Source organism: Topomyia yanbarensis, chromosome 1, assembly GCF_030247195.1.
Source record: "Topomyia yanbarensis strain Yona2022 chromosome 1, ASM3024719v1, whole genome shotgun sequence".
NCBI lineage: Eukaryota > Metazoa > Arthropoda > Insecta > Diptera > Culicidae > Topomyia > Topomyia yanbarensis.
This window is the reverse complement of record NC_080670.1, coordinates 68,152,830-68,224,918: the sequence shown is the minus strand read 5'-3', so window position 1 is coordinate 68,224,918 and position 72,089 is coordinate 68,152,830. Positions and strand designations below refer to the sequence as shown.

Sequence of the window (72,089 nt, the reverse complement as noted above, 5' to 3'; positions counted from 1 at the left end):
TGTAGCTTTACTGCGAAGTGTGTGTCACTTATAAGTGAATGAATCCTATTATCAGAATGAAGGACACTAGCAAATCTTCTCTTACGATATAAAATGGCACAGAAGGTTACAGTGCTGTGCGGAAAGAATACTTGGCAATATCCATACCCAGAAATAACCCTGTTCACGCCGAAGTGAACATCGTACCAGATAATTATTTTGACCCCCCAAATCGACACCCGCAGATAGTGTGCAAAATCGCTTATTTTCACCCCGGTGGCACAGATTAAATTATCCTTCAATTTCGATCAGCTGGCGCACACGCAAACCGAAGGCAAGCTCTCATCATCGTTACCCAGCTGATTGCTGCCAATTGCCACTGGAGATGAACAATGCTTTTTGCAATCCGACGGTTTCCATGCAAATTCGTCGCCGTAGCAGCACCGAGAGCAGATGATCGCACACGGCTGGGTCATCTTTCTCTTCAGCCGTCTCATGTCCTCTGGGAGCAGCAGGGCAGTACGGCAGTACAAAGTTTATCGCCGATCAAGACAGTCCAGCACAACTGACCGTGCGTCGCGCTAGCCGTGCATACGTTGCACTACCGCTTCCCCACAGACCGGGACTTAGAACATTAAAAAGCAGTGAAATTCAAATATAACATGTAAATAGCGTAAATAAATGTTATGATATACAGTAGGACTTTCTGGTGTTGTGTGGACTGGAAAGGTCCGAAGAAGGCGGAAAAGAACGCCCTTTTGCTAGCCTGTGCGGGGCCAGCCAAGTTTGTTTCGTTCCGGGTGCTGTTCGTCCGCCCTGTGTTTCACTGTCTTTTCTCGGGCTTGAGTATCGGCCAGATCCCGGCGTAAACATGGTCCTTCGAACCGGATAGACCCTCAAGTCCGCAGGATGGCGCTCCATTTACCGCAAGCCAAGCGGTCCGCTGCAAAACGCGCGCAACGATCGCGCTTTTGTTTTCGCGAGCGCCATCGCGATCTACCCGGTCTGTGGGAGAAAATGCAATGGAGACTGCACCCATTTTCCAATACTGCGAAGACGCGGATCGAGATTACTTTCGCTGCTGATTTGGAGAATCGGCGGCCAGCTGGAGAGCTATGCAACAAATCTGCCAGCTGTAGGACGCGTTTTCCATCGCATCATCGACGGAAATGGGTGAGTGCAGTTCCATTCAAGTGTGTGAATAAATCGGTGCGTCTGGTCTTTTTTCTTGCCGTTGACGAGGAAACACAATTCGCGAAAGTTACACACCGACCGCGCTGTAACAGTAGGTCCAAGCAGGACCGATTCGTGGCCACAACACGTCCCGCTTTCGCTGCGATTCTTCGGGACGAGCACCGTTGTGAGCCATTTACGTCATCACATATTAGTGAGCACCCTACGACGAAGACTACCAGCCCGATTCACACTCGAAACCAGCCATATTGTGGCATCAGATGCCAAATCCCACGTCATCAATTCGCGGCAAACCGACGGCCGCTTCATCTAGTTCAGCACAGAACGCCGTTCTTCGTATGTGTCGCCAACAGACAATCGAAACGGCGCGTGATCGTATTTCCCTACATAAGCCTGCACTAGATTTGCTCTACCGGCATTAGAGCTGTATCGTACCCCGTACACACACTAGGCACATTAAGGATCTCTGGTGGCCAAAATGCGCACAACGTCAACCCACATATACGCACGATTCGTACTTCCTGGAAGCAATTGGCTTCACTTTTCCCGTCAAAGACGACCGAAGGACGATTCTCACACACACAACCACACACGGATGTCGAGTCACTTTCCGACCTGGGAAGCAACCAAGTGCTTCATATTTCACCGTTGGTGTTTTCTGGTCCCACCAAAGGGCGATTTGGTGGATTTATGATCGCGTATTCGCCAGAAACCATGCAACCGGAAAGTGACATTCGCCAAATTTACCACGTCATCCGTCAGCTCAGCCCATCCTGGATCAACTTTCCGTGGAATTCTGTTCCTCAACGCACTCCTTGTGGTTGAACCGGAGGAATCCATCTTTTTGCGTGTAATCCGTCCACGGATGTACGGATTGCACCACAAAGTTGATCACATCGCATCACTACACGCAGTAAGATACGACGAAGCGGTTTTGTCACCACCATCAACGAAGCCATAGCAGCAAACACACCCGCCGGACGAGATCCCGGCCCTCACTCAGGGTATAGAGTCGCCAGACGAGATCCTGGCCCAAGCTCGGGGGAATCGAGCAGTTCCTGAAGCATCTGTAAAGAGCACAAGCCTCGCCGGGTGGGTTCTCCGAACCCCCGGCTGTGACTTGACTATAGTTAAGTACCATTTTTTCGCTCAGCGGCAACGATGTTTGCGTACAGATTTTCTATTCTTTCAGTTTTCATCGTGATCGTTAACCGCACTATGGTCTGTACGCACATCCATCCGGACAGAATTTCGGACCGTTTTATCACTCATGCACACATCGCCGCATCAACGAAGCTCTACGATCACCATTCCGACAGAATATCGGACTACACCGTCTACGAGCATCATACCGACAGAATATCGGCATAAAATCACTAACCATCACCACGAACGTTTATGACGTCACGGGATCACCACTCCGGTAGTAGACTGGACCGCACAGTAATTTTTGCGTGATCGCCGTCGACGAGTCCACCTAGTATACCCATCTCCGGTTCACGATTGGTTCGGCCCATCTCGGTGGCCTAAGCAACAACTTGTTGAATTTTCTTAATAATTCAAGGCGGGGAGAATGTTCACGCCGAAGTGAACATCGTACCAGATAATTATTTTGACCCCCCAAATCGACACCCGCAGATAGTGTGCAAAATCGCTTATTTTCACCCCGGTGGCACAGATTAAATTATCCTTCAATTTCGATCAGCTGGCGCACACGCAAACCGAAGGCAAGCTCTCATCATCGTTACCCAGCTGATTGCTGCCAATTGCCACTGGAGATGAACAATGCTTTTTGCAATCCGACGGTTTCCATGCAAATTCGTCGCCGTAGCAGCACCGAGAGCAGATGATCGCACACGGCTGGGTCATCTTTCTCTTCAGCCGTCTCATGTCCTCTGGGAGCAGCAGGGCAGTACGGCAGTACAAAGTTTATCGCCGATCAAGACAGTCCAGCACAACTGACCGTGCGTCGCGCTAGCCGTGCATACGTTGCACACCGCTTCCCCACAGACCGGGACTTAGAATAAATTCGGAGCAGTGAAATTTGAATATAACTATTAGTGTAAATAATGTAAATAAATGTTATGTTGTAAGCGACTTTCAGTATTGTGTGGACTGAAATTGTCCGAAGAGGCGGAAAAGAACGCCCTTTTGCTGGCCTGTGCGGGGCCAGCCAAGCTTGTTTTCGTTTCTGGTGCTGTTCGCCCGCCCTGTGTTTCACTGCTTTTCTCGGGCTTGAGTATCGGCCAGATCCCGGCGTAAACAAACCCTATAGCATAAATACTATTGTTTATAACACTACGTTTTCGAACTCTATTCCCTCTACTACACGATGAAGCTATAAAAATTATGTGCACATACATACACTTTATTACAGAGAAAAGAAATTAAAGGGGATGTCGATCTTACCCCTATGGGATGTCGGTTTTACCCGCAGTGTCTGAAAAAAGTTCATTTGTTTTCCAAGTTTTGCAATCAATATTTTTTATTGAAATTAAATTTTTGAGGCACTAAAATATTAGCCCTTATTAGGAATATTCTGAAGAAGAATTTTGCGCAAAAACTATAATTTTATTGGTTTTGTGGTAATCCAGAAAAATCGTAAAGCTTAAGGTGTCGGTTTTAGCCACAATTCCCCTACCATATGCCATCCATGTTATCAAACGTTTATCTTCCACGAACAAATCATTTCTAATATGGTTCAATCAACAATAAAATAACCGTTACCTGGTATAATATCGAACGTAACCATTATCGTTTTTTTCATACTCGATCGTACAAACAATGGGAACAGTTCCCATATAAAAATATCTCTTTTCATACACTTTTTGACCACATACCATACAAGAACCATATAGTATATGGTTCCATGAATATTTTCGAGCGAGCGATTTCTAAAATATTCTGCTCCTACAATCCTATTAGAAAAAAAAAATTCCCGTCCCTATTTTCAATTCTGTCGATTGATGAAGTTCTATTTTGTTACAAGGCCATGTTCTGAAGAAAATTTCGTTGACACCAATGGGCTGTCGCTTTATCCAAATGAGGTATCGCCAACTGAAAGATGACTGTTTTTCATCACGTTAATCTACAGGGACTTGGAACAAGGTGAACAGAAATACGAAAACCATCAGAGCAGAATTAACTCTAGCATAAAAGTGCAATCTAAGATACAATTACACAATTTAGGATATACGGAAGATATTAAAAATGGTAACTGAAATGAGTATGGTTGTTTAATAGGTGAATTATAATGATTGGAATATGACGGTAGTAATCCTAATATGGCAGTAACCTTTGGCTGTAACACTGGGTTAGTATCACAACTTTTTCGAATAAGAACTGATAACATCAATGATGATATAGCCTGTATAATATTCACAAATGATTAAAATGTATTTAGCAAATGTGGGGTTATCAGCGTGTAAACATAGTTTCGTTACATAGGACATGTTTAGGATTTTAGAATGACACCTAGCCTCAGGTAATCGAGTAAGACATTTTTAATGTCAAAACGCAGTTGTGGCAGTGGCGTAGCCAGAAATTTGGTTTAGAGGGGGTTTTGACGAAAATCAAAGATTTTTCAAAAATGCTGTCGCGTCTATTGATGACATTTAATCTGTAGGCCGATATCGACTGGGTACTATCGCGTTCTGCTGTATGGGATGGTGTGAGCGAGCATGGACGCTATAACCCTAGCGTAGTCAGAACTAAATACCTGTCGGAGGTGTTAGCTATGTGTGGTGGCGGACTACGAGACAGATTAGGTCAAGCCCAACAAGTGGCCCAGAAAACACCGCGGTACGAATAAACAAGAAGAAAAGGTCGAGCTGAAAACTCGCACCTTCGAAACTGTAGCATTGGAGGAGCTTTGCTAGGCGGTACAGAAGGTGTAGAAAAGCGGGTATCGAGCGACGGCACCACAAAAGAGCTGGAAAAAATGTGCCAATGCGTGATAAAGTAGCAGGCGATCAGCACAATGATGTGTGTAGTGTAGATCAAAGGCAATTTCTTCAACTACAGCATTATCAGCATTATCAATGTGCGCTGACCTCACGAAGCGAGACGCGAGGACGAGAAATATGCAATTTATGCGATGACATAAACACCTAAATAGACCGGCAGGCATGTAGGCAGGCGGTTTACGGTTATCGCACAAGATAGTCTGTACACCGTTACAAAGGACAACGGCCAATAATGTGTGAATTTCGCAGCCCTCCGAGGGATTGTAGTCCGAAGCACCTTTATCTCTCACAAAGTTATCCACAAGGCTACCTGGAGATCACCTGATCAACAAATTTAGAACCAAATAAACCACGTTTTAATCAACGGAAATTTCTTCTCCGACATCACAAATATTCGCACCCACCGCAGTGCGAATATAGATTCGGATCATTATCGGCTAAAGATTTCCATGCGTTCAACACAGTAGACGGTATACAATACTCGTCGAGGCTCACCAGTGAGCAGGTATGAGGCTATCGTGATACCGAGGAATATGCGCAGCAGCGAGAAACAGAAGATCGGCGCGACTAGTCTTGGGAATAACTGTAACAACATACGAAGCGTCATAGGTAGCATTTCCTAGGCCGTACTAGGTAAGAGAGCTTCGAATGGAGGAAATGACTAATTTGATGGCGAGTGCCAACAGTTAGTTGAGGAGAAGATTGAAGCAAAGACGTGGATGCACCGTTCGAGAGCGAACGAGAAACGATACAGATAAGCACGGAATAGACAAAACTCGGCATTCCGACGGAAACACCAGGAAAGAAGATTGAGATAATGAGGCGATGGAACATCTATACCGAGTTATGAAAATTCTTCAAGAAGGTGAATCGTTAAAGGTGAATAATTATGTGCTACAAGCTGACATGTTCAGAAATTCTAACGTAACGACTCACGGGAAGACAGAACGGTTGAAGAATGATAATATCGCTGGTAATGATTAACTGCCATATGAGCTGGTGCTTTTGAAGATCTGTAAGGAGGAGTTTTTTGCCGGAGTATTGGATGAAAGGATTAGTATGCCCCATCTATAAAAAGGGTGTTTTGCGGGAATTCGTAGTACAATAAGGCGTATAATGCAAAAATACCGGTTCAATTCATGTCTTCAACCATGTTATTTGAAATAATATTCTCGAAAACTTTGCTGAAGATACCAAGTCTCGAACTAAATTCGATTGAAATTAATAAAGCATTCAACTGGGAGGATTGATCAACAAAATTATTTTTACAGAAGCTGTGCCGTTATACGTTTTAAAATGTTTTGAAGATGCTAAACCTACAAAGATGATGATTTCGAAATTATGACATATGATGCCATTCATTGCAATACCTAAATGTTCATCATAAATAGTGACACACTTGACAAATTTTAAAATTTTCTTTATTACCAATCCTATTTAGTAGCTATTTATATAGTTGATAGCGCAAAAAAATCTAATTGTCATAAAAACCGCTTCTGGCCTGCTAGAGACAAACGAAAAATTCCATTTTTGATCAGTTATTGTGTTGGCGCTTTCTACGAGGTATTTTGTTTGATATTTATATGACTTATCAACTATTGGATCCTCTCTAGACACATTCCAGCGTTAGGGGACAACGTTTGCACGCATCATGCAACTGTTAACAGCTCGTCGTTTGAAAAATCCTACGATGTACGCTCAAAAAACTTAATTGAATACTTAAAAAGTCCTAACACAACGTTAATGTTATGGGTTTAATGTTTTTCAGGTTGTCCTTTCATTCTGAGCGGTGAAAATGTCGCGTTAGGGGACAACAGCGCAAAAAATTGATTTTTCAACCTACACTTGTATTTATCAAAAAATCTGCTCTGTCTCAAACTTTAGAGCATCTATTTGTTCTAGAAATTTGATCATCGATAGTCACAGAACAATACTGTATACTTAGATTTTCGAGTTTTTAGGAAATTTTTTTCACGACCGCTACGAACACTGCGTTAGGGGACAACACAAAAATGAACACAAACGGTCGCATATGAAGTGTTGTCCCCTAACGCGACTGAAGAATTTGTTGAAGCTCAAACAAAGCGATGTAAATTACCTCTGAACCTGTAAATAACTCAAAATAAAGATTTGAAACGCCAAACCAGATGTATTTCTAGTTTCACCTTCATGTGTTTTATTAAGAAATCAAATTAATATGAAATGAGAACAGGACACACCGCATACCACAGTGTGGCGCGGTATAGAAGAGATTGTAGACCACAATCGACACTTTCTAATGGATCGAAAAAGGTGGTTTCAAGTAGTTTTGGTAAGTTTAATATATTATTGACATCAGTGACGGATCCAGGGAGAGGGTCTTGGGGGTCCGGACACCCCCCCCCCCGAAATTTTTTAACATCTTGAGGATTTTTAAAAACGTTTCTTTTTTTAATTCATTCTAAGTTCAAAATCTTTGCAAACCAGATTCGATTACCAAAACTGAGTTTAATTAAATCAGGGTATTACATATGGGATCATCCATAAATGACGTAGCGTTATATGGGGGAGAGGGGAGTTTTGCATTTTGTGATGATGTGTGATGACGGGAGGGGGGGGGGGTGTAGGGGGTCATGTCAGGCTACGTAGCTTTTTTAAAGGGGAATAACTAACATCGTTTTTTATTTAAAAAAATAGTGGGACAGGGAGGGGGGAGAGTTACGGTAAAGCTACGTAATTACCAGGGGGGGGGGGGTTTAGAGGTTTGTGACAAAATGCTACGATGGCGAAGGGGGGTGTTAAAAATTACTCAAAAAATGCTACGTCATTTATGGATGGTGCCTATTACGTATTGAACAATGAACATTTTAAAGTCGAAAGTTTGGCCCCCCTCCATATTTTTTTCTGGATCCGCTCCTGATTGATATAGGAAAATATATGAAATAAAATTAACTGTTTCTTAGGGTGACTCATTTTTTTTATTTTGTTAACCAACTAAGTATTTTTTCATGTAAGTTTGGTGCACTGACTTTGTTTTTTGACCTTATAAAATCATGAAAATAAAATTGACTGGTGATTAGGGCAGATAAAATACGTCATAGGGTTGTTCAATATGTATTTTCTTGTTACGTTACAAATACACAAATGTGACTCTGAAGCAATTCAACAAAGGAAAGACTGTCAAACGATTATACTCAGTCGAGCAGTTATTATATTTACATATTGTATATAATGTTGTCGCGAAATACGAGTAATACGGTTGAAAAAAAATTTCGAAAGAGAATATCGCCCTTCCATTTCATCCTCTGGCGTTTGCACAACTGTTTCTACTCATAGGTCTGCAAGACGACACTTATTAGTGATGATTGCGGAAATTAATCAAAATGTAGCCGTTTTTCGCAATTTTTGGAAAATAAGGGTAAGATCCAGCTTTTTGAAAATTTTGATATATTAGAATACAAAAAAAATCATTAAGAAATTTCACACAATTGCGGTCCTATGGCTCAGATGGCTGGCTTGTCATTGAATTATCTAAATAATAGAAAACTGGAGAATTTCGTAAAATTGTATCTTTTATTAGCGAATTCTAAGAAATGCGTATCCTCAGGATAACAATTTGAATTTAAAGTGCTATAAAACATAAAAAAACTGCATTAAACTACGATGTTCATGTTGAAGAAAATCTATCCCGAAAAGACAAACCGGGTTAGTTCCAAGTGGTCAATAAGTATCCCGCTAATTTGAAAGAATGTGACGACGAGTGAGTGTTATTCCCTATGACCAAATTCTTTCGCGCGCTCTCATGCTGATTTGGTATTCTAATGAGTTCCATTCTATGTCTTTGAAATCACTTCGAACTCTGTTCTGAAATTGTTGATATATCCTTAGACAGTTTATTTACTGATATATGTAATAAAAAAAACTTGATAATTTTTCGATATTACAAGGCCTCCCCCTTAATAGAACCCCCCCCCCCTCCTCTACCCGCCCCATGACACTGCATGGCTGCGGTATTGATGAAATAGGTTGGTTATATCTTTTATGTCCATATACTGTTCTGTATGCTCTCAAAGTAACTCTACAGAAGGATTTATCGTATTGCAACGGAAAGCGTTAGGAGACAACACTTCAGTGCACCCCTCTGAAAGAACGATTCCAAAGCTTGTTATATACAAATAGCATATTTTTAGAAAGGTATTGATGAGTACTAATAGCTTCTGAAAAGATTTCATAGATAGCGTGCTTTGTTTTCGTGAAAAATTGAAAAAAAATATGATATTTGCGTTAGGGGACAACGCAAAAATGGTCAATTTTTGCCCCCCCTTTTATCCGACGATCAATTCACTCAATAAATCTGCGTCCGAAGATGAAATCTTTGTACAATATGTGGACAACAAAATGGAATTTAAGCTTCTTCCAAATAAATTTTATTACAAACCTGTCGGTGTGATACGGAAAAATCAATTCAATTATTAAAACCGAGTCATAAATGTATTACTGGTTTTCATCGACGACCGTTATAAAATTCTTTTAAAAAAATTCTATATATCTATGATTTGGGAGCCTTAAACCTATACCAACATATTTCAGAACAACTTTTACTTACATTAGCAGATTTATTTTTATGAGGTAAGCGATACAAGTGCGTGGAATGTGTCTCTAAGAGTTTAGTTACAGGATCCCATTTCTACAATTTATCACACAGGATTCCCATACCCACAAGTCCCCATAACGTTTAAAACAATAGGTTCTCAATGTAATGATCAGGTAATAAATTTCCAAAATTATTATTTAAATATTTAATGAAACTAGTCAGCATTAATCTTATTTTTTTCTTTTCAAATATTTTGGTTTGGAGGGGGCTCTAACCCCCAAACCCCCCCCTTGGCTACGCCACTGAGTTGTGGTGCTTGAAAGTATAACATGTACACAAGTAACGAATCATGGATGTATATATATGGGCTAAACAGTAAGTAACACTTGCCTGAAGAGGCAGTTGAGGCGATCAAAAAGCATGTTTTGGAGATACTTGCACCTGTGTGGAATAATTACTTATCAAATTGGCTTAAGCACATGTAGGAGTGCATTGATTTTGAACGGGAATATTTTGAAAGACAATAAACCCGTTTTCAATGATATTTAATTGCATATTCATACCGACCCCCGAAATTTGCGTTGCGTTGCGTTGCGAAGCACGGTGCTATTCGTAGATTGCATACTAACGATTATCATGTTGCCTATAGGTAGTTCAACTCATCTTGCTTGTGAGATAAATGATCGGGAATGAACTTTATCTCTTTTGAGTTCAGTAAACCAATAGCATGAGAATCATTATTGCCGGCCACGACCATCTTCACCGATACTTAGGATAGGGTAGGAAATGTTGATGTAATACCTACTTAAAGAAGGCCCCCGACTCAGCGACGCTTCCATAGGTATTACGGAGTTGGATTGAAGGACAGGTATAGGTCTAGGATTCGCCACAAGCAGGCAATGCGACCACGAAATGAATGTTTTTATGCGGTGGGATGGTTAGTCTTTGAGTATACGAATGCTCAAAGCAAAAAGACATTTTTTTTATGTTTTTCTTGTGTTTAAACTCTGGATAGCCGGCCATCGAGAGTAATTACTTTTTTCCCTAAACTACAGCAATTTGAACTCCAAACAGCAGGCCGTAGGAGTATTACTAAAACAGTGAGTTAATCTTATATCTATACTCGATATTCGGTACGATCGCGTGTGATTGGCGAAAGACTAAGTAAAGTGGGAAATGATCGAGAAGCAATATCAAGAATAAACAATTTGTGACATTTTAGAGTGAATCGCGCGAGTGAATGAAAACAACGTCTATATATGTACGATTTTTACCGGAGACAATACTGATCGACGTATATTATTATGTTTCCGTACCCGAATATATCGGCAAATTCACATTTCTAAAATTTTATGATAGACGCGCCAAAAAGCAAAATAAATTGCGGTCTTGCAAGCTAAATACGCGCGGCGTTCGGTTTCCGAAGTCAAAGGAGAATGATAAACATAAACATACTGCGACGACATGGATTAAAATCTTATTCTGGGCACCCGGCATCATCCCATCGCTCGCTTGAAAATTCTATGAATCAAGTTACAATTTGTGAGAAAAAAACCAAATAAACGAATATTTATTAAAAAAAACTGGAAAAATTGGCTCAAATTTAAAAAAAAACACTGGAAGATTCCCCCGATTGTCCGCCTGACTGGATGTTGCAATAAAAACTTGAGGAATCCAGTCCAAACTGGAAGGTTGGCATCGCTGGGTGTCACTGGTTCCCAGATTCAAATCTTTTGCCTTTGATGCTATCAATATATTGGTGATAATAATATCTTCCTACCTTGTTCGTCTGCATTTCACACCGGTTCATACTTACGAGAGCCCTTCTTACTCTTTGCTTGCTTCGCTCGATTCCGTCGCTGAAGTATGGTATGTGAAAAACCACCACTACTACCCAGCTTAATATTGCTATCCTTCCTTTTCACTGCACATTTGTATATCGAAATATTTCAGTCATACGTCAGATCTCACAAGTTTCTCTCTTCATTTCCGATTTAAATTCACACACACATACATCTACTACTATTCGCACTAGCGCTAGAGAAGGAGCAAAGGAAAGAGAAAAAACGGAGAAAAAAAAATCGCTGGGTCTCGTCTCTGTATTCGCTCCGCTCGTCGCCATCCGTCGCCTTCGTCCCGCGTAATAGAGGCGGAATTTCGTTCTCCTCTCCCATCGGCTGGCGGTACTGCTCCCTTGATGTAACGCGTTCTTTCGCGTTTTTATTTTGCCAATTTTAGTGGCCACTTCACTACATTTAGCAAAAAAAACTTCACCGGTTTCCGGAACTTCCGGCTGCACTCCGACTATTCTGGTACACTTAACACATTCACTTGTCTACACTACTGCGACATTTACCGATGAAAAAGCACTTTTCTTCTCGACTGCTATTCATACCGACCCCCGAAATTTCTGGAGAAACTCACATACGCTCGTTTGAATCCAAGTTGGTTAATGCCATGGATGAAGGACTCTAACATTTATGGGTTTCTGTCAAATCCAACACAGGAACTTTTGTAATTGATGTTGTCTCTCACCCTCCTAACTACTTAAAAAATAAGATTTAGTTGATTGAATAACGAAAGAATTCTGGGACACAGAACAGCTACCGGAGGAGTCGAAGGAAGGGGTCATCACCCCGGTATACAAGAAAGGCGACAAATTGGTCTGTGAAAACTACAGAGCGACCACAGTGACAAATGCCGTTTACACAGTGCTATCCCAGATTCTGTTCCGTTGGATTTGTCGGGAGTTATCAGACCGGTTTCATCAACGGCAGATCAACAAACGACCAAATCTTTACTATACGGCAAATCCTCTAAAAATGCCGCGAATACCAGGTCCCGACACATCACCTGTTCATTGACTTCAAAGCCGCATATGACAAGGTGGACCGTGTAGAGCTATGAAAAATGATAGACGAGATAGACAAGACGATGGGTTGTCCTGCCTGCTGTTCAATATAGCACTGGAAGGTGTAATGCGAAGAGCGGGGTTCAACATGCGGGGCACGATTTTCACGAGGTCTGGACAGTGCGAGTGCTTCGCTGACGACGTGGACATAATCGGTAGAAACAAGGAGACGGTAGCAGATCTGTATGCCCGACTGAAGCGCGAAGCAGCACTAGTAGGACTGAAGATAAATGTGTCTAGGACGAAGTACATGCTGGCTGGCGGAACCGATCACGATAGGGAAGGCTTGCGCAGTAGTATTACGATCGACGGCGACGAGTTCGGGGTGGTTGACGAGTTCGTCTATCTAGGCTCATTGGTGACTGCGGACAATAACACCAGCCGGGAGATCAGAAGGCGTATTATTTCTGGAAGTCGTGCTTACTATGGGCTCCACAAAACTTTGAGATCCAGGAAGCTTCACCACCGCACGAAATGCGCCATGTACAACACACTGATTAGACCGGTGGTTCTCTACGGGTACGAAACGTGGACAATGCTCGAGGAGGATCTGCAAGCACTCGAAGTCTTCGAAAGAAGGGTGCTGAGAACGATCTTCGGTGGTGTGCAGGAGGACGGCGTGTGGAGGAGAAGGATGAACCACGAACTTGCGCGACTCTATGATGAGCAAAGTATCCGGAAAGTAGCTCAAGCTGGAAGAGTACCGTGGGCGGGGCATGTTGTGAGGATGCCGGACAACAACCCCACCAAGTTGGTTTTCACCTCCAACCCGGCAGGTACAAGAGGGAGAGGAGCGCAGCATAGCCGGTGGCTGGACCAAGTGGAGCAGAACCTGGCGAGTATCGGGCACCTGAGAGGTTGGAGTCAAGCAGCAACTGACCGAGTGACGTGGCGGAATATTGTGTAACAGTTTAAATCATGTTAACATAATGTATAATCAGGAAATATAATACATATATTGACTGAATAACATAGGAAATCAGTTAAAAAAGTCATTGATTCCATGTGTTCTGAAAAAAAAATTTACTCCTGCTTAGCGATCATCATCGTACGGGCCTTCCTTGGATGAAAAAGTTTCATCAGAATCGAAGATGGTTACTATTTCAACTTTTCGGAAGTCGCGCCAGTGCACGGAGTGCACGCTTCTCTGAAAATCTAGCGAAATCGTCTTAGCGCACCAGCGGCTACTCGTTCAGTGGGCTATTTGCTCAAATGATAAAAATAATGCGAGGATGATAAAAATCCATCCATCATTATAAGAGTCAAAATTGGAAAAGTGTGCAAAGAAACCCCGCACGATAGTACTGTGCATTTCAGCTCCCGCCCATACCGTTCTACAACTGGAAGATACCAAGCATATTGGCTTATAATCGCCTGAAATGTTATCATTTGAATATTATGGTTTGCGAAGAAACAAACATCCACTGTGTTGAATCAATGGCAAATCCCAAATTAGTTTCTCCAGTCATTTTAGTCTTTAGTACGGAGCTAAACCTTGACTTAAGGACTCATGTTTCTATCGGCTTTTATGATATAGGAGCAGGAACCAAAAAATCATAGTCTTCGTACCGGCAGACTTCGCAGTAAAGAACAATTGCAGTGCTACGATCCTGCTGATTACTAAGAATTCTAAATGGGGTTCAAATCTACGACGCGTGGGTTATGAGACCAGTGCTTTGGCCTCTGAACCGCCAGACCAGGATACAGGAACCAAGTCAATCGATTCTTGACCGAGATACTTTAACCCGCCGGATGCTTCATGGATGATCTAACGAGGAAAAAGATAATAGATTCTTATCAAATTCTTAGTGGACCATGGCCGGTGAATAGGGGCTGGCAGTAATTAAGGACAAGTAGACTGATTCTTCCAAAATATACATGAACAAAGTAAAATAGTTATATCAATGTCTATATTTTGTTTTGGCACAGTTCGTCTATAAGAATACATATGCTTTAGTCGGGGCAAACTAACTCGCAAGAAAAATATTGTATAGTCTGAAGGCATACCTTTTCTCAAAATTGAATTATGGGAACACTACAACTACAAGAAAATTTATGAGTGCGCACACCTCGTTTGATATTTATTTATATAGGTCTTCGACTATTAATCGCACAGACTGACTTATCAACTAATCGTAATACTAAAGGTACATCTTGTAACATTAAAATAAAAAAAACATGAATCGTTATTAAACACACGACGACATACATTCAACGGGTTGTTTCGTCCGAAAGTTAACTTGCAGTCCAAATAATCTCCCAAATCTTTGTTGACGAAGTTGCCGTGTACGTTGGCTGACGACATTTTATAGTTGAACATGTTCGGCGATAGGATCCGAGTGAATATAATCACACTGCATTTTCTATATTACCTTCCATTCCGTTGATGGTGCACCAAGTTAACAAAGCGTCAATGTCCAGCTGAAGTAATTTACAATCCTCCAATGATTTTATCAGTCGTTAGAATTTCAAATCATCAGAAAAACATAGATTTTGGAGATTTCAAAACCGTGCCAAGATCATTTATAAACAAAATGAAGAGCAATGGTCAAGGAGGCTGCCCTGTGGCACACCAGAACAGATATCACAAGGCGTAGAAAATGTGTCGCCGAATCGAACAGAAGCCTTTCATCCTGTGAGATACGAAGAAATCCAATCTGTTAACCAATCCGGAAATCCAATTCGTTTAAGGTGAAGATGTGTGGAAGCCACGTTGCTAGGCACCGACTCGCTTGTTTACATTAGGAAGAACTGAAATCTGAAGTGTAAATTCAAACGCACAAATGAGAGTTTCCGAACATTTTCCTTTGGTCATATGTACATTGGCAGAAAATTTGAAGTTTTGTTAGTAAACGATTAAAGTTTCGAGAGTGTTTTTGCAGTGGTGTGTGAAAAAAGTGCATTTGAAAAAGTGCAATGAAAACGAGAAAAAGAGTGTTTCGAAAGGAACTCCAAGTGAAGAGGGGTGATATTTTCGCACAAAATAGGAGCTACAGATGGCATTCCGTTAAAAACTCGGATTGATTGCATAGGAAAATATTCTAGCTTCCTTAAGTAGCAGTTTCGTGGCACACCAGCAAGGTTAGTGTGTTGAAAAACGTATTTTTATATTTGTTCATGTCAGATACATGGTTAGGCAGGGGAGAGGGGTGTGTGTGGCGTAGGAGCTATGTTGTGGCTCGCATATATAATGTCCTTAAGCTTCTCGACAACCCACCATCATCGACAACTTTTCGCTTGTCAAGTTGGTCGATGATGGGGCATGTGTGATCGCCGCCACGCTGTATTGAGTGTTCAACTCAATTATTACGGAATCGCATTCGTTTGAAAAGTTTCTTAGCGGCCACGACATCTCAATGATCAATGTACCAATTAATCTGATAGTGAATTGTTAGGCAATACTCAATAAAAGAAAGGTTTTGCCGTTAAATCAGTGCAGTAAATTTACAATAAAAAGTCTTCCCTAGCTCAGGCAATAAAATACACTCACTTGCAATATTTAATACAACATTGTATCTAAATCATTGCTTCAAACAATATAATATAATAGCTTCGATAATTATTAAACTTTTTTCTAAAATACTCTGAAAACTACAAAATCAATAATTAAACAATGGATGTATCAACGGTAGGTTAAAGCCCAAATAAAAACAAATTAAAAAATTAGTCTCGAACTTGCCGAAAATAGCCAACAAAATCGATACAGTACAACCATGCGGCAATTAAAACATAGTAACAAATTAAAAAAATAACAGAAATAAATAACTTCTGAAGAAAAACATCTGAGAAGCTTCCTTAGAATTTCCAAATACAACCATTTCAAATAGATCTTATCGTTAGTTTTGTAGATGAATATTTTTTTTTTTTAATTTTGGAACCGCGCTAGATCTCGCGCGGATTAAACGCGTTTTTATTTTGTCGTTTTCCGTAACATCCTCGCTTGTGAGTTTATCCAACCTGCTGTTTGTTTTGGAGCTGTTGTTTTTCTTATCCTTCCAATAAATCTTCCTGCCTCCTGCTTTCCTATCGATCACGGAAATGACCAAAAAGCACGGCAAGGCACAAATTCCTGACCACACACGAGAAACGTGCCATTTGAGCCAATATATTCTTTTTCCTAATTCCTCATGCGAATCGAGATGTGGCATACATATATTATGAATTAAATGTAAATGATTTACATTTTATTCATAATATATGTATGATGTGACCAAACCACATCGCAATACATATATGCGAAGGTATTCAGACTTAGTGCTATAATTTTTTTTTCAGCAGGTAGATAACATGGGGTACCGAAAATGATAAAATCGAGGGTAAATCAACACGGTGCTTCCATTCTCATTTGATTACATTTTTCCAGTTCGATATCTCCGGATTCCCGGCGAAAAACATGACTGTTATTCAATTCTTCAAAAGTGGAAATTGATTGAATTAGTACCATTATGAAGCATAGTAGAGCAGAGCGGGTGGCGGTATCATCCTTTTTAGCAACAACATTTGAAGAATTACCAATCTATGTTCAGCTCGGACAAAAAGTGAAAGTAGACAGAAAAACCTTCTAAAAAGAATGCCTGGTATGGAGGGGCATCTAGAAGGAAGTAGCATCGAGAATCAAATTAACAGATTAAGAAAGGTGACATTTTTTTGTTAAATTTTGCCTTCGGATATGAAAAGTGACGATATTTGGCGAAAAATCCACTGCAGATTACTAGGGACATTTCCATTTTCTATCTAATCATCAATTTGCTTCCAGAAAGGATGTCTTGGGAATAGATTACAGCGGAAAGTAATTAATTTACCTGGAACTAAATCTCACAAATATTTGATATGTTGTTTCTCTGTCGTTGGTAAAATCCATCATAGTGTAGAGAAAAAAACCAAATTATATTGCAAGAATTAAAACGAAACAAATGAGATGCTAACAGAAATAATCTGGAAGGGGATTTGAATAAAGCGGAAGCTAGTTTTTTTAATGCTACGTCAGAAAGTCAAAACACTATTGACGTAAAAAGAAGATGAACTAGAAGTGAGTTTATGGAAACGTAATCATAGCCATGCTTTGATCCTACTGGTAAGTGATTGACATTCAGCTAGAGTTGCTTATCTAGAATCTTTTGACAAATCCTGAAGGCATGAACTTCTGTGTTTTTGGCAAAGGAACTTAACAGTAACAGGAATAGAAATTAATCCTACACTGAAATTGATGAAAAAGTTTTTTTTGAAACTAGCAAAAATGATTCACAAATGTATTACATTGGGAAATCTTTACCATCACTCGAACAGTACCTACTTGAAAATAATTTCTTTGCAATTTTGAACAGAGAAGTGCGTATTCATAATATATTATGGTCCAATTTTTAACGACGCTCATTTCGCAGGCCGTAGGCCGCGAACATTTGTACGACCGGTTGACTGGATTTTGCTGTGCAAGTCAAAATTATGTTTTACCGGAAAAAAGCCGTACCAGCTACGTGAAATTTCTCATAGTATTCTCCAAACTTCACAAACCCAGTTCCTCCCCGGCGCGAGTGAATTCCACAAGGTACTACTTTGAATAGTGAAGAAAAACGAAAATTTAAAAAAGCATAAACCGAACGAGAAAATATTGTGTTACACGCAGAAAAAAATTGTAGGTTCAATAAAATATTTTCAGACCAATAAGTTTGTTGTTTGATATAACAAACAATAAATGATAGGATTCGATAACACAATAACACATATGCTTAATTTTTATGCGTGTAAGCACAAAACCCACTCCCCGCATAACGGGCCAGAACCATTGTCTCGATCCATCACCATTTCGCACTTGTTAAAAAAACCGTGTTAAGAACCTCGTAAGATGGTGAAAAATTTTCCGACTTCAAGTGCAAAATACCAATATTCTCATATTACGACAAGCCTACTTAGACCTAGGAGGCAGATTGCGTTGGCCTAAAAGTTGGAAGCAGTGAAGAGATAGGATGGAAGCTGCCTTATTTTCTCATTCATTCTGCGAGTCGGAATCGGTAATATCCCGAACAAAATGAAATATCAAGATTTTAACAGAACGCAATTTTATGTAACATATTCTGTTATAAATTAGGTCTCGTTAGTTGTTAAGGGGGCCTTCTACTCTCACGGTTTCAAAAAATCGTTTTTTTTAACTTTGTTTATTTTCAATCTATATGTATCTAAGAATACGCCACAGAAAGGATTTGGTGAAAATCATATTCCTTGGCATGTTTCTGGGAACCGAAAGGTACCCATATCCGGCCGTTTCTGAGATACTAAGCGCGGCGGCACCACGATGGCGCTTGTCTATGGAAAAACCATTGTTTAAAGAATTCACCAGTCCATTCTTTACGGTTTATGTATATGTGAGCGGCTGTGAATGGTTTCTTGCTTTTTTGCCTTTCTTAATAGAAAGGTATTGCAATTGCTCTCGAAACCGTCTTGTTAAAGGAGGCCCGGAGGGCCGAGTGACATATACCATTCGAATCAGCTCGTCGAGTTCGGCAAATACCTGTGTATGTATGTATGTGTGTATGTGCGTCTGTGTGTGTACGCGAACACAATCTCACTAACTTTTCTCAGTGATGGCTGAACCGATTTTCACAAACATAGTCCCAAATGAAAGCTGCAACGTTCCCATAGGCTGCTATTGAATTTCTAATGGATCCGACCTCCGGTTCCGAAATTACAGGGTGATGAGTACGATCACGTAGAAAATGTCGATTTTAATAAATTCTACAATGAATGCATAATGATGAAAATTTTTCCAAAATGTGACCACAACTGCTTCGATTTGTAGTACTAGGTCATTAACAGCCATTCAAAGTCTTTTTGGTCACATTGGCCACCATCATCGGTTCCGGAAGCCCCGGCGAAAGTATCCAAATTCAGAATAACCGTCACATCGGTTTCTCGGAGATGGCTAGACCGAATCAACCAAACTTAGTCTCAAATGAAAGATGTTGTGTCTTCGTAAATGGCTATTAAATTTTATCCTGAACCGACTTCCGGTTCCGGAGTTACGGGCTGTGGCGATCACATAGCAAATTGTGATTCAAACCGATACTCCGATGAAAGCAAAAAAGGTAAAAATTTCGCTAAAATGTCTCTCAAACAACTTAAATTTGCAGTTCTAGGTCACCGATGGCCAATCAAAAACTTTGAATGACTACATTGACCACCATAGACGGTTCCGGAAGTGCCCGGGAAAAGTGGCCATCTTTCAAAACTAGCAAACTCATATCAGTTTCTCGGAAATGGTTGGTCCGATTTTCATAAACTTAGTCCCAAATGATAGCTATATTATCCCCACAGATGTCTATAAAATTTCGCACGGATCGCTTATATGGTTCCGGAAATATAGACTGAACCGTCCGGTCACATATGAAATTCCCATATAAGCCGGAACTCAAAAATTTTTTTTTCAAAAGGGGGACCCCATGAAATTTCAGAAATCGAATTCGTATTTTTGATGCCAAACATCTTGAAATTTTTTTTGTGAAAATCGACTTTTTGGGACATTGCCGATTTCGCACCTTTTTTCAGTTCAATATTACCGTGGCTGTTTTTTCTTTTACAAAATTTTAGAACTCGAAGACAGGAGCAAACTATGTCGTCGCTGCGGCGAGGAGGGGCTCCTTATGAGCGGGGTTGCACTAAGGCGCACAAGTGCCTTATCTGCACCGCTAAGAAGCAAGCCCGTAATCATGCTATGGGCGGACCTTCGTACCCCTTCGGTGAGGCAAATAAGAAGAAGCCGTGAACGTTACACAGCTAAATCTTAACCATTGTGCAGCAGCCCAACAGCTGCTGTGGCAGTCGGTCTCGGAGTCGAGGACAGATGTCGCCCTCTTATCAGACCCGTACAGCATCCCTGCCGGCAACGGCAATTGGGTGTCGGACGGGTCTGGAATGGTGGCAATCTGTACAACGGGACGGTTCCCGGTTCAAGAGGTAATACACTCCTCCGCCGAGGGTGTTGCGATTGCCAAGATCAATGGTGTGTTCTATTGCAGCTGCTACGCCCCACCAAGGTGGCCAATAGAACAGTTCAACCAGATGATCGACAGGCTCTCGTCGGACCTAGTGGGCCGGAAACCGGTAGTCATAGCTGTCGCATTCCTTGCGAATCATTTTTCTGCAACTGCTGGCCAACGTCTTATCCCACCAACTGTGCTCGAAAAACTGCCAAATAATCGCATGCCTACTTTCTTTGCCACATTCAATACACTCACACTTGCTCACAAAACCGAAGGCTTTACTATTCCCTTCTCTCATTTCCAACTCTCACAACTAAAACATATACGTCGACAAAGCTTTCGCTCAGTTGACAAGCACGCCACCATTCCACCAGTCTCGCATCCATCAATCTTTATTTTTCTCTCGGTTTCTCCCTCTCGTTTCCCATAAGATTTCAAACCGTCAGCCACACACACTTACTCACGGGACAGCTCGCTTAGGTAAGTATGTTCAACTGCAACCCACACCGTCGCACACCCATCGTTCTGTCGTTTTATCGCTCAGTTTCTCACTCTCGTTTCCAAAGCTTCGAAATTACGCTTTACAAAGCACACACATTACAATGGGACAACGTCTTGAAGTTCTATTCTGGTGGCACCTTCGTACTTTATGCTCGAATCGTGTCGTTTACAAATAATAGGGATGACTATTTTCTTTTTTTTTTGCCAGCCATATTCAATGAAAAGATATTTTTGTATGCTCAATTTATATATTTTTTCTATGAAGGTCTTATCTACTACATCCTTCCGAACCTCCACTCTATTGATATACAAAGTAAATATAGTCGTTATCGAATCTCGCAGGACGATTTATGTTGTCCCTTGTTCTCAAGGTTCTGGTGTTAGAGACTGCATCTGATGTACCATGTTCTCCATTTGTAGTGGGCAACATCACCATTCCGTCTCGTATTTCCATAGGCATTGAATCTTCGTTTGAATCCGTCCTCATCAAAGTACCGTCCTGCACTAGGTTGTCAGTTTCGTTGTATTTTTCCGGGGCTTTTTTAACGTCCTGAATGTGCCTTGTGTATTGTACCCCACCTTTACTCAAAACGATCAGCTTGGAACCGTCTTTCGCGATTACCGTGTAGGGTTCCGAAGAAAATGTAGGATCCGTCTTTGTCTTCTTTTGCTGCAAAATAAGTACCATGTCTCCTACTACAACTTCCGATGGTTTGGCCCCCCTTCTCATATCAGCGTACTTTTTGCTGATTAGCTTGCTTTCCGCATCTCGTTCTCGGATATCGGTTCGATCTGGACAGTGCGAGTGCTTCGCTGACGACGTGGACATAATCGGTAGAAACAAGGAGACGGTAGCAGATCTGTATGCCCGACTGAAGCGCGAAGCAGCACTAGTAGGACTGAAGATAAATGTGTCTAGGACGAAGTACATGCTGGCTGGCGGAACCGATCACGATAGGGAAGGCTTGCGCAGTAGTATTACGATCGACGGCGACGAGTTCGGGGTGGTTGACGAGTTCGTCTATCTAGGCTCATTGGTGACTGCGGACAATAACACCAGCCGGGAGATCAGAAGGCGTATTATTTCTGGAAGTCGTGCTTACTATGGGCTCCACAAAACTTTGAGATCCAGGAAGCTTCACCACCGCACGAAATGCGCCATGTACAACACACTGATTAGACCGGTGGTTCTCTACGGGTACGAAACGTGGACAATGCTCGAGGAGGATCTGCAAGCACTCGAAGTCTTCGAAAGAAGGGTGCTGAGAACGATCTTCGGTGGTGTGCAGGAGGACGGCGTGTGGAGGAGAAGGATGAACCACGAACTTGCGCGACTCTATGATGAGCAAAGTATCCGGAAAGTAGCTCAAGCTGGAAGAGTACCGTGGGCGGGGCATGTTGTGAGGATGCCGGACAACAACCCCACCAAGTTGGTTTTCACCTCCAACCCGGCAGGTACAAGAGGGAGAGGAGCGCAGCATAGCCGGTGGCTGGACCAAGTGGAGCAGAACCTGGCGAGTATCGGGCACCTGAGAGGTTGGAGTCAAGCAGCAACTGACCGAGTGACGTGGCGGAATATTGTGTAACAGTTTAAATCATGTTAACATAATGTATAATCAGGAAATATAATACATATATTGACTGAATAACATAGGAAATCAGTTAAAAAAGTCATTGATTCCATGTGTTCTGAAAAAAAAATTTACTCCTGCTTAGCGATCATCATCGTACGGGCCTTCCTTGGATGAAAAAGTTTCATCAGAATCGAAGATGGTTACTATTTCAACTTTTCGGAAGTCGCGCCAGTGCACGGAGTGCACGCTTCTCTGAAAATCTAGCGAAATCGTCTTAGCGCACCAGCGGCTACTCGTTCAGTGGGCTATTTGCTCAAATGATAAAAATAATGCGAGGATGATAAAAATCCATCCATCATTATAAGAGTCAAAATTGGAAAAGTGTGCAAAGAAACCCCGCACGATAGTACTGTGCATTTCAGCTCCCGCCCATACCGTTCTACAACTGGAAGATACCAAGCATATTGGCTTATAATCGCCTGAAATGTTATCATTTGAATATTATGGTTTGCGAAGAAACAAACATCCACTGTGTTGAATCAATGGCAAATCCCAAATTAGTTTCTCCAGTCATTTTAGTCTTTAGTACGGAGCTAAACCTTGACTTAAGGACTCATGTTTCTATCGGCTTTTATGATATAGGAGCAGGAACCAAAAAATCATAGTCTTCGTACCGGCAGACTTCGCAGTAAAGAACAATTGCAGTGCTACGATCCTGCTGATTACTAAGAATTCTAAATGGGGTTCAAATCTACGACGCGTGGGTTATGAGACCAGTGCTTTGGCCTCTGAACCGCCAGACCAGGATACAGGAACCAAGTCAATCGATTCTTGACCGAGATACTTTAACCCGCCGGATGCTTCATGGATGATCTAACGAGGAAAAAGATAATAGATTCTTATCAAATTCTTAGTGGACCATGGCCGGTGAATAGGGGCTGGCAGTAATTAAGGACAAGTAGACTGATTCTTCCAAAATATACATGAACAAAGTAAAATAGTTATATCAATGTCTATATTTTGTTTTGGCACAGTTCGTCTATAAGAATACATATGCTTTAGTCGGGGCAAACTAACTCGCAAGAAAAATATTGTATAGTCTGAAGGCATACCTTTTCTCAAAATTGAATTATGGGAACACTACAACTACAAGAAAATTTATGAGTGCGCACACCTCGTTTGATATTTATTTATATAGGTCTTCGACTATTAATCGCACAGACTGACTTATCAACTAATCGTAATACTAAAGGTACATCTTGTAACATTAAAATAAAAAAAACATGAATCGTTATTAAACACACGACGACATACATTCAACGGGTTGTTTCGTCCGAAAGTTAACTTGCAGTCCAAATAATCTCCCAAATCTTTGTTGACGAAGTTGCCGTGTACGTTGGCTGACGACATTTTATAGTTGAACATGTTCGGCGATAGGATCCGAGTGAATATAATCACACTGCATTTTCTATATTACCTTCCATTCCGTTGATGGTGCACCAAGTTAACAAAGCGTCAATGTCCAGCTGAAGTAATTTACAATCCTCCAATGATTTTATCAGTCGTTAGAATTTCAAATCATCAGAAAAACATAGATTTTGGAGATTTCAAAACCGTGCCAAGATCATTTATAAACAAAATGAAGAGCAATGGTCAAGGAGGCTGCCCTGTGGCACACCAGAACAGATATCACAAGGCGTAGAAAATGTGTCGCCGAATCGAACAGAAGCCTTTCATCCTGTGAGATACGAAGAAATCCAATCTGTTAACCAATCCGGAAATCCAATTCGTTTAAGGTGAAGATGTGTGGAAGCCACGTTGCTAGGCACCGACTCGCTTGTTTACATTAGGAAGAACTGAAATCTGAAGTGTAAATTCAAACGCACAAATGAGAGTTTCCGAACATTTTCCTTTGGTCATATGTACATTGGCAGAAAATTTGAAGTTTTGTTAGTAAACGATTAAAGTTTCGAGAGTGTTTTTGCAGTGGTGTGTGAAAAAAGTGCATTTGAAAAAGTGCAATGAAAACGAGAAAAAGAGTGTTTCGAAAGGAACTCCAAGTGAAGAGGGGTGATATTTTCGCACAAAATAGGAGCTACAGATGGCATTCCGTTAAAAACTCGGATTGATTGCATAGGAAAATATTCTAGCTTCCTTAAGTAGCAGTTTCGTGGCACACCAGCAAGGTTAGTGTGTTGAAAAACGTATTTTTATATTTGTTCATGTCAGATACATGGTTAGGCAGGGGAGAGGGGTGTGTGTGGCGTAGGAGCTATGTTGTGGCTCGCATATATAATGTCCTTAAGCTTCTCGACAACCCACCATCATCGACAACTTTTCGCTTGTCAAGTTGGTCGATGATGGGGCATGTGTGATCGCCGCCACGCTGTATTGAGTGTTCAACTCAATTATTACGGAATCGCATTCGTTTGAAAAGTTTCTTAGCGGCCACGACATCTCAATGATCAATGTACCAATTAATCTGATAGTGAATTGTTAGGCAATACTCAATAAAAGAAAGGTTTTGCCGTTAAATCAGTGCAGTAAATTTACAATAAAAAGTCTTCCCTAGCTCAGGCAATAAAATACACTCACTTGCAATATTTAATACAACATTGTATCTAAATCATTGCTTCAAACAATATAATATAATAGCTTCGATAATTATTAAACTTTTTTCTAAAATACTCTGAAAACTACAAAATCAATAATTAAACAATGGATGTATCAACGGTAGGTTAAAGCCCAAATAAAAACAAATTAAAAAATTAGTCTCGAATTTGCCGAAAATAGCCAACAAAATCGATACAGTACAACCATGCGGCAATTAAAACATAGTAACAAATTAAAAAAATAACAGAAATAAATAACTTCTGAAGAAAAACATCTGAGAAGCTTCCTTAGAATTTCCAAATACAACCATTTCAAATAGATCTTATCGTTAGTTTTGTAGATGAATATTTTTTTTTTTTAATTTTGGAACCGCGCTAGATCTCGCGCGGATTAAACGCGTTTTTATTTTGTCGTTTTCCGTAACATCCTCGCTTGTGAGTTTATCCAACCTGCTGTTTGTTTTGGAGCTGTTGTTTTTCTTATCCTTCCAATAAATCTTCCTGCCTCCTGCTTTCCTATCGATCACGGAAATGACCAAAAAGCACGGCAAGGCACAAATTCCTGACCACACACGAGAAACGTGCCATTTGAGCCAATATATTCTTTTTCCTAATTCCTCATGCGAATCGAGATGTGGCATACATATATTATGAATTAAATGTAAATGATTTACATTTTATTCATAATATATGTATGATGTGACCAAACCACATCGCAATACATATATGCGAAGGTATTCAGACTTAGTGCTATAATTTTTTTTTCAGCAGGTAGATAACATGGGGTACCGAAAATGATAAAATCGAGGGTAAATCAACACGGTGCTTCCATTCTCATTTGATTACATTTTTCCAGTTCGATATCTCCGGATTCCCGGCGAAAAACATGACTGTTATTCAATTCTTCAAAAGTGGAAATTGATTGAATTAGTACCATTATGAAGCATAGTAGAGCAGAGCGGGTGGCGGTATCATCCTTTTTAGCAACAACATTTGAAGAATTACCAATCTATGTTCAGCTCGGACAAAAAGTGAAAGTAGACAGAAAAACCTTCTAAAAAGAATGCCTGGTATGGAGGGGCATCTAGAAGGAAGTAGCATCGAGAATCAAATTAACAGATTAAGAAAGGTGACATTTTTTTGTTAAATTTTGCCTTCGGATATGAAAAGTGACGATATTTGGCGAAAAATCCACTGCAGATTACTAGGGACATTTCCATTTTCTATCTAATCATCAATTTGCTTCCAGAAAGGATGTCTTGGGAATAGATTACAGCGGAAAGTAATTAATTTACCTGGAACTAAATCTCACAAATATTTGATATGTTGTTTCTCTGTCGTTGGTAAAATCCATCATAGTGTAGAGAAAAAAACCAAATTATATTGCAAGAATTAAAACGAAACAAATGAGATGCTAACAGAAATAATCTGGAAGGGGATTTGAATAAAGCGGAAGCTAGTTTTTTTAATGCTACGTCAGAAAGTCAAAACACTATTGACGTAAAAAGAAGATGAACTAGAAGTGAGTTTATGGAAACGTAATCATAGCCATGCTTTGATCCTACTGGTAAGTGATTGACATTCAGCTAGAGTTGCTTATCTAGAATCTTTTGACAAATCCTGAAGGCATGAACTTCTGTGTTTTTGGCAAAGGAACTTAACAGTAACAGGAATAGAAATTAATCCTACACTGAAATTGATGAAAAAGTTTTTTTTGAAACTAGCAAAAATGATTCACAAATGTATTACATTGGGAAATCTTTACCATCACTCGAACAGTACCTACTTGAAAATAATTTCTTTGCAATTTTGAACAGAGAAGTGCGTATTCATAATATATTATGGTCCAATTTTTAACGACGCTCATTTCGCAGGCCGTAGGCCGCGAACATTTGTACGACCGGTTGACTGGATTTTGCTGTGCAAGTCAAAATTATGTTTTACCGGAAAAAAGCCGTACCAGCTACGTGAAATTTCTCATAGTATTCTCCAAACTTCACAAACCCAGTTCCTCCCCGGCGCGAGTGAATTCCACAAGGTACTACTTTGAATAGTGAAGAAAAACGAAAATTTAAAAAAGCATAAACCGAACGAGAAAATATTGTGTTACACGCAGAAAAAAATTGTAGGTTCAATAAAATATTTTCAGACCAATAAGTTTGTTGTTTGATATAACAAACAATAAATGATAGGATTCGATAACACAATAACACATATGCTTAATTTTTATGCGTGTAAGCACAAAACCCACTCCCCGCATAACGGGCCAGAACCATTGTCTCGATCCATCACCATTTCGCACTTGTTAAAAAAACCGTGTTAAGAACCTCGTAAGATGGTGAAAAATTTTCCGACTTCAAGTGCAAAATACCAATATTCTCATATTACGACAAGCCTACTTAGACCTAGGAGGCAGATTGCGTTGGCCTAAAAGTTGGAAGCAGTGAAGAGATAGGATGGAAGCTGCCTTATTTTCTCATTCATTCTGCGAGTCGGAATCGGTAATATCCCGAACAAAATGAAATATCAAGATTTTAACAGAACGCAATTTTATGTAACATATTCTGTTATAAATTAGGTCTCGTTAGTTGTTAAGGGGGCCTTCTACTCTCACGGTTTCAAAAAATCGTTTTTTTTAACTTTGTTTATTTTCAATCTATATGTATCTAAGAATACGCCACAGAAAGGATTTGGTGAAAATCATATTCCTTGGCATGTTTCTGGGAACCGAAAGGTACCCATATCCGGCCGTTTCTGAGATACTAAGCGCGGCGGCACCACGATGGCGCTTGTCTATGGAAAAACCATTGTTTAAAGAATTCACCAGTCCATTCTTTACGGTTTATGTATATGTGAGCGGCTGTGAATGGTTTCTTGCTTTTTTGCCTTTCTTAATAGAAAGGTATTGCAATTGCTCTCGAAACCGTCTTGTTAAAGGAGGCCCGGAGGGCCGAGTGACATATACCATTCGAATCAGCTCGTCGAGTTCGGCAAATACCTGTGTATGTATGTATGTGTGTATGTGCGTCTGTGTGTGTACGCGAACACAATCTCACTAACTTTTCTCAGTGATGGCTGAACCGATTTTCACAAACATAGTCCCAAATGAAAGCTGCAACGTTCCCATAGGCTGCTATTGAATTTCTAATGGATCCGACCTCCGGTTCCGAAATTACAGGGTGATGAGTACGATCACGTAGAAAATGTCGATTTTAATAAATTCTACAATGAATGCATAATGATGAAAATTTTTCCAAAATGTGACCACAACTGCTTCGATTTGTAGTACTAGGTCATTAACAGCCATTCAAAGTCTTTTTGGTCACATTGGCCACCATCATCGGTTCCGGAAGCCCCGGCGAAAGTATCCAAATTCAGAATAACCGTCACATCGGTTTCTCGGAGATGGCTAGACCGAATCAACCAAACTTAGTCTCAAATGAAAGATGTTGTGTCTTCGTAAATGGCTATTAAATTTTATCCTGAACCGACTTCCGGTTCCGGAGTTACGGGCTGTGGCGATCACATAGCAAATTGTGATTCAAACCGATACTCCGATGAAAGCAAAAAAGGTAAAAATTTCGCTAAAATGTCTCTCAAACAACTTAAATTTGCAGTTCTAGGTCACCGATGGCCAATCAAAAACTTTGAATGACTACATTGACCACCATAGACGGTTCCGGAAGTGCCCGGGAAAAGTGGCCATCTTTCAAAACTAGCAAACTCATATCAGTTTCTCGGAAATGGTTGGTCCGATTTTCATAAACTTAGTCCCAAATGATAGCTATATTATCCCCACAGATGTCTATAAAATTTCGCACGGATCGCTTATATGGTTCCGGAAATATAGACTGAACCGTCCGGTCACATATGAAATTCCCATATAAGCCGGAACTCAAAAATTTTTTTTTCAAAAGGGGGACCCCATGAAATTTCAGAAATCGAATTCGTATTTTTGATGCCAAACATCTTGAAATTTTTTTTGTGAAAATCGACTTTTTGGGACATTGCCGATTTCGCACCTTTTTTCAGTTCAATATTACCGTGGCTGTTTTTTCTTTTACAAAATTTTAGAACTCGAAGACAGGAGCAAACTATGTCGTCGCTGCGGCGAGGAGGGGCTCCTTATGAGCGGGGTTGCACTAAGGCGCACAAGTGCCTTATCTGCACCGCTAAGAAGCAAGCCCGTAATCATGCTATGGGCGGACCTTCGTACCCCTTCGGTGAGGCAAATAAGAAGAAGCCGTGAACGTTACACAGCTAAATCTTAACCATTGTGCAGCAGCCCAACAGCTGCTGTGGCAGTCGGTCTCGGAGTCGAGGACAGATGTCGCCCTCTTATCAGACCCGTACAGCATCCCTGCCGGCAACGGCAATTGGGTGTCGGACGGGTCTGGAATGGTGGCAATCTGTACAACGGGACGGTTCCCGGTTCAAGAGGTAATACACTCCTCCGCCGAGGGTGTTGCGATTGCCAAGATCAATGGTGTGTTCTATTGCAGCTGCTACGCCCCACCAAGGTGGCCAATAGAACAGTTCAACCAGATGATCGACAGGCTCTCGTCGGACCTAGTGGGCCGGAAACCGGTAGTCATAGCTGTCGCATTCCTTGCGAATCATTTTTCTGCAACTGCTGGCCAACGTCTTATCCCACCAACTGTGCTCGAAAAACTGCCAAATAATCGCATGCCTACTTTCTTTGCCACATTCAATACACTCACACTTGCTCACAAAACCGAAGGCTTTACTATTCCCTTCTCTCATTTCCAACTCTCACAACTAAAACATATACGTCGACAAAGCTTTCGCTCAGTTGACAAGCACGCCACCATTCCACCAGTCTCGCATCCATCAATCTTTATTTTTCTCTCGGTTTCTCCCTCTCGTTTCCCATAAGATTTCAAACCGTCAGCCACACACACTTACTCACGGGACAGCTCGCTTAGGTAAGTATGTTCAACTGCAACCCACACCGTCGCACACCCATCGTTCTGTCGTTTTATCGCTCAGTTTCTCACTCTCGTTTCCAAAGCTTCGAAATTACGCTTTACAAAGCACACACATTACAATGGGACAACGTCTTGAAGTTCTATTCTGGTGGCACCTTCGTACTTTATGCTCGAATCGTGTCGTTTACAAATAATAGGGATGACTATTTTCTTTTTTTTTTGCCAGCCATATTCAATGAAAAGATATTTTTGTATGCTCAATTTATATATTTTTTCTATGAAGGTCTTATCTACTACATCCTTCCGAACCTCCACTCTATTGATATACAAAGTAAATATAGTCGTTATCGAATCTCGCAGGACGATTTATGTTGTCCCTTGTTCTCAAGGTTCTGGTGTTAGAGACTGCATCTGATGTACCATGTTCTCCATTTGTAGTGGGCAACATCACCATTCCGTCTCGTATTTCCATAGACATTGAATCTTCGTTTGAATCCGTCCTCATCAAAGTACCGTCCTGCACTAGGTTGTCAGTTTCGTTGTATTTTTCCGGGGCTTTTTTAACGTCCTGAATGTGCCTTGTGTATTGTACCCCACCTTTACTCAAAACGATCAGCTTGGAACCGTCTTTCGCGATTACCGTGTAGGGTTCCGAAGAAAATGTAGGATCCGTCTTTGTCTTCTTTTGCTGCAAAATAAGTACCATGTCTCCTACTACAACTTCCGATGGTTTGGCCCCCCTTCTCATATCAGCGTACTTTTTGCTGATTAGCTTGCTTTCCGCATCTCGTTCTCGGATATCGGTTCGATCTAACATTTTTTCCCTTTGTTGCCACAGACTAGGGAACGTTCCACGAAATTTCCAACCCACTAACATTTCGAAAGGAGTCGCTCGTAAACGGGAGTGAGGAACTAATGTATTATGGTTATGAATGTATTTATTTAAGGCCCATCTCCAATTCTTTCCTTCTATTTTTGCCGCTGACATTGCTTTTGTTATTCCGGGGTTCTGCCTTTCGACGGCTCCATTGGTTTGAGGGCTCAATGGAATCGCTTTTCGGACCTTTACTCCTTTTTCTTCCCAGAAAGAAATAAAAGCGGAACTTTGAAATGGCGGTCCGTTGTCGCTTTGTAGTACGCGTGGCAGTCCCCATCGTTGAAAAATGTTGCACAAGGCCGCATTCGTGTGATCCGCGTCCATCTGCTTCATCTCCACTACCGACAAGTAACGTGAATAAATATCCACGATCACCAAAAACTCTCCTGATCCAAAACCCGGGATCGAAAGGAAGTCGATTTGAATTATTTCCCATGGGTTTTCGGGTAAATCTCTCGAAGATAGTGGCTGAGGTGGACCTTTCCGAGACAACAGAATGCAGGTTTCACAAGATTTTACGAAGGCTTCTGCCTCTTTCGCCATTCCTGGCCACCAGAAAAATTCTCTCAGAATTCGTTTCATATTCACCACACCTACGTGTCCTCCGTGTGATGACGACATAGCTTTACGCCTTAGATAGGAAGGTAATAAGACTCTGTCGTTTTTGAAAATTATGTTTCCGAGGGTGTATAAATGTTTTCGTTGGGCCTCGAATCTTCGTAAGGTTCCTGGCCATACATCCGACTTCATCGCTTGGCGTATTTCCTTCATCTCGCTGTCGTTTTCTGAGCATGATTCGATATCATCCCAGGTTATTTCTAACACCCCAGCCTGAAGTGCGAATAGTAGATTACCGCTATCTTCCTCTTCAAAAGGCAGAGCTTTTTGAGATATGTTAATCAGCCTGGACAATGCGTCTGCTACATTTAGTTCCCCTGCAACCCGTTCAATCTTAAAGTCAAAAGGTTGTAGGCGTAGCGCCCATGTTTCGGCTCGAGATACCGCTCGTTTTCCCAATCGATGGTGAGTATTAAAAATAAATGTGTTTGCCTCTGCATCGGATCTGATAACAAACGTTCGCCCCAACAAATAAAAGGAAAAGCGTTCTGCCCCCCAAACGACAGCCAACGCTTCTTTTTGAGTTTGGGGGTACTTTCGCTCTGTGGTTGTTAAAGCTTTCGATGCACACGCAATAACGCGGGGTTTCCCAGAGTTGTTCCACTGTATAAGGACGGCACCTAGACCCACGGGTGACGCATCAACATATAGTTCAATCTTGTCTGTCAAACTGTAGTAACCAAGGGTTTTGATTTGTTTCAGAGCCGAGTTCCTCAAAAAGTCGAATTCCTGTTGCTCTGCCTCCGTCCAATAGAACCGATCCGCCGTGGCCAATGTGCGTAACCGTACGGTTTTGTCTGCCCGATTCACAATGAATCGATCAGTAAAAGTTACTAGTCCCAGAAAACTTTTCACCTCAGAGCAGTTTTGTGGAGGTCGGAAATTCTTAATAGCTTGCACTTTGTCATCTTCTACCTTCCATCCATCCGGCGTCAGCTTAAATCCGACAAATCTTACGACCTGGGAGCCAAAGACACATTTCTCTTGGTTGAGTTTCACATTGTGTTCTTTAAGGCGAGCTAAAACTTTATCCAAGTTAGCATCGTGCTCTTTTTTGTTTCTGCCGAAAACCAGTATGTCGTCCAAATAGTTTACGACGCCGTCACAACCATCGATAATTTTCCGTTGAACAACCTCTTGGAAAATATCCGGCGCGTTGCACAAACCGAATGGCAGGCGTACGCACCGGAACATCCCAAATTCGGTATAGAAGTTAGTAAGATGACGGGATTCTTGGTCTAACTCGATGTGAAAGAAGGCGTTTTGTAGATCAATAGTGGAAAACCACGAAGCACCATTTAGCTCGGCGACAATGCTTTCAAGAGTTGGCATGGCAAAGGGTGTTCTTAAGATATATCGGTTTGGTCCTCGTAAATCGATTACTAAACGGATGTCATCCTTTCCTTTGGGTACAACAAGCATAGATGAACAGAAATCAGTGGGCATTTCATCCGTCACAGGTTCGATTATTCCTGTGGTGACCAGGTTGCGCAAGCGTTGTTCTACAGTCGCTTTCAAAGCTTGAGGAATATTCATGAAAATATTTCGGCACGGTGGCTTTTCCTTGTCGTAATTCAGCTTTACCGGCGGTATGTTAAATTTTGGAAACTGTTCTTCGTAATAAATATTCGATATTTGACCAGCTACAATCCTATTGGATGGGTCTTGAACAGGAACACCCAAACCTAACAACAATACGCAGTATCTTATTGCCGTTGATCTACCTAACAAAGCTCGACGATCATTAATTACATAGAACTTTTCGAGGAGTATCGGCCTTTCGTTAGATATGAACAAAAAAGCTTCGAATGTAGCTGAGACAGGAATTTCCTTTTCGGAAGCGTATGCTTTCAATGGCCGATCCGCTCCTTTTTGAACGTTAAAAAGCTTTCTGTTATATTTTTCGTTTCCTCGCATGATTTGGAACAACGACTCGGTAAATGTATTTACTTGTGCACCGGAATCGATCAGAAACTGGCAAACCATCCCGGCCACCTCTGCCATAATACACCCATCCTCCACAGAGGGCTTTGTAGTTAGCGAGGCAATTAAGTTACCGCATTCAGAAGCCTGTGAATATAACAAAACTGTATTCTACGCTTTTTATAAGAGTATGAGATGGAGATGATGCAAAGAAAAGGCATGATAGAAGTACAACGAATTCATTTGTTTAATTCAGAATATGAATCATCCAGCCAAAAATAGCTGTGGTTAACTTCCCATCCACCATAATGAAAAAGAAAAACCATTAAGCACTCACAATGTCATTTTTATCCATATCAAGTCCAGCATTTTCAATCGCATCAATCCGTTTTGGTGGTGGCCCAGAGGGAGCTTCCTGTCTTGAGCGTTTTATTCCAGCTGTTGGTTCGAATGATTTCTGCGACGATTTGCACGCTCTCTGTATGTGCCCCAGACGACCACAGTTCCTACAAACTTTATCGATGGCAAAACACTTGTCGAAACGGTGGTAGATGCTATCGCATCTCCAACATCTCGGTCCGTTGTAGCTAGGAAAACCTCTAGCTCCGGAACGATCCTGATCCAATCCGCGCCGTGGATGCTGTGTGCCGGATTGACCAATTTCGCCTCGAGACCCGAACTTCCCGGAACGCCTTTCATCCGCTCCAAATTCCCGAACTGTTTTTGTCTGTATATCGGCTCGAATCGGTGCGAGAATTGCTTCAGGCTGCTTGTGACATTTTCGCTCGTAGTATTCCTCGTTGATACGGATCGCTTCCAGCTCTCGAACTTTGTCTACTAAGTCTGTGTAAGTTCCTTTCCGACTTAACATCTTAAGGGCCACTGACCGCACTTCCTTGTGGATTGCATGTTCTGCGACAGTGCCGACAATCTCTTCAAACTCTTTTCCTTCGCCGAAGTTACACAGGCGGGCAGTCGTCGCTACCCTTGACACGAATGTCAGATCGGACTCTCCGTTGTTTTGTGACATCAGAGCTAATTTGCGCCGTTGAAGCATGATATCCGAGCCAGATGCAAAATACGAATTCAACCGGAACATTGCGTTTGTGAAAGGCTGGAACTCGGCAGCGGGAGCATCGTTAGTTGATTTCGTATTTCTAAATACCTCCAGAAGACGGATGCCAGCTTTCACTTTAAAAATCGTGAATCTTGTCTGCTCATCTACAACGCCAGCCAAATTCATAGAATCGATAAGGAGATCCTTCCAGGATTCGAACGTGTGACGGTGTATTTCATCACATCCATCAATAGGTTTGCACTCCGGAATATTGATAGAAGACATAGACAAATGATTTACAGAAGTCGAAAATCGAGACTCTTCAAAACTCCTGTTCGATACATGTCGTCGCGTACTGGAAGATCTTGCGCCTCCATCGAATTCAGCTTCGCTCTCGCTCATCGGTTGCTTGTATGTCGATTTCATTTGTTCGACGGTAGCCTTTAGTTCGCGCATTTCGTCGCGTGTCTTTTTCAACTCCTCCAGTAATAATGCACTGCGAGTACGTTCTTCTACCAGTTCCTTCTCTAACATTTTCTCCCGTCTCCCTTTCGCTGGGATGTCAGCTCCCGAAGTAACTTCTTAGCATTTTTGCTGCGAAAGGTTAAAAATTCATAGTGTAAGTTTTATATTATTGAGCACGTTTTTCGCATAAATAACTCGCGAGTAATATCCCAGTGTCTGCCATTCTCAGACATGCAAACATTCCCCTACCCATTCGTGTGACTCTAAAACAATGAATTCAAGTGACCTTTTATTCAAAAAACCTATACAAATCCGATCCGTGTTCGCTCGCACTTGTATATATACCAACATTTGCATCCCGATTCGCGTCCTCTGGCACGAATCCTATCATACATCACACGATTCGCGTCCTCTCGCACGAATCCAAACACACCAGATTCGCGTTCTCTCGCACGAATCTCAACAAATACCGCCCGACTCGCGTCCTCTCGCACAAGTCAAAACAAGCCTGATTCGCGTCCTCTCGCACGAATCTCAACAAATACCACTCGACTCGTGTCCTCTCGCACGAGTCAAAAACCTGATTCGCGTCCTCTCGCACGAATCCATACAAATACAACCCGATTCGCGTCCTCTCGCACGAATCTCAACAAATACCACTCGACTCGTGTCCTCTCGCACGAGTTAAAACCCTGATTCGCGTCCTCTCGCACGAATCCATACAAATACAACCCGATTCGCGTCCTCTCGCACGAATCTCAACAAAAACAGCCCGACTCGCGTCCCCTCGCACAAGTCAAAACAAACCTGATTCGCGTCCTCTCGCACGAATCTCAACAAATACCACCCGACTCGCGTCCTCTCGCACGAGTCAAAAACCTGATTCGCGTCCTCTCGCACGAATCCAAACCAATACAACCCGATTCGCGTCCTCTCGCACGAATCCAAACAAATACGAACCGATTCGCGTCCTCTCGCACGAATCTACAATTTTCAATAAAATTCACGACCTCCCGCGCGAATCAATTTAGAAACATTAAAACATTTAAAGCTTTTTTTTTATCAACTTGACACGAAAGCTAAAAAAAACAACACAACAAACAGCATTATCTCCCTACCATAATATGCCAGTTGACCTTTTGAAGCACCACACGAAATGTGAGCGCTGTCTTTAGCAGTACCACACAAGCAATCACTGTCATCTGTAATCCTCTACGCATTCTTCTATGAAGACCAACATGGCCGCTATAAAATCTCCGTAAAGCAATGCACCGCTAAATACGAATACCGTGCCATCTATTTACTTAAACAAAACATAAAAAATATAAATCTCGCAACATCACTCTACTGACACATCACTTTCTTAAAAAAAAGAATTTACTATTAGAAGTACATACCGGTCACTGGGAGCCACTGCGCCATTGTCGCATTCCTTGCGAATCATTTTTCTGCAACTGCTGGCCAACGTCTTATCCCACCAACTGTGCTCGAAAAACTGCCAAATAATCGCATGCCTACTTTCTTTGCCACATTCAATACACTCACACTTGCTCACAAAACCGAAGGCTTTACTATTCCCTTCTCTCATTTCCAACTCTCACAACTAAAGGTTCCCCCACACTGACGCGATTATGTCGCAGCGACTGCGAAAATTTCGCTTAGCGATTTCGTCGCGCTTCCTGCGACAGTGCGATTCGCATGTGTGCCCACACCGGCGCGAATTTCGCATTACAAGCGACACAAAGTGACATTTGCAAACTATAGTAGCTAGATGGGACAACCTCAATTTTAATCTCATGGTAATACGACGTATGTTGTCCTAAAATTAAAAAAAAAAATATTTTTCGATTGTTTTATCAGCCATTCAGTGAGAATAGTGTATTTGTCCGCGTGTCTTTATATTTAAAACATCTTTGCGTGAAGCAGGTCGTTTACTCGACACAGTCTAGACACAGTAAGAAAACAAACAAGAAGAGAGGATAGTAAATCAGTTGACTATAAATATTGCATTATTCAACAATCTGTTTTCAACTATAGTATACCAAGAAGCGCAGTGCTAGTTCAGCAACACAGAAATATACCTCAGAAGAATCAACTTTCACCGCTGACCAGGTTCGTGTTCTTATCCGCGAATGTGACATTCGAGGTCGTAAACTACTGTTTGATTCCAGTGCGGTCGAGAAAATTTCCGGCGAATCCAATGCAGCAACAACGTCCACTTGCAGTACCGCAATACAAAGCCACAAAGCGATCTAACAGCGTGGGAAATTTTATCATCGCAAAATTTTATATCAGCACAACAGCTATACCAAAAGCGATACCACGTCGATGGCCGAAATGATTTTTGGTTCTGCACCTATAGTCTTCCAGGACAGCAGTTTGAAGGTACATTGATTAAAAACTCGAAAAACCATTAAGTATGCTTACGTGTTTCAGTAGCCAACAGTAGCAGCAACAGCAGTAAAAAAGTATCCACTTCCACCTACTTGGGCTATTAACTGCCAAGTATCGGTCAGAATGCACTATACAACGGCCGACATACGTCGGAAAGTGATCGTAGCTCTATAGGTACAACGTCACTACGGTCGTTTACTGTTACTTCGTCCACTTTGACGTAATATGATACTTCGTACAACCACAGACAAAGGCCACCACTGCCAATCGAGTTTGCGCATTTGGAGCATCTGGCAGATCCGAGACTTTCAACCAAAAGTGGCCTTGACTCAGGGTATGGTGGAACGGAACCTTGGGCGTTTTCATCAAGTCAACCACGCCATCGCACCAAAACAGTCTAGCATCAATTTCTAGTGATTTCGAAGACTTAGTTTAGATACCAGTATTGATTGAGCCAGTGGTAAAAATCGACGGAATAGTGAAACCATAGTACTGACTAGACAAAAAGCGTTTAGCGGGGAAGTTCTTTCCACTGCAACCAATTATCGCGGGAGACCTTTGCACAAAAAGGCACGTCTAGGAATTGTGCTGTGCGTTCAACTAAACGATGACATGCTGCAGGAAATTGAAGCATTCAGCTCGGAACACATGAGTATATTTGAATCAATGCTGTGTCGTTTAAGAATGGCGGCGGAAAACGCAAGCTACAGGTAGCCGCAGTTACTCCAGGTAGGCTTGATAGAAACCCTTCACTTACCTGTTCAAACAGTTGTGTTAATTTATTGCTACAGATAATGCTGGCTGCCGGCATAACGCAGCAGTGCCCAGTGGATTTTTTTACTGTACCCAAACTGGTAAGTCCCATGTGGCTAACGCTAAGCAGTGGTGCGTGCACTCTTGGAACTCAAAGCAGTACATGTTCTAATCGGGCTGCGCTTAAAATTGATAATAATTTTATGAACGATCTTTGTTACCTGCTATTGCTGGCCGACATTAAGGATACACATTTTTTCATCAGCGCACTACTAACGGCGATATTAAAGTACTACCTGGGCTGGGTGAGTACCATTGCCCCTGTGAGTGGTTCCGCTTACGAAGCAGATACAGATTGTGCTACAATACAGCGATAGAAGGAGAAGCGGTGCAAACTAACTACCAATCACCCGTACATCGTACTGTGGGTCCAATGTAGCTATTTGTATGGAACCGTCGGACACCCGGTGAAACTGTCGAGAACAATGATCTGCAGAAGCCCCCAATTGAGCAATACCATGGATAAAATTCTAAATGAGCTATCTTACGTCGTAAGATGTAGCGAGATCAAGCGGGTTGTCCTCGCAGAGGCTTTCGACGAGTATAAAGCTGAGCAGGCATTCGCTGCGCAAAAGATTATAAATAATTATTCGCTCCTTATGTTAATTGTTAACTTTAATCAAAAATGCTTTTCCTTGACCTGATGTACAGTGTAAATTAACAGATTTTCGTACGTAATAAAACTGCAAAATTACGAAAAATACAAATTATAGCAACAGTGTCGTAAGGTTTGGTGGAAATAACTGTGGAGAAAATAGAGGATTACACAAATCCCCCAGATTCTTGCGATCCGGATCTGCGATGGTTCGTTCGGCAACCACGACCAAAGACTGAACTTCGATGGCTGGTAATGAATAAGTCTTGCTGAGAGCGAACTGGTCGGAGTTACGTCAGACCGGGCTAAGTGACAATATATTGATTTCGAGAAAGGCAAATTTAAAGTTTAAATTGTAGCATACTTTATATTGTATATACTATTGAGGAAAGGATAACAGTTGACTGAACAGTTCCAGATTGCCATTCGTATTAGTTTCCAGACTAGTGTCCGACTGAAAGTTGGGAAGGGCGTATGCAAGTTGGTTACTTATATGGCTGAAACTAGAATATAGTTATTGCGTTTTTTTGCTATAGCATACCATCCGAGAATACACAATTGATAGCTTCATAAACTAACCGGTTCCATGTAATTTTACGGTGCGTTCTCCAAATTGCAATCTTCTTAACAATCTTTTTTTCAATAGTTTTTTACAAATCTCGTACATTCAGTGCATTTTTGTACAAGTAAATTCCATCGTGAATACAACCGGTGGGAGCTTCATGAGATCGATTGAATAGCGGTCTTCAGTAGGCTGATTTGTTCACATCTAGCTGCGTCAGGAACACCCGGTTCTCTTTTTGAATATTTCCCTAGACGTTGTCCTCATTGACAAAGTAGTAAATTCTACTTAAAGGACAGTACGTATCGGAGCTGGAGTATTTTTTACCACTGGTTGGATCTACAAAGTAGAAATCGTTGTTCTCTCGTATAATGACAAAAGTACTATCGCCTGTTAGGAGACTTTGTCCTAAGATAAGATACACATCGTACTCCAAAAAGATGTAAAACAAGGTAATAAAACACCTTAATCCTTCGGCGAAGCTTGGCTTCATAAATATTGTCTATCTTTGGAACCGATTAAAAATTACTCGGTTAGTGGACCGAATTCCGCCAATTTGTGAACATGCGTCCATGTTGTAGTGAATAGGAATTGGCGAAACATATCGCCTATATATCATTAGCTTCACGTTTTCATCGATCACAAAGGGAACGTTGATCGAACCAAGCAGCCTTGTAACGCAGACCCTTTCGCCACTAATCAACATTGCTAGCGGTAGCATCCCCTCCTGGGAAACTCGCTGCGGTACTCCTCTCCTCACAGATAAATACGCACCAGTCTGCTGCAACACCACACACTCCAGCCCGTTGGTGCCGAACTTGGGAGTCTCCACATTCGGTACCAGGATTATAAACAACCCACTGAGACGTCCAAAAAATTGTTTCAAAATCGTTCAACACGGATCCAACGATGGACGTTCGTTGAACGGTTATTTGGACGATGTCCAAATTGGTCCAACGAACGTCCTTCATTGGACGATTTTGAAACCAACCGTTCTTAGAGGGAAGGAGATGTAAGTTAACTCTCGCATATACGACAGATTAGATCCGGTTAGCATAGAGGCGAAGACTACATATTAAGAAGACTGATATCTCTTTCCTTCCCCCATACAAACGAGAAGCGACAGAGGTTACAGCACCTCTATTGTCTGAAGGTAGGAAGCTTAATGTAAAAGTGTATATGTGTGTGTGCATCACTATGGGAAGTACCACCTTTACCCGCAAGTGGCGTTGCTGTTACTGTCTCCAGATTCTGGACAGAGTTAGCAGTCTTCTTGATATGCAGTCTTCGATAGAGGTGTATTCAGATGATTCGTCGTTGCTGCGCGTATATCCGACCAGAAGCAGTGGGGTTTTGATTTCGAATGTTCTCTCAATCTAGGCAGACAGATACATGTACATATACTCGTGAGAAATTGAGCAGCTATCAGTAGGTCTGTTCCAGGAGAAACTGGAAGTACTCCGGAGAAAATCGTTCCTTTACTCTCTTCTTCTTTTTTTTCTTCTTCTGGTAGCAAACCGGAGTAAAAAGGAGCAAGAATTTTTTGCTCCTGTTTACTCCGGAGTGATTTCCTTGTACTGGAACAAAGCTAGTGTGAGTATATTTTGATTTGATGTGCACTTGCTCTATTGGGTTATACCGTTAACCAACATACAGAACTTGCTCGACGAGAGGTTGCTATTTATTCGTCCAGTTGAAGAAACATGATTATCATCTGATCGCATGGGAATTCCGATCGAGTCCGTACCCAAGATTTCATCGATTATCTTTATGTTGTGGGGAACTTCATTCTCCCGCTCGATTTGCGGTATGAATTTTATATTCTTATTTTTCAGATTGTTATGGAATCTTTGGCATAACATGTTCAACCGTTCATTGGCGTTAATTTCTTCCCTCAAACAAAATGCTAAAACATCTTCGTTGAACAAGAAATGATCGTCCTTTTCCGGGAGGCCTTTCTCATCATCCGTATTATTACCGACGTTTCTTTTTTCCAATGCTTTCACTAATTCTTCTACGGCGGAATCGTTGGGTTCGTCGAACTATTTTTCGATCAGCTCTTTGGAAAGATGAGTCCGCTTTGGAATATTTTTTATTCTCGAAGGACTTGAAGCACTGGATTATAGTAGGGTAAGGTGGGGCAAATCCGACCGTTGGGTAAACCCGACCACCCTCTGTTACCGAAAATCAGAAGCACTACGCGAACTAATATCAATGTTGTCGTGTAGTGCATCGAAAATAATCATAATGGTGGTATGACAGTATTTTATTAGTCTACATTAAGATGCTCATACAACAAAAAGTGTGTTTTTACAATTTTTTATTTGACTTTTGTGCATCATTGACTACAGGATATTTCTGATTCTTAAAGTGATTACATAATAAATGTAAGTGGATTTAAAATCTTTGATTTAAGTCCTACAAAGTACATAGATGAATTTAGTTCAACCTTTTTCATATATTTTTTAATTGCATCGTAAAGAAAAATGACACGGTGGGGCAAATCCGACCTCAAAATATTGGGGTAAATCCGACCGCTTTTTTGCTAAGAAAATTTTTATTTATCAAATTGAAATATATTTTTATTGTTATTATTTATTATTTTTATGCAAAATGGTTCATAGTAACAAACGAAAGACACAAAAACGTGATGATTATAGTATTCGTCAAGCAATTGCTCCGATGCAAATGGGAATATCATTACGTGCTACTGCTCGTGATTTTAGCATTCCAACATTAATATTGAACTCCATTTTCTTCATGTTACAATTCAATAACACAACATTCATTTATCTATCATTGAAAAACCATAAAATTTGAGTAATATCCGCACTAAATCAACCAAAAACATAGGGGGTCGGATTTACCCCACCATTTTTGAAAGCAGCAAAAATGAACATTTTTGTAAAACGCTTGTATCTCAAGATATTCCGAAGATCTAAATAAAATGCTTTTTTACGTTTTAACGACATTCAATTAGCTAGAGATTACTGGGTAGGGAAAGTTATGAAACCTAGAGCCATAGTACTCAAGTGAGAGCAAGGATGTGAAGTAAACAGATCGGAAAACTAGAAGTGGCAGGGTCATTAGAACAGGCCTAATATCGTGCGGGCTTAATTTTTGCCTTCTGATAATGAGGGTCGAGCTTAGGCAGAATAACTACGAATCACCCGAGTTCACTATCATGTGTCCTTGATAAAGGTAGACTATCTATCTTTACCGTGACAACCGGCAAAAATTAAGCCACGCAAGATCACCACTGAAAACCTGTCGACGATTAGCATCAATCTGAATGATGATTGCTGCTGTTCATCTCTGTATGCCTTTTGAATGCCGGGATAGATTTTTATTAGACTATTGTCACTGTTCTTACAGTCGTGGCGGGTTTGCTACATTGTGTAAGGAAATGGCTGTGTCTACAGCGGCTACCCACCGCTGCCGATGGATTCCCATCAGTTTCTTTTTCTTTTTTCCCTTTTTTATTTCGACTATGTTAGTCACATTTTCTTTTTTACGTTTTAACGACATTCAATTAGCTAGAGATTACTGGGTAGGGAATGGGTTCTAATGACCCTGCCACTTCTAGTTTTCCGATCTGTTTACTTCACATCCTTGCTCTCACTTGAGTACTATGGCTCTAAGTTTCATAACTTTCCCTACCCAGTAATCTCTAGCTAATTGAATGTCGTTAAAACGTAAAAAGAAAATGTGACTAACATAGTCGAAATAAAAAAGGGAAAAAAGAAAAAGAAACTGATGGGAATCCATCGGCAGCGGTGGGTAGCCGCTGTAGACACAGCCATTTCCTTACACAATGTAGCAAACCCGCCACGACTGTAAGAACAGTGACAATAGTCTAATAAAAATCTATCCCGGCATTCAAAAGGCATACAGAGATGAACAGCAGCAATCATCATTCAGATTGATGCTAATCGTCGACAGGTTTTCAGTGGTGATCTTGCGTGGCTTAATTTTTGCCGGTTGTCACGGTAAAGATAGATACGTCTACCTTTATCAAGGACACATGATAGTGAACTCGGGTGATTCGTAGTTATTCTGCCTAAGCTCGACCCTCATTATCAGAAGGCAAAAATTAAGCCCGCACGATATTAAGCCTGTTCTAATGACCCTGCCACTTCTAGTTTTCCGATCTGTTTACTTCACATCCTTGCTCTCACTTGAGTACTATGGCTCTAAGTTTCATAACTTTCCCTACCCAGTAATCTCTAGCTAATTGAATGTCGTTAAAACGTAAAAAAGAAAATGTGACTAACATAGTCGAAATAAAAAAGGGAAAAAATAAATAAAATGCTATATACAGAAAGTTGCCCAGAAGTCTAACCTTTAATTTGGTATATAAAACGACTTGATCCGATGTAAAATGTGCATTTTACAGCCAAAACCATTTACTAGGTCGGATTTGCCCCACCTTACCCTAAATAGCTCTAACCACCCTACTTTCAATTCAATTTTACCGCTCCAGTATTTATTCGATTTACCTGGCTTTCACACGGTATGTAATCTTCGTTTTCAAATAGTTTTGTTGGACTTGGTAGTGGTATAGAAGCGTCCATCAGTTTGGTTTTGAAATTTAGGCGATTTTTTTCGTATAACTATATTCATTTTTTTCGGAATTCTGGTCAACTTATGTAAAGTTGAGATGCGCCAAATGACAATAGTTGATTAGTCTGCGCCATCTTGAATATCTGGCGAACACCCAGCGACTGTGACACAATGCTCGCACGCAGCGATTGTTCAAAAATCGCTGCAATTTCGCAACAACCGACGCGAAAAGTTCGCGTCAGTATGGGAGCGCACATCTGTCGCCATGAGCAGAGTTGCTAGCGACAAGTCGCTTCGCGAAATTTTCGCAGTCGCTGCGACAAAATCGCGTCAGTGTGGGGGAACCTTAAAACATATACGTCGACAAAGCTTTCGCTCAGTTGACAAGCACGCCACCATTCCACCAGTCTCGCATCCATCAATCTTTATTTTTCTCTCGGTTTCTCCCTCTCGTTTCCCATAAGATTTCAAACCGTCAGCCACACACACTTACTCACGGGACAGCTCGCTTAGGTAAGTATGTTCAACTGCAACCCACACCGTCGCACACCCATCGTTCTGTCGTTTTATCGCTCAGTTTCTCACTCTCGTTTCCAAAGCTTCGAAATTACGCTTTACAAAGCACACACATTACAATGGGACAACGTCTTGAAGTTCTATTCTGGTGGCACCTTCGTACTTTATGCTCGAATCGTGTCGTTTACAAATAATAGGGATGACTATTTTCTTTTTTTTTTGCCAGCCATATTCAATGAAAAGATATTTTTGTATGCTCAATTTATATATTTTTTCTATGAAGGTCTTATCTACTACAATAGCGGGAGACTTTAACGCTTGGGCAGTGGAGTGGGGCAGCCGCTGTACAAATAGCAGCAGTCAAGCGTCAATGGAGGCGCTTGCGAAACTCGATACTGTGCTAGCTAATAATGGCTCCGCTAGTACATTCCGTAGAAACGTGGTGGAGGCGTGGATTGACGTAACACTAGCCAGCCCGAGTATGGCTCCAGGCATGGAATGGAGGGTAGACGAAGGCTACACCCATAGCGATCATTTAGCAATCCGCTTTAGGATCAACTATGGTGTGCAGCATCCGAGGGCGGGAGATCCCTGTCAGGTACGCGGGTGGAAGTCCAATCACTTCGACAGCGAAGTTTTCACCGCGGCCCTGGGACTGGAGACCAACACCGACAGTCTAAGCGGGGATGCGCTGGTAGCTGTTCTATCACGCGCGTGCGACGCCACTATGCCGAGAAAAACCCTGCCAAGAAACGGCTGATGCCCGGTATACTGGTGGAGTGCCGATATTGCAACTCTACGGTCAGCCTGCCTCAGAGCTAGACGTAGGATGCAAAGAGCTCGCACCGAGGATGCAAGAGAGAACCGCCGTGAAGTGTTTCGAGCTGTGAAATTGGCCCTTAACAAGGCCATTAAAAGCAGCAAGAGAGCGTGTTTCGACAACATGTGTGAGAGTGCCAACGCGAATCCGTGGGGTGACGCCTACAGGATTGTGATGGCCAAGACCAAAGGGGGCTCCTCACCCACAGAACGGTCTCCGGACCGGTTGGCAACGATTATCGAAGTACTCTTCCCGTCTCGAGCCACAAGCCCCTGGCCACCCGCACTACGAGACAGTGCGGGCACAGCCGAAATGGTGGCTCCAGTGACGAATAAAGAACTACTCGCAGTGGCTAAATCTCTAGCAATGAACAAAGCTCCAGGGCCGGATGGAGTTCCAAACAACGCTCTCAAGGCAGCGATCATAGCGAACCCGAACATGTTCAGGCTTGCTATGCAGAGATGCTTTGACGAGTGCCGTTTCCCCGATAGATGGAAAAAGCAGAAATTGGTGCTGTTGCCGAATCCCGGGAAGCCGCCAGGTGACCCATCGGCGTACAGATCAATCTGTCTGATCGACACGACTGGCAAACTGCTTGAGAGGATCATCCTTAACAGACTAACCCCGTACGCGGAAGGTACGGACGGTCAGTCAAGCAACCAGTTTAGCTTTCGGAAGGGTAAGTCCACAGTGGACGCTCTCAACTCAGTGATAAATACTGCCGAGATAGCGATCCAACGGAAAAGGCGAGATATTCGATACTGTGCGTTAGTGATACTTGACGTGAAGAACGCATTCAACAGCGCAAGCTGGGATGCCATCGCGCTCTTGGTACACCGGGTTAGCCTACCGGTGGGTCTGTACAGGATCCTGGAAAGTTACTTCCAAAACCGCGTACTGCTATACGAGACCGATGCCGGTCAGAAAAGGGTTCCGATTACCGCCGGAGTCCCGCTGGGCTCGATCCTAGGCCCGGTTCTATGGAACCTCATGTATGACAGGGTTCTGAGACTGAAGTTCCCTCCTGGGGTCAAGATCGTCGGCATTGCCGACGACGTAACCTTGGAGGTCTACGGGGAGTCAATTCCTGAGGTAGAACTAACCGCAGAACACGCGATCAGCACGGTAGAGGAATGGATGAGCGCGAGAGGCCTGGAGCTCGCTCATCATAAGACGGAGGTACTTTTCGTCAACAACCGCAAGTCGGCACAACATGCAGTTATCCATGTGGGAGAAGTCGCGATCACTTCACAGCGAAATCTGAAGTCTCTCGGAGTCATTATAGACGACAAGCTGACCTTCGGCAGCCATGTCGACTATACATGCAAGAGAGCGTCGACTGCTGTTGCGGCACTATCGAGAATGATGTCCAACAGCTCAAAGGTGTGCGCCAGTAGACGTAGGTTACTGGCAGGCGTTGCCGTATCTATCCTCAGGTACGGCGGCCCGTCATGGTCAAGAGCACTGAGGGTAACCAGTTACCTACAGAAACTGGAGAGCACCTACCGCGTGATGTGCCTCAGAGTGATATCTGCCTACCGCACGGTATCACACGATGCATCCTGCGTGATAGCGAGCATGATACCAGTCGGGCTGGTCATTCGGGAAGATGAGGAGTGCTTCGAGCTACGTGGAAATAGAGGAGCTCGCGAGCGCACCAGGGTGACCTCGGTCGCCAGATGGCAGCGTGAGTGGGACAACTCCTCGAAAGGTAGGTGGAGCCACCGGCTGATACCTAACATATCGAGCTGGGTGGGCAGACTCCATGGGGAAGTTCACTTCCATCTGACAATTCCTGTCAGGCTATGGCTGTTTCCGACAGTACCTTCACAGGTTCGGGCACGCGGAGGTCCCAGTCTGCCTTGACTGCCCAGGTGTAGACGAAACTGCCGAACACATACTGTTCGTATGTTCTCGTTTCGACGTCGAAAGAAGAGCAATGCTTGACGTCTGTGGCTGGGACACAACCCCTGATACCCTTATTCAGCGGATGTGTCAATCGGTGGAGAAGTGGAACGCAGTCTCGACTGCAACCACCCAGATTGCCTGTAGGCTACAGGGAATCTGGCTCACCGAGCAACAGACGACGGGCACGACTAACTAGTGATTGGTTAGTTGGAGCGAAAAAGGCCGAGCGCAGAAAAGTGAGTGAATGGTCTGTTCATGCTGAGGTAGGTTTGGCGCAGCGACTGGCAACCGCGTAAGGGGTAAACCCAGCCACTCCGAAGGAAGGCAGATGCCAAGATGGGAGGGTCGTAGCGTAGTATGTTGGGACTCAGCTATTGATGTCTCGTGGCGTGGCAGAGGAGCGAAAGGGTGAGCATCCAAGTCAGTCTCACACAGTATGTTAAGGGTGAGCACAAAAGTCAGCCTCACATGGTACGTTAGAGATCACAAAAGTCAGCCTCATAATGTATGAAAACGGTGAGCACCCAAGTAAGCCTCACATGGTATGTCAGAAGTGGAGCCTAAGAAAAATGTCCCACATGGGATGCCAGGTGGAGCGACAGGGGTGTAATAGAGTGGTATGATTGAGAGTGAATCAGGTGATAGGGTGAGCATCCAATGCAGCGTCACATGGTACGTTAGAGGCGAGCGCAAAAGTAAGCCTAGCAAGGAATGAACAAGGTTAGCACACAAGTCAGCCTCGCAAGGAACGAAAAAGGTGAGCACAAAAGTAAGCCTCATGTGGAGTGTTAGAGAGTGAATCAAGGTGTGACAGAGAGAGCACCCAAGTAAGCCTCATACAGGACGTATGAACGCGTGAGCGAGAGTGAATGAGTACATCAAGTACAGCCATGAGAGCCTGACGCACCCCCAGTACACCCCGTGTGGTAGCTTCGCATCTACTAATAGCACGTGTACTGGGTTAGTACGTAAATTGTATACTCCATTGTAAAAAAAAACATACACACACGTCGGTGTGTGTATGTGTCAAAAATGTCACTTATTTTTCTCAGAGATAGCTGGACCGGTTTGCCCAAACTTAGTCTCAAATGAAAGGTACAATTTTCCTATCGGCTGCGTTTAAGAGTGCAGCCACGTAGAAATTTCCCATATAAACTATAGGAAAAAAATTAAAATAGAATTTTTATTGTTGATGCCAAATGTCATTAAGGTGCATGAATCGTCGAGATTTGATGCAAACTCGAAAAAAAATTCGACGAAGATTAACTTTTTTGCTACTGTGACAATAGAAACTCACTTTTTCACACGAAAAGTTATTGGCCCTCATACAACTTCTCTGGATAAATAAAACTTGTTATTTCTCCGGATAAATAAAACCGCCGGGGAATGAGCGAATGAGTTTATCACGGTATCCTTTTTGCGCTCGCTGTCTTGTTGTTGCTACTCCAAAACACGAAAAAACAAGGCTGTCGTACTTCTTTGCCGCTGTTCTTTGAAATTAAGTGTATATTTTGAAGCTTTTTTTGATTTCCACGAAATTAAAATATTATCACCTTCTCCGGTGAGAAGGAAAAAATCAAATAAATTTTATCCGGAAAATTATTCTCACGTTATTTGTGGAGACGACTCATGCGACTCATCTTAACTCGGAAAAGTTGGACATCTGATAAGCTTCTTCTCGCGTGAGTGAGAGAGAATTACAATGCCTGCACAACATCAAGGGCACAAATACAAATGCCTGCTCAGAGCAAAAAGATATTTAGTTATGTTTTTCTTGTGTTTAAACTCTGAATAGCCGCCCATCGAAAGTGATTTACTTTTCCCGTAAACTACAGCAATTTGACCTCCAAACAGCCGGTCGTGGCAGTATTGAGAAAACTGTTTGCTAGTGTAATATCTATAATCGTCTGAGAATTGGGTGGTAGGACTGCAAGATGATCTTAGCTATATGCACGAAAGTCGCTCACGATCGATTTCCGAAAATTTTAATCGCTTAATTTGAACTCCAGGCAGCCGGCCATCGGGAGTGTTTGCTTATTATTTATGATTGTAGTGTTATTTCTACTTTATAATTAGTTTCTGCGACCGCCCTTGGCTTCAAGTTCGTTATTGGTCTGGACTTACTGATATAACTGAATAATCAGAAAATGCCTCAATTGAAATGTCTTTTTTCAAATATTTTTACGGAAGGAAAACTAGCAAAAGAGAGCAAAAAATTATCGAGAATTGTACACAAACTGAACCTACAAAAAAAAACAAGAAATAATTTTGAGCTGCTCAAAACAACTGTACCGAACGTTTCACTCTGCATGGTGGATACACTAGCAGTTTCACGCACGCGTCGTTTGTCCCTGTTCCCTGTCAGCTTACGACCACAGATCCCAGCCGACCTTCACTAGTACCACTCCCGCTCGAAACGAAACTGAGACAGGCTCCAATCCGTCAACCTGCCGAAATGAATGAACTGACAGCAGTTGAGGATAGAACCCGACCCAGTTCCGAATTAAAGCAAACAGCATAAGGTGGCCTGTACCCAGTTGGCACCGTGGGAAGGTAAGGGATATGATTTCTATATCAGAGGTGAATGATGACATAGTTTGGCCTAATGTTGCACGATAATACAGCTTTGCCAACCTAAAAACTTACCCGTCGTATTTTGGGCATATAAGGTCGTCCTGTTTTATCGTTATATTTCGCAACAGTATTTAGAGATCCACTCTGAAATGTTTACACAATCTTTCCCACATGGATCTAAATATGGTCCAACATTAACAAAAATCGTTTTTATAACAATTGCAGATTGCATAAGGTAAATAACAAGATAAACATTTGTCAAAATTTTTCCAGTCAGCTCGCACTAAAATGCAACCTTTACTATCTTATAATACTTTTTCCATACGTCGAATATTTGCAGAGTAATCATTGTCAAAAAAAACTGTTCAGTTTTATATAGTTCAATAGTCAAAAAAAAAATCATAAAATATAGAAAAACATATTCAGCTATAAAATAGGTATCGATTATTTTTCGCAACTAATGGTACACCTCAACTACAGGATTACCCACCATACAACCACAATATTCAATAGTCAATCTCGAAATAATTTCCTTGTGTCCTTGTTATATTACTTTATTAAAAATTCTACGACTATACCACGTGCCGGAAAAATAAACAATTATACATGTCCTCAGACACCTAATATGTCTTTTTTTTTTATTCCGCTATGCAGACATAGTACACCACCGGGAAAGTCAACATAGTAATTCAAAATGATATGTTCAGTTTGGATATGTAAGTAGGGCTGAATTCTCGAAGAAGCGCTTAAAAGTAAATATTGCGTTAAAGTATCTTCACCAAATTGGAATCGATTATAATCAGCACTATTCCTTCTGCGCAGATCTCAAACAGTGATATTTACTTCATACCGTCATTACTACAGACGACAAGAAAGAACGGCGTTCCGGAGTTTCGAGTGGAAACCATAACTTTGTAAATATTTTAACTTTTCCGCGTCGAGCAGCGCCTTTACGATTATGAAGCCCTCGAACTGATTCTGTTTGGTAAAAACCTTTGAGACCTGCAGCAGCATTGGAGAAACGCTGGTAAATCGTGGTTAAGGTTAACGCATAGAAAGTTGGAAAAGTTTCTCTGATTAAATGGTTTATTAGTTTGGAAGTCTCACCCACAGCCACACCACCGGCTGTCTCCGCTAACATTCTCTAGAGGTTGTGGGTTTGTAAAAAGTTCAACTGGTGAACAGGAAACCCCGGCTGCACTGTAAGTAGAGAGGAAGCAGCTCTCTTTCTATATCTTCATTGGCATCGTTCATGGATAGAGAGCAATGTGTTCCGTAAGTGGTTTGTAGTTGCTATATAGCATGTTTGGGTTGTGGGACCTTACCACCTTTCTCTAGGTTTCAGATACTGAAGAGCATATTAGCTTGGTTTAGGAAACTGAACATTAGCGGTAATGTATATCTTCATCTACTGAAAGTTCGTACTCTCGATTGCACTCCTACACACCAGTTCCCGCACCTCATTCCTTTAAATACAATGTTTGCAATTTTCGTTTTGACTTTGTGCGCTTTCCGGTGTACTAGTTTAAAGTTTATTAAATTTATGAGCGATCAAAGATAGAGCGCATAAACTTTATAGAGGCAATGTATTAAAACCAGATTTATCGTCGTCTTTTCTGCTAGAAAGATGTGTATCCATACAATGCATACTAGATGCTAGTAGCGAAGAAGGAATAATATACAAAATATATGAGGAATTGCACGCAAAATTTACCACCCAAATTTATTTATCCAAATATTTTTTTACGTTTCAGCTTTCGATTATATTCGACGCGTATTTTTTTAATTTCAATATAGTATGCGGATTTCACGAAATATCTTTTCTTGAAATTCTACGTTTGTAAAAACTACTTTTGTTTTCAATCGCTAGTAGATATACAATAATAACTATAAAAGATACAAAAATTATTCATTCTTTTTTATTGGATGAAGTAGTCAAAATGGTTTTCCTAATACTGTTAAAATTTAGAGTGGACAATTGAATACTTATCGCGTCGCTTTTCACTCACGCTCGGGTTTGGCTGTAAGAGCTTCTGCACTCCAGCGTACGAAGCGTGTCGGGGTGCGCGCAATTTCGCACGGAATTTCACACGGAGTTTCACACGGAATTTCGCGCGGAATTTCGTACGGAATTTCGCACGGAATTTCGCACGGAATTTATTATATTTCGCACGGAATTTCGCACGGAATTTATTATATTTCGCACGAACTTTCGCATGGAATTTCGCATGGAATTTCGCATGGAATTTTGCATGGAATTTTGCATGGAATTTCACACAGAATTTCGTACAGAATTTCACACGGAATTTCGCACGGAATTTTGCTCGGAATTTATTATGTTTCGCACGGAATTGTGCATGGAATTTTGCACGGAATTTCGCACGCAATTTCACCTGAATTTCCCACGGAATTTTGCAAACTATTTCGCACGGAATTTCGCACGGAATTTCGCACGGAATTTCGCACGGAAGAGCTTCTGCACTCCAGCGTACGAAGCGTGTCGGGGTGCACGCAATTTCGCACGGAATTTCACACGGAGTTTCACACGGAATTTCGCGCGGAATTTCGTACGGAATTTCGCACGGAATTTCGCACGGAATTTATTATATTTCGCACGGAATTTATTATATTTCGCACGGACTTTCGCATGGAATTTCGCATGGAATTTTGCATGGAATTTCACACAGAATTTCGTACAGAATTTCACACGGAATTTCGCACGGAATTTTGCTCGGAATTTATTATGTTTCGCACGGAATTGCGCATGGAATTTTGCACGGAATTTCGCACGAAATTTCACCTGAATTTCCCACGGAGTTTTGCAAACTATTTCGCACGGAGTTTCGCACGGAATTTTGCACGGAATTTCACGCGGAATTTCGCATGTAATTTCGCAACGGAATTTCGCCTGGAATTTCGCGCGGAATTTCACACGGAATTTCGCACGGAACTTTACGCGGAATTTCGCACGGAATTTCGCACAGAATTTCGCACGGATTTTCGCACGGAATTTCGCACGGAATTTCGCGCGGAATTACACACGGAATTTCGCACGGAATTCTGCGCGAAATTCCGCGAGAAATTCTGTGCGAAAATCCGTGCGAAATTCAGTGCGAAATTCTGTGCGAAATTCCGCGCGAAAATCCGCGCAAAGTTCCGTGCGAAATTCCGTGTGAAACTCCTTGCGAAATTCCATGCGAAATTCCGTGCGAATTATAATAAATTCCGTGCACGGAATTTCGCACGGAGTTTCACACTGAATTTCGCACTGAATTTCGCAAGAAATTACACACGAAATTTTGCATGGAATATCACATGGAATTTCGCACGCAGCGCCATCATTCGGACTCGATTGGTGACGCTGCCATTAATACCGACTAAACTTCATTGGGATCCGCCATCGTTCCCCCCAGGGACTACCTCTCGGTATTACTTCTGGGGGGGATGGCTGCACTTGGTGTATTCATTCACTCTCGTTCACGCGCTCATACGTCCTGTATGAGCCTTACTTGGGTGCTCTCTCTGTCGCACTTGATTCACTCTCTAACACTCCACATGAGGCTGACTCTTGTGCTCACCTTTTTCATTCTTGGCGAGGCTGGCTTGTGTGCTCACCTTTTTCATTCCTTGCTAGGAAGCGCTTCTAACATACCATGTGAAGCTGACTTGGATGCTCACCCTATCACCTGATTCACTCTTAATCATACCACTCTATTACACCCCTGTCGCTCCCCCTGGCATCCCATGTGGGACCTTTTGCTTAGGCCCTACTTCTGACATACCATGTGAGGCTTACTTGAGTGCTCACCGTTTTCAAACCTTGTGAGGCTGACTTTTGTGCTCACCTCTACCATACCATGTGAGGCTGACTTTTGTGCTCACCCTTAACATACCGTGTGAGACTGACTTGGATGCTCACCCTTTCACTCCTCTGCCATGCCATGAGGCATCGATAGCTAAGTCCCAACATACTACGCTACGACTCTCCCATCTTGGCATGAGGCAGTCCACTTATACGCCTATACACTCGCTCTTCTGTCTTGCTTCGGGGTGGCTGGGTTTACCCCTTACGCGGTTGCCAGTCGCTGTGCCAAACCTGCCTCAGCATGAACAGACCATTCACTCACTTTTCTGCGTTCGGCCCTTTTCGCTCCAACTAATCAATCACTAGTTAGTCGTCCCGTCGTCTGTTGCTGTAGCCTACAGGCAATCTGGGTGGTTGCAGTCGAGACTGCGTTCCACTTCTCCACCGATTGACACATCCGCTGAATAAGGGTATCAGGGGTTGTGTCCCAGCCGCAGACGTCAAGCATTGCTCTTTTTTCGACGTTGAAACGAGAACATACGAACAGTATGTGTTCGGCAGTTTTATCTACACCTGGGTAGTCAGGGCAGGCGGGGACCTCCGCGTGCCCGAACCTGTGGAGGTACTGTCTGAAGCAGCCATGGCCTGACAGGGATTGTGTCAGATGGAAGTGAATTTCCCCATGGGGTCTTCCCACCCAGCTCGATATGTTAGGTATCTGCCGGTGGCTCCACCTACCTTTCGAGGAATTATCACACTCACGCTGCCATCTGGCGACCGAGGTCACCCTGGTGCGCTCGCGGGCTCCTCTATTTCCACGTAGCTCGAAGCACTCCTCATCTTCCCGAATGACCAGCCCGACTGGCATCATGCTCGCTATCACGCAGGATGCATCGTGTGAATTTGTGCGGTAGTCAGATATCACTCTGAGGCACATCACGCGGTAGGTGCTCTCCAGTTTCTGTAGTTAACTGATTACCCTCAGTGCTCTTGACTATGACGGGCCGCCGTACCTGAGGATAGATACGGCAACGCCTGCCAGTAACCTACGTCTACTGGCGCACACCTTTGAGCTATTGGACATTATCCTCGATAGTGCCGCAACAGCAGTCGACGCTCTCTTGCATGTATAGTCGACTTGAGACTCCGCTGTGAGGTGATCGCGACTTCTCCCACATGGATAACTGCATGTTGTGCCGACTTGCGGTTGTTGACGATAACTACCTCCGTCTTATGCTGAGCGAGCTCCAGGCCTCTCGCGCTCATCCATTCCTCCACCGTGTTGATCGCGTGTTCTGCAGTTAGTTCTACCTCAGGGATTGACTCCCCGTAGACCTCCAAGGTTACGTCGTCGGCAAAGCCGACGATCTTGACCCCAGGAGGGAACTTCAGTCTCAGAACCCCGTCATACATGAGGTTCCATAGCACCGGGCCTAGGATCGAGCCCAGCGGGACTCCGGCGGTAATCGGAACCCTTTTCTGATCGGCATCGGTCTCGTATAGCAGTACGCGATTCTGGAAGTAACTTTCCAGGATCCGGTACAGGCCCACCGGTAGGCTAAGCCGGTTTAACGAGAACGCTTGCGCTGTTGAATGCGTTCTTCACGTCAAGTGTCACTAACGCACAGTATCGAATGCCTCGCCTTTTTCGTTGGATCGCTATCTCGGCATGTGTGTATGTGTATGTCATTTAAACTCACACAATTTTCTCAGAAATGGCTGAACCGATTTTGACAAACTTAGTTTCGTCTGAAAAGTATAACGCTACCATAAGGTGCTATTGAATTTTTAGTTGATCCTTCTACCGGTTCCGAAGTTACGGGTTGAAGAGTGCGGTCACACAGAAATTCCCATATAAACTGATGTCCAAATTACCTAAAACATACTAAAATGGGTTCAACATTACTCTAGTTTGTAGATCTGGATCACTAATGATCAATCAAAGCAGCTTTGACCTTATTGGCCACCCATTCCATCAATATTTCAAAATATAATCACATGAAAATAACATTGAACTCATGTTGGTTATGTTAATTAAATATTAGGGGAGTCCGGGGCTAGTTGGCGGTTGGGATAATTTGGCGGAATCATTTTGTCTTCGTTTCTATTAGACATATAGCGCTACCTCTCATTGTGTAACTCAAGTTATGTGAAAGCCGTTATCCAATATGTTTTTGTTAAAAAACATTTTGTAGAAGTTGTGGGCGATATTGTGTTTTCCAGCATACCAAGTAATTTTTTTTGAAATTTTAAACACTGTGTTATTTAGGGTGAAATATATTTCCCAATTGATTATATTTTCCGATAGTGTGTAAAAAGAGCTTTCAATATCCGTATAGATTTTAAATCTATCCATGAATTAAAGTTATTTTTAAACTAGTTTTTTGTAAAATATTCGGTTGGTGTAAGTTGGCGGTGACGCACGCGGGCAAATTGGCGCTACTATTTACAGTGCTAATACAGTCAACAAAAATTTTAATTTTTGAAATTCACTCCAAAGTAAAACTTGGTGTATCTCGTCAATGCAGAGGATATTTACCTCGGCCAAATGCCTGAAGAATTTCGAAAATATGCTTTTGAATATGGAATATGCGTCAAAGAAATAAGCCGGAGTATTGAGACTGAAATATATTGGCAATTGTCGGGTAATATAAAATTTTATTGAAAAGACATTCAGTACGAACCCTTGATGTAATTGTATCTTCATTTTCTGGCGTATTCATACATACCGCCAACTTACCCCGGAGTCGGGGTAAATAGACCTTTCCCGTCAAAAAAATTTATATGATAGGATGCTTCCTTTTTTATCCCCAATTCGTTACTGCCTATTGCCGCGATGATTTGGTATTTCTAACCATTGGAAAAATCAAAAATAGTGCAAGCTGCTCATTTAACCCCATGTTCTGAATACCTATCTTGCCTTGTTTCCCCGTATTTTTAGTTTTTACACCATTTGGATGAATTTCCTGTGGGGAATACTAAAAGGATGCCAGATCTACATATATATTAGTAAATCTGCAGATTTTGCATTTTCACTGCAGATTACAAATATTTAGCAGAACAAAGCCTATGCCAGCCAATTTATACACCAACCTTCAACATTTTTGATCATTTAAATTATATACATACTACCAGAGTTAAAAATATTCAAATTCATTGAATGAAAATTGAACATATTCAGCCGCATTCATTTTCAATATTCAGTTACGCAACTGGAAACGTCAAACGAACAAACCGCCCATTCATCCATGCAGATTTTCATTCGTCTACGATTATTTCACGAAGCGGCCGTGCAGCAACGACTCAAACGCATCAAAGTAGGCCCTGGCACAATGTAAGCGATGATAATTGTTGTTTCATATGCTTTACCGGCATTTGAAAACATTTTCCTAGATAACTGTGTAATGAATTTATTGTACGATATTCAACTGAATGAATAACATGGACATTTGAATGAATATTTTTTTCTATTCACCGCGAGTCGCATCAGGTTCATTTGCAGCCGTCAAAAAAGAGCTTCGATTATTTTTAACTCTGCATACTACATTTCTACGTCGCATTTATTGAAGATTTTTGTAGCAATCTGCAGACTTTTATATTTTTACTGCAGGCTATTGTTTAAATAGACCATCACTGATGCTGAAATGATTCATTCATATACCTGTCAAAAATATAGAGCATTGTATGAAAATGTATAACCTCACTTTTCTGACAGTTCGGTGTGCTTGTTTACCTAAGACTTTTTTACACGTACTTTTAAAATTTACATTACTTGAATACTTTCGATTAGAAAAACTCTAGTAAGAGAACTGTGGAGATAAAAACAGCATTTTTGGCAACGTATGCCCCGGCATTGCATGGCAACACGTCCAATGTTATAAGGATAGGCAATGTTCGATTGGATTCGTTTTTTGACAGCTAAACGCGAGTCCAATCGATCCAAAATGGAGTCTCCGCAGTTCTCTTTCTAGAGTTTTTCTACTTTCGATGCTCTTTGAAAGAATATCAACTCAAGAGGGATGAGGATTGGAACAATGGTAACCTGGTTCATACATTGACCAATCGGCGCTGGATGTAAAACCCGGTGGCATATGCTGAATCGCAAGATCAAGCATTGGGCTATAAAACGATTGCTTTCTGGATGATGGATAAGGATTTGTACACATTTGTTTGTTTGCTCGTGGGTTAAGTCCTAACAAGATGATCCGATTGATTATTCATTTTTAGGTGGTGAAGTTTACCTGAACTTTATAGGTAACGAATTCGGTCGATGATAAGTTGTTGAAATGATTTTGATCATTCAATGCCCATATCGAAGAACGTTTCCATTGGTCAGAATGCCTACCAGCGTATGATAGCTGCAAACATGAGGACAACAAGGTTATCGCTTTCGAATGGAACAATTATTTATTATTCGTGTTCAAGTTCCATTACAGCAAAAGTTTCGTCGATTATCGCATTGTCGTTGATTTAGCCGACAAATGCAAAATAGCGCTCGGCTCTGACGATAAGGAGTAAGAAAGATTTGATTGGAGTGATAACAATGCAGAGCATTATACATTCTGGTAGAATTTCAGGGAGGAGAAATTATATGTAAATTTATATTATATCCCGAGTTGCCATCATTTTGGCACCGCAATAAAGCTATCTGCAACTGCTGTCTTGTTCAAATTGGCACGAAATAACTAGGCAGCGAATGATAAATTTCATAGTCAATTTATTTACTTTTTCGGAAGGATAAGTAATTAGTATGTTGTGAATATATGTGTCGCTGGTGCCGTGTGTTATGGTGGTACCGGACGGAACCGTTGGTCGGCAGACCGTCCTTGTCGTACTGGTCATAGATGCGACGTTTTTCTCATCTGATGGCACTTGACATGCATCGGAGATCTGTCTTAACGCTCTCTACTTAGCGCAGGATACGCGAAACCGCTGCTAGCTTTCGAAAGAAAATTCTTAGCTGCTGCTACTCTATCAGTCTCTCTCTCTTTCTCTCTCTCTCTCTCTCTCTCTCTCTCTCTCTCTCGACTGAGGACTACAATTTCGGTCGATTAAATTATGCAATGAAAATTGTACTTCCTGGAATTTCATCTAACGAGATCAATTTATTGTGAGGAATTTCGCTGCGTTCCAATATTGCTTGCCTCTGTAGGTGATGATGTGTGTGGATTCACTTCGGCAGCCAGCTTTTATGTTTTGGGTAATTTTGCTATCCTGTTCTGCTGAATAAATCATCTGCCTAAAGCCTCTACGTTATACTACGGTCACTTAAAAAACGCCCTGCTATTTAATCTTGTAGCTCTCGGCAAGTCAGTCCTGGCACTCTTCTCGACTATTCCTGGCACTATACCGCTGACGTCGCACTTATTACGGGGATCAAACTTGGCGAGAGCGGCAGTGGTTTCGTCGGAATTGTTCACTCGACAAGCAGTAAGTGCAAGGACTCTGCTACTTATGCCTGAGCCCCTCATTGAAACCTTCGTCCAGCCGGAGTGTTAGCTTCGTCCGATACCGGAGCGTAATGCTGAACCGAAGCAGTCTGCTACTGGCGCTGCTTCCTTCGAATCGGAATCGCTGAATATTCCCGTTAGCCGAATGTCCATCGCGGCCGAAGGCAAACCGATTGCAGCAACATCACCAGCCGTAGCTGATATTTTAGCCTTTAATCCAAGTTCCTGCCATTGGCATAGCGACAGACGAGTGCGGCGCAGGCTGGACCATCGGTTGACTCGGTGCCGGACGGGGCGAAACAGCAGCAACAGGAGCGGACCTAGTATGGGGTGTAAAGGTCATCAATTACCATAGATCACCAAAATACTCTGCGACTAACATTGTGAACAAAGCCAACCAAATGAAATTGATTGCAACAACGATAAAATAATCTAAATTCTACCCAAACATTTGAAACATTTGAAAAGGGTCTAACTGCCAAACGTAAACCTTGAGAAAAAGGCAAAGAAGTTTTGGTCGAATTCATTATAATTCTATTTAAAAATTTAATACTGTTTTATTTAGTTTGATTGCGCATATTGTTTACATCAGACACTCCCCTTAATTCATTGAGTACGTATTTCACTGCCTTTATAATCCTTTTGGAATCAGTTACAATGATCCTTTATAATCATTTTATAACAAGCGTATTGCTAGTTAGGACTTTTATATCAGCCGGGCCCTTTTATAATTTGTTATAAAATCATTATCAAAATTCATCATAATCCATTGCTGCGTTATGTTTATGCACATGGCCAGATAGATAGTTTTTAACTGGGGCGTGACGTGTGGATATGAAAAAACCTAATGTCAATTGTAGCCAGGGGGAGCTGTCAAATGCAGCCAAAGGGAACCGTCAAATGCAGTCAGGAGGAACTGTCAAATGTAGCCAGTCCATTTAAAATATGTGAGGAAGAAAGAGTGGCTATGCAAGACAAGAGATCAAATGAACAGAAAAAAGAAAAAGAAAATATCTATCCACAGGTTTTGTCCCAGGATTTTAATAGAGAACATGAAAATTCGATTTGTTTGCATTTGGCAGTAGGCCTTTTTCAAATGTAGGGCTAGAAATTCCTTACTTCTTCAATGAATCCTGTACAAGAAAAGTAAAAATGTTAAATTTAACGGAACAATGTATGATGCCGACATCAAATAAAAAATTACAACTGAGCGACCTTGTTTGGAAAGTGTTAACATTTGGCAGCGAACCAAACCAAGTTTCTCATACTATGATCGAATCAAAAAAATTCCAAGACCATGTAAACAATCTCTCTGAACTGTCAAAAAAGTGAGGTTAAACATTATCACGCAATGTTCTCCACCGAGGGGTTCACTTTAGTTTGTTTACATAACCAATGAACTTTGTACCGCGACTCACCACTTCATTTGCCGCGTTGCCAGGAACTCAAGCAAAAATATACAAAACAGTGTTACCCAAACACACATTTTGAGTCCCACCATTCTTGCAAAGGTGAAAAAAATACCAACATTCTTGCATTTTTCAAATTTAAAAAAATCATTAAAAAATCACGATAGCTTCAAATAGTCCATTTCAACGGCAATATTCTTAAAAATGTGTAGTCTTTTGAATAAAAATTAGAAAAAGGAGGTTAGGTCGGACGAGAAAGGTCTATTGGCGGGTTTTCCGCGTCACACATTTTTGTCAATGCAACAAACACTTTGATAAAATTCAGGGATGTTGGCAACAGCCACATGTTCTATTTTGAAAGATCTATCTACATTAAAGAGGTAACAAACGGAAACTGAAAACACCGCAAACTAGCCCCGGTCTCTACTATACTTTTTTGTTTAAAGTGAGTCAGCGTCTACTTTCGTGGTACTCGTGGGATACGTGCTAAGTGAAATAACATTGAACAATACATACTAGCTAATGAATCATACCTAGTTTGGATAAATGAGAAAGGTGCAATTACACCACTGCACAGTGGCTCAAAACAGCGTTTAGAGGTACTTAATTCATTGGGGTCAAACCTGTTCATATTAGCGATTTTACATATTCTACAATGTTTGTGTGTGTAAAAAGCGCCATCTTTTGGCAACATTGTTGTTTTAAAAAATCATAGGTTATAAAAAAATTTAACTTTTGAACCGAAAGAGACAGCGCTTGACCGTCTTCGACAAAGTTGTAGAGGAGATTTTCATAAAATTTGCAGAAGACATGTTGTCTCTGTCACTCACAGTTATTGAGTTATAAGATATTTTCTACGATGACGTCCTACAATTCTTATTTTTTCTTATAACTTTTTAGTTTCTGATGTTTCGCGTTAACAATGTTCGAAGATATTTTTTATCAATACAAAACACACAACTTTTTCGAAGAAACAAAATGGCTGTGAATGCTGTGTGAAGACTTATGGCTGATTTTGATTTTATTTTAACCTGTTTTCAAACCCGTGTAACTTTCCTATCGGAAAAAACTGTAATTATCCTATCAATTATTTTATAGGACTGGGTTTCACCTACAAAATGAAGGCAAAACCGTTTGTCCGTAATCACCCGTTCAGAAGTTATATCCTGTTGAAAGCTGTATGTCTGGACCTCTTGAAGTCGCGCGTATGGCTCACTGAATGAGTAAGCGCTGGTGTTCAAAGACGCTTTCGCTTGTTTTTTTGAGTGGCGCGCACTCTGTGTACTAGCGCGTCTGCTAACGGGTAATGTACAATTTCATTTCCGTCCGGGTTACCGTATGAATATTAGCTTTAGGATAAAGAAAATGCACAAAATTGCTGCATTCACCACAGTATGAAATATTTGAAAATATCCAGTCGGTTAATACAGCGATTATATGAAAAATGTGTATCTTTTACCTCTTCTTCAATATCCAGAAAGTTAAATTCATTCGATTAACTGGAAAAGTACATCACCCGTTAGAAAATCATTCAATATCGGTGTTAAGCTTCCAGCAGACGCGCTAGTACACAGAGTACGCGCCACTGCGAAAAAACTACAAGGGGCAGCCCTATGGGGTTGCACGAGCTGTAGACGTAGGACTATACTACTTAATGTAAAATAGTTATTTTCTTAGTACATTTATAGTAATAATAAATCAAATATAATTCATACGTATGGTTTAATCACAACCAATCAACATCGAATATTACATATTGAACCAGGTCATTTCATTTTTAGTAGGTGATCGAATCCGATTAAACTAATTTAAGAAGATCTGAAGAAAGAAGACAGAAAACTGTGACCGAACTAATATCTGGAACTAAATCTTTATAGCATAAGATTTGCTTGTACAAACTTTTCGATTATGTGTGGTAAAAAACCCGAACCAGTGAAGAAAAATCAAATTTTAGGCAATACAATCACATTTCATGTATAGACCAAGCATTCTAGTTATATTTTGCCATTATTGTAACTTTCCTAAAGTACGCATACAAATATAGCGAATGCATTACTGAAACTATAAATATACAAGAATCGAAAATAATTTTATATATGGACAAGATGCGTTTTTGCAACGGTTTTTCAAGTGGCAGTGTATTCATTCATAAATAGACTGTAGTATGTTCCTATTAGTAGAATCAAAATACTATAGGCTGAGTGGGAATGAATGACGTGATGGGGAAATGAATCAATGATCGAACGTAAATAATAAACTTTCGTTGTGCAATTTAGTAACAAATTAGATCTACCTACCTACACATTCGCCTCAAACATTAAACCCACGCGCAAAGCAAAATGAATCAACGCTGATGATGATGGGTAGAGCTAAAGAGACAACTAATAGGGTAAAAGGGTATAATACGCCCCACCGGAGCTAAATGCCCCTCTTCGATTCCCAGGATTCCTGAATTATCTAAAAAGTAAAAATGACTGATAACAGTATCGTTTCATGAAATCAACGTACTAAGTTAGTTTGGAATTTTTAATATGTTGCAAAACAACAATATACACAAAAGTTTCAAAAGAGCTACTTTTATGTAAGCTTCCACTTTTTCCAATAGCATTACAATTAATTAGAAATAGTCGGATTCGATAGAACTATTTCAAGTAGCTTACTAGAATGTTATAGTTACTATCTTAGTTTATAGCTTGGCTTAAAACTATGTGTGTGTAGAATTATTCATGTATTCACAACAGCTCATCACCGGCCAAAACGCCCCACCCATTGTTGTGGGGCATACTCACCGATTGCTGTGGGGCATACCGTCCTCTTGTTGTGGGGCATATTACACTTTCACCGGGGGCATTTTGCCCTGGGTGAAAGAAAAAACTAGAATTTGGGCATCTTTGAAAAATGTTTAACTGTACTTTTATCAGGAAGTTTTTAATAAAAAATGAAACGGGTACTAATTTCTAACTAATATAACAATAAATTAGAGTAGTTAGTGAGAAGATCATAGCGTCGAATGGTGAAATATAGCTGTTTTTGCTTAAGGGGGGGGGGCGTATTACACCTGTTTACCCTACCACGACACTATGTTAACCGTGTTTGCAAATGGAGCTCGCATGTACAAACTATTTTGTGTACGAATAATTATACATAAAAGTGTGCTGGAAACGAGCACAACACAAAAGAGCTCAGTCGCATTCACTGGGTAGCGTACCTCCACAGGCAGTGTAACTGACTTCTAACTCAGCTACACTGGCTGTGAAAAGACACAGCGCAGTGATCTGCTTCGCCTGCCGTTCAACAGGTAACTGAGCTGGAGAAATCCGTCCGTTTAAATAGTCGATGATGACGTCATTGATAGAAGCGTAGCGCGCTAGGTACACAAATCTGTCGTGCTGGACTACGGAAGCGCTATCTTCTGTGTGTAAATGCGCGATATTTTGACTAGGTTGTTCATTATTTAAATTTTTAATGCCATGATATAAAAAATCTTTAGGTTTATCTATTGGAATCTATTCTTAGAAGTATTACGGGGCGATAAGTGCAAAAAAATTGAAAATTTATCATGAGATGGCTGAATTATATGCGTTTAAAATTGGACCACTTTTCGTTACATACCATTTTTGTTGAATTTGCAAAGTGCACCCCCATATCGAAAACAAAGACGTAGTCCTACGTCAAAACAAGCGAAAGCGTCTTTGAACACCAGCGCCTACTCGTTCAGTGAGCCATACGCGCGACTTCAAGAGGTCCACCCAAGTAATAATTTAAGTTTTATAGCACGCTACAAGTGCAATCTAAGTTTTGTGAGCGACTATGAAACTTCCATAAAACCTCAATTGTTACTAGGGCAGACATACAGCTTTCAACAGGGTATAACTTCTGAACGGGTGATTATGGACAAACGGTTTTGCCGTCGTTGTATAGGTGAAACCCAGTCCTATTAGAATAATTGATAGGATAATTACAGTTTTTGCCGATAGGAAAGTTACACGGGTTCAAAAACAGGTTAAAATAAAATCAAGTCATAAGTCTTTACACAGCATTCACAGCTATTTTGTTTCTTCGAAAAAATTGTGTGTTTTGTATTGATAAAAATATCTTCGAACATTGTTAACGCGAAACATCAGAAACTAAAAAGTTATAAGTAAAAATAAGAATTGTAGGACTTCATTATAGAAAATATCTTATAACTCAATAACTGTGAGTGACAGAGACAACATGTCTTCTGCAAAATTTATGAAAATACTCTCCTCTACAACTTTGTAGAAGACGGTCAAGCGCTATCTCTTTCGATTCAAAAGTTAAATTTATTATAGCCTACTATGATCAATTTTTTAAAACAGCAATGTTGCCAAAAGATGGCGCTTTTTACACACACAAACATTGTAGAATATGTAAAATCGCTAATATGAACAGTTTTGACTCCAATGAATAAAGTACCTCTAAACGCTGTTTTGAGCCACTGTGCACTAGGTGGATTAAAACAGGTTTTTCCATATAACAATGCCCTACCCTAATACATATATACACCCACTCACACTTTATTGATTTAAATAAAAACTATAAGGGGCAGCCCTATGGGGTTGCACGAGCTGTAGACGTAGGACTATACTACTTAATGTAAAATAGTTATTTTCTTAGTACATTTATAGTAATAATAAATCAAATATATTTCATACGTATGGTTTAATCACAACCAATCAACATCGAATATTACATATTGAACCAGGTCATTTCATTTTTAGTAGGTGATCGAATCCGATTAAACTAATTTAAGAAGATCTGAAGAAAGAAGACAGAAAGCTGTGATCGAACTAATATCTGGAACTAAATCTTTATAGCATAAGATTAGCTTGTAAAAACTTTTCGATTATGTGTGGTAAAAAACCCGAACCAGTGAAGAAAAATCAAATTTTAGGCAATATAATCACATTTCATGTATAGACCAAGCATTCTAGTTATATTTTGCCATTATTGTAACTTTCTTAAAGTACGCATACAAATATAGCGAATGCATTACCGAAACTATAAATATACAAGAATCGAAAATAATTTTATATATGGACAAGATGCGTTTTTGCAACGGTTTTTCAAGTGGCAGTGTATTCATTCATAAATAGACTGTAGTATGCACGTATTAGTAGAATCAAAATACTATAGGCTGAGTGGGAATGAAAGACGTGATGGGGAAATGAATCAATGAATTGATCGAACGTAAATAATAAACTTCCGTTGTGCAATTTAGTAACAAATTAGATCTACCTACCTACACATTCGCCTCAAACATTAAACCCACGCGCAAAGCAAAATGAATCAACGCTGATGATGATGGGTAGAGCTAAAGAGACAACTAATACCACGACACTATGTTAACCGTGTTTGCAAATGGAGCTCGCATGTACAAACTATTTTGTGTACGAATAATTATACATAAAAGTGTGCTGGAAACGAGCACAACACAAAAGAGCTCAGTCGCATTCACTGGGTAGCGTACCTCCACAGGCAGTGTAGCTGACTTCTAACTCAGCTACACTGGATGTGAAAAGACACAGCGCAGTGATCTGCTTCGCCTGCCGTTCAACAGGTAACTGAGCTCGATGATGACGTCATTGATAGAAGCGTAGCGCGCTAGGTACACAAATCTGTCGTGCTGGACTACGGAAGCGCTATCTTCTGTGTGTAAATGCGCGATATTTTGACTAGGTTGTTCATTATTTAAATATTTAATGCCATGATATCAAAAATCTTTAGGTTTATCTATTGGAATCTATTCTTAGAAGTATTACGGGGCGATATGTGCAAAAAATTGAAAATTTATCGTTAGATGGCTGAATTATATGCGTTTAAAATTGGACCCCTTTTCGTTACATACCATTTTTGTTGAATGTGAAAAGTGCACCCCTATATCGAAAACAAAGACGTAGTCCTACGTCAAAAAATTTAAACAATAGTGAATCAAAATAGCACATTTTTTATCAAAGACTTGTTTATAATGTTTTGCCTTTCTCATATAGAAAGGTATATCACTGTGAAAATTGTTAACCTAATCCCTACTTGGAGGGCCGAGTGTCTTATACCATTCAGCTCAGTTCGTCGAGATCAGAAGAAGTCTGTATGTGTGTATATGTACATATGTATGTGCGTATGTGTCAAAAATGTCGATCTGAATTCCGGTTCCGGAGTTACGGGTTTAAGAGTGCAACCACACAGAAATTTCCCATGTAAACCGGTTCCACTATGATATCAAAATGATGCGAAACTTTTTAAAATGGATGCAAAATTAAAATTATCGATATTTGATGCAATTTCGAAAAAATTGGCAAGCATCGTCTTTTTTGGATTTTGGCACACTTTTGCCTTTCTCATACAGAATGGTTATGCCAGTGGTTCTCAATCTTTTTCGTACCGCGGACCCCTTAGAAATTTCCCTGGGTTGTTGCGGACTCTTATAGTTAAACATCGATTTTGTATGCTATCAATATATTATTTTCAGCCTGTTAAAAAACAAAAATTGAAATTAATTTCCCTGTTAAAATATCCACTCGGAAAAAATATTTTTCTTCGCGAACCCCCTGCAGCGACTTCACGGCTCCCTAGGGATCCTTGGACCACAGATTGAGCATCGCTAGGTTATGCAACCACTCAGAACATCGTCAACCTAATCCCGACTGACATAGGGCTTTCGGAGTTTAACAAGGGCGTAGCTAGGGGTGTACGGAGAGGGGTTCTTTGCATTGCACTGAATGAGGTTTCATTCAATTCGTGGATTGATAAGTTTAATAAAGTGAATAAACCTTATTCAAAGTCGATTTTTCAATCATCCAATCTGACTTATCATTCAATCTATGGAATCTTGAATTTCGTATTACATTGAATGAGGTTTCGTTCAATTCGCGTCTGGTGTTTTTGTTCAGTGTTACTAAAGGAATATTTCAACATCGGAATAGCTTGGACAGGGGATAGAGGGTGGACAAGAGTGTGAATCCTTGAAGAACACGGAAGTTTTAGGATTTTCTCGTTGTTGCTGGCAACAGCTAGGGTTACAGTATAGCCCAGTTTTGGGGTCAAGACAAAACGGTATTAGTGTACACTGCCGTTCTGAGTATAATTGTACCATGTGTATAACATGTGTCAATTACGCGTATAGCGGCAGTCCACGTATATTTAAAACGTAAAATACTCTCATGTATTAGAAAAAGGTGCGTATAAGACTGGTCATTAACATTTTTTTTAGTTTTGATTATGATATACGTAATATACGGTACGGGGAGGAGTTCCACAATATCGTGAGGTCGTCGGTGACCATTTGAGACTTTAGGGGGAATGCAGATGGAAGCTATGCAAACATATTTGCCTTTAATTATAATTCGACAAGCGACAACTTCAAGACCGGGAAGGTCGATTTGATTGAAACATTAGCACTTTTGGGACATTCAAAAGTACTCTTCCGTAAGAGTCTTCTGATCCAAGTGAATAATATTAAAATCGTGAAAGGTTTTTTATGAAGTAAGCCATGTGTTGCAAATGCATCGCATTTCAAATTAGTCATTGAAATATTGAAAGAATGGGTTGTTGCTGCTTCCGTGACCTCGTTCGATGGATTAGTCATCTAAAGTTGCAATCGCTATAAGGAGCGGCAATTTTGGAATCAACACCAACAAGAATATTTTTACTACGGGCAGAAAAACTACCAGGAGGCTTTAAGGAGGGTCAGATATATTGAAAGCTGTGAAAAGCAGGACCACAATGTCAGTGAATCTTTTTCATCTGGCGCCGGTTTCTTTCTCCGGCTGAAACATGAGAGCACTTGGGATTTTTAATGTCTCAGAAAGTGCTGGAATCTTCTTTTCTGATTGCAGAATTCTGAGACCAATTTGCAGTTCAGTATGCTCAAAGCGATGTTTTAGTAGACAGCTGCGCGCTATTTAAACTCGAATCGTGCCTCTATTTCGTCCTGGATTGCTGGTACATAGACTATGTACTCCTTTGTAAAAGACCAGCAGGCTGCTGCCGAAGAGATCACAAGAGATAATCTTCAGAGTGGATTATCAAACTTTGCACTAAATGTACGTTATTGCGTTACACAGCACGGACTGGTAAGATTGTCTGTGCGGCCCGAGATTCACCGTACGAATCAGGCAGTATGATTACATTCAGTTGTTCAAAACGCTGAAAATAGGCTGCAAATCTAGCAGCAGAATCTTATCTGTGTAAAATTCGCCCTAAGCTTGATCTGATCTACCTAGAACTGAAATCCCATCTGCCCTGAAAAATAATAATTTTATCTATTTCAAATTGCATCCCAAATGTACTGGTTGTTTCCAAAAAAACCTGTTTTAATCCACCTAGCGGTGCAATTGTGCCTTTCTCATTTCTCTAAACTATGACACGGAGGCTTTTTATGTTCAACATAATTGTGGAAATGTCCATTACATTCTTAGTACACTTTGCACTTATACACAATGGCATGCCAGCCACGAACTTGATGAGCTACGTGTCGACGGTGAAACACTTGAAACAAAAAAATATCATACTTCATTAGCCTAATCAGCATTAGATCAATGTTATCTGCTTGCTAACTCATTTTGTCATGCGGGGGTGGGTATGTGAGGAGGGCGAAAGTCCCATGAACGAACGACTCCCCAGCTTAAATTGGTATGCTTTGTGATATAGTGGTGGTTTAAAGATAATGGGGTTGAAAGGGAGGGGTATGAGGGCTGGATGGGGTGGTGGTCTGAGGGGTGATTTAAGGAGATTTTTAAAGGAGGGGAGTGAACAGTAGAGGGGGGGTGTAACCCCTATCCGTAAAGCATCAACTACGCCCCTGTTAAAATCCAGAAACCTTATGCGAGTTGAAAAAAAAATTTCGGCCGGGATTAGGTTGACGTTTTTCAGAGTGATTGCATAACCTTTCTATATGAGAAAGGCAAAAATGTGCCAAAATCCAAAAAAATGAATTGTCGTCAATTTTTTTTTGAGTTTGCATCAAATCTCGACGTTTCATGCACCTTGAACACATTTAGCATCAAAAAGAAAAATTCTATTTTTAATTCTTCCTATAGTTTATATGAGAAATTTCTGTGTGGCCGCACTCTGAAACCCGTAATTCCAGAACCAGAATTCCAATCGATCCAAAATTCAATAGCAGCCGATGGGAAGGTTGCACCTTTCATTTGAGACTAAGTTTGGGCAAATCGGTCCAGCCATCTCTGAGAAAAATGAGTGACATTTGACACATACGCACATACATACATACACACACATATATACATACACACACATACAGACTTTTTCCGATCTCGACGAACTGAGTCGAATGGGATATGACACTCGGCCCTCTGGGCCGGGATTAGGTTGACGTTTTTCAGAGTGATTGCTTAACCTTTCTTTATGAGAAAGGCAAAACAATAATTGTTGCAGAACTGCCTTACTAAAAAGAGTGATGGCTAGCAACCAGTGTATTATCCCAGAGATAGCTGTACACAAACAGAAACGGAGCATAGTCAACACACAGAAACTCAATCTATTTATTTGAATTTGAACTAATTTCGTTAAAGCACCCCTCCAGCGAAATAGAACTGGCAGGGAAGCACATCGTGTATTGAAATTTATTTGCTGCCTCTTTAGCTGCATTACTACTTGGGCAGATGTTCTGCGATGATAGTGGTGGCTGGTTATAGGGCGGTCTACATTTTGATATTCTCACAATGGTATTACCGAGGTGGCGCATTAACATCTTGGGGATTCTTGAGGTGTCTTAGCATTCGACGACTAGCTTATAAAAACTCAACGATTCATCAATACCAATAGCTCGGAGTTCGGATATGTAAAGACTCACAGCAAAATACTAACATTATTAGTAGAGTTAAATCAATAATTCGATTAATTTGCATTAAAAATATTACCACGTGGTTTGGTGAACAATACTGTTGAATCCATGCTGATAGAAATCCTTGCTACGGAGCATATTGAGTCAACCTATTAGTGAATCTGGATTATATAATAACGGTTTTGCACGCAGCAGACGTGGTAAAGTTAGCACCGTTTCGAAATCAAGAAAAAAGGATCAAGTGGTCGTCAGTATATTTGAGTTATGTCGTTATTGCGTGATTCTCTCTGGCTGCTGTTATGTTCCAATTGAAGTGGACCTAATTGCTGGTTGTAAAACTCGTTAGGATCTGGTCTAACTAGGATCATTGCATATTTACACTCGTTATGGTCCAGAACACCCTGGGACAAATAATGTTTCGTTCATATTCTGCATCGAAAAAACTACACAACGTTGTACTTTTATAAAATATCACAATAATATCAAAACAAGATAGTTGCATTCAAAAGGCTCAATGCAAAAGTGAATTTTAAATTGCGTTTCACTCGGCTTGTGTGTGAATAGTATTTAGACTCACTTTAGACCAGTGAAAAAATCTGTTTACCTGTTTAGTTTAGTTTTACCTTTCTCATATAGAAAGGTTATGCAATCATTAAATCGATAACCCAATCAAGATTTTTTTTCTTATTGAGATAGATTTTGTGCAATAAAAGCATTGGCCCAGCGAGCGGTGTGTGGCGAGGGGATACCCACCAACACTGATGGCACCACGCTCGCCTTACTCCTCCTCCCCACCACAGACTTTTTTTTTGCTGATTTTTGTATGGAAAAGATCAAAGAACATGATAAAGTAAGCTTACCCTATTCATAGGGTTCTAAAGCGCCACGCACTAAACCTTCTTAGCTCTATTGTGCATAGTTTAGACAGTTAAAAAAGTGCCTGTTCGTGCATTTTGGACTGCACCTTTCTGTCTTATACGTAGTTGAAGTTGGTGTAAAAAAATGTAAAAATCTTCAATAACTCTGAATCGAATGAGTATTTTTTACATCTTCAACAAAATTATGTAGTTTTGATACCTACACATTTGTCTTGAGTATAGTTTGCACGAAAAGTCACAATGAAAAAAGTTGTGTTAAAAAAACTAGATTTAAGGGGATTGCAATAGAAACGCCTTATAAATCGATAACCTTTAGTCCTACAAGCTTCTTCACTATAAGCATTTCTAAAACTTTGTCGAAGACACCAGCTTAGACGTCAGCATAAAAAGTTAATTTTTTAGTTCGATCATAGTAAGCCGTGCCTAATTTCAATTTTTATCAGATTGTGGGGAATATTCATACGAACAATTCCTCCTTCCTGTTCGATGGTTTAGCGTCTAGCGAATTAACCAGCCCCCTGTCAAGGACGACGTCTCTGTACAGCCAGCATCACTGCCATGAAAGGCAAAACATTGATTTTGAACCGAAAGATAAGAAGCTGTATTTAGTTACAAAATGTCGATTTTCTGAATGATATGATATTAAATCATCCCACAAGATGCAAAACGTCGTGTGGAATGCTTGAATATCGAGCATAGTGCCGAACATAATTCTTTATTTGGGGTTTTATAGCTATAACGCCCCATATATGTCGGTCGCTGTCAAACTCCATATGATGGTATAGGGTTGCCGGGAGGCTGGAAT

General features: G+C 41.2%; 1 long non-coding RNA gene and 1 pseudogene across 1 annotated transcript; one reads left to right on the top strand and one right to left on the bottom strand.

The window, feature by feature from the left end:
* Positions 1-37,155: 37,155 nt before the first annotated feature.
* Positions 37,156-39,090, top strand: LOC131677854 (uncharacterized). The gene is made up of 3 exons (XR_009303439.1): positions 37,156-37,283; positions 37,343-38,294; positions 38,357-39,090. It is a non-coding gene; the product is annotated as an uncharacterized LOC131677854 (long non-coding RNA).
* A 413-nt stretch (positions 39,091-39,503) lies between these two features.
* On the bottom strand, positions 39,504-40,409 carry LOC131696036 (coiled-coil and C2 domain-containing protein 2A-like; annotated as a pseudogene).
* Between the last annotated feature and the right edge of the window lie 31,680 nt (positions 40,410-72,089).